The sequence below is a fragment of the Nothobranchius furzeri genome, chromosome 6, assembly GCF_043380555.1.
Source record: "Nothobranchius furzeri strain GRZ-AD chromosome 6, NfurGRZ-RIMD1, whole genome shotgun sequence".
Lineage (NCBI taxonomy): Eukaryota > Metazoa > Chordata > Actinopteri > Cyprinodontiformes > Nothobranchiidae > Nothobranchius > Nothobranchius furzeri.
Window position 1 is genome coordinate 45,811,521 of NC_091746.1, and position 60,948 is coordinate 45,872,468.

Sequence of the window (60,948 nt, forward strand, 5' to 3'; positions counted from 1 at the left end):
CTCTCTCTCTCTCTCTCTCTCTAATATATATAGTATATATCAGTATAGTATATATATATATATATATATATATATATATATATATATATATATACATACACACACACACACACACACACACACACACACACACACACACACACACACACACACACACACACAGGTATTGATTGCACCATTTAATTTAGCTTATTTTTTTAATAGAAGAGGGTATTGTGTTACAAAACACATGCTTTTAATTTTCACTTTGACATGTCTGGTTTAAATAATGAGGCACGCTGGAGGATTTGTTGCTTTGTAAACTGTGGGACTAAATGATAATGCTGTGGTGAAACCAAAACAGAAAAGAAAGACAATGAAAACTGACAGGATGAGACCAAAAGCAGTTGAGTACCCTGGATGAAAATGCTCTCGGCACAAATGTTTACCCAGAGCTGATGGACTGTTACAGCTAAGGAGTGAGGCAGGCGGTTTGGCATACAGACACGTTAGAAAACAGTTTGTTGACCCTCTGAAAGCACCACTCACAGCCGTGAGACTGGTTCAACACAAGGTAGAAGACAGGAACCACCTGGCTGAGGATCAGGCAATCAGCATGAAGCAGGAAGAGATAGGGGACGGGGACTGATTTAACTCCAGCAGCAGCTAAAACAACAAAAAACAAACCAAGCTTGTGGAAGGACCAGCCTAGAAGGTTCCAGCTTCTTATTCCATTTTTCTGAGTGAACATGAAAATGAGTCAAACCACAATTCCCTTTTGGAAAATAACAGATGCCTGTCTCCCTTTCGCTACCTCTCCCCACGCAGTTCATCCTTCCGTCTTCACCTTTGTGATCTAAACGCATATTTGTTCAAGCCCACACACGAGCTTCTTCCAGCTTCCATCAGGACATTGATGAGTTTGTCCATTGATTCTTGAGCTGCTAAGCAAATTATAAAAAGAAAGAAAAGCCCCAGTCACAACATCCACCTGTGCAGAGGAGAGACATGAGTCACTGTGTTTTCATGCTGGAGTTGAAAGGAAGAAGTTAATGGCAGGAAGCTCAGAACACTTTGTGCACATTGGCACAAACCTTAGTCTGAGCTTTTTGTCTATTTTATGTATGAACACAATAACTGAGTGGCACAGTCATTTCCTATTTATGAGTTGGTTGCATAAGAACACTGGGAGGAAAAGGGCTGCAGAAGGTGGACATCTAAACAGGGACTGATCACGCATGTTTGTCTTAACAAAGCTGCTTGGTTTGTAAAATATATCCCACCCCATGTCTTTGTGTCTCCTGTCCAAAGGCAGTCGCATCAGGGATCTTTTCAGATATCTGATATTTCTTTGCAAAAACATGAAATGTGACGCTGAGACCAGCTGTCACCATGGCTTGGGGACACCTTGGAGTCTTGATGTGTGTGTGTGTGTGTGTGTGTGTGTGTGTGTGTGTGTGTGTGTGTGTGTGTGTGTGTGTGTGTGTGTGTGTGTGTGTGTGTGTGTATATGGTGGGTGTGTGTCTAAATTCACAAGTGATGGTAGGGTGAGTCAGTCTCTTTCATAGCTAAATTATTTACAGTAGGTCATTTGGTGAAAATTGAAGAAAAATAATAATAATAATAAGAAGAAGAAGAAGAAGAAGAATCCAGGATCCAGCTATCAAAATGCTTCTGCTACTAAAGATTAGGATTTTAGATAAAGGATCTGACTCAACACTGACCTGTCCTCGAGAGACCTGAGTTTTTGTTTGGCCTATTTTTATTGCATCTAGATGTTTAAAGTTAGTTGTTTAAAAATATTACAAAGAAAATTTCATCTTGCTAACCCCTAAGTTTGTTTTGACAAGTTAAAGTTTCTCTCACAGTTTTGAATCAGAAGGACCTTGACATGTGAAGAAAACACTGAAGAAAAACAGAATTTAAAAACTACAGGTTAAAATTTTTTGTTCTGCTGTGTGGTGGAGACGCTAATGCTAACAGTTCTGTGCCATTTCCTGGATGCTAAACCAACAGCAGCCTTCCCCATCGCGAGTCAGGATGGGTGAGTCCATGAACATTGTGATGTAGATCGGTCAGGCTTTTCTAATCTAGAGTTTCACCATCCATTTTCTATCAGAAGCGAATGCAGGCGAAAGGGGTGGGAGACCGTTTTCATGTTCTGCCTGCATGAAAAACTCAGAGTGACCGATTATAATCAGGAATAATAACTTAAAAATGGATTTTCAGTGATTCACACTTTTAAATAAATAACCAAAAATGTTTATGATGAAATACAGTCTTCTTCAGGACTGAACAGAATAAACTATGATGGTGCAAGAAGCTAAAAAATAAAATAAGATTTGAAAATGAAAAAAATAATCTCCCTAAATGAGAACAACTGGTCTAACTTGAACTAAATATTGTAAAATGGACCATTTACCATTTTATTATAATGCTGCCAGTGTTGTTATACAAGGACTCACGTACAAGTGTTTTTCATTTAAGCAGTTATAGAAAAACAACATGTGAACCACAATTAATACAAAGAGAAAATCAACATTAAAGAGAACAGCACTCGAATAAAAACCAACGTAACACACATGAATACAGAACATTAAATCAACGAGATGTTCTTTTATTAATATTTGCCATTAGAAATGGATCTTTGGCCTTTCTGGAGAAAATAAACACAGTTTTACTATTTAAGGTCCAATCAGACTGATTTTAAAATTGGACAATGTGCTTGGGACCAACAGGATTGGTGTTTGAGTCTATTTTATTTACTGAAATAGACTCAAACACATTTAAAACACAGTTGATTTCAAACACGCTAAAAGGGCAGGTAGATTTAACATCTGCTGGCTTCAATCCTAACTGTCACAGTTGACTTTACAATCCTTGTCATAAAAGTGTTCTGAGAAAACAGAGTAGTCAGCATCTGCTGCAGCATCAGCACTTATAAAGACGAGAGACGGAAATTAAGGTGGAAGGGAGGAAGTCTGGGGGAAGATAAGTGGAAACGACTACAGTCGGTGTTAGAAGGTGAAAATAACGGAAAATGGAAATGAACGGAGGTCTTCATCTTTTTGTTTGAGGTTCAGCTTTATGAAAACACACAACTGAGGTCACTGAACAAGAAATTTACAAGATTATTATTTTATTTTTTTGGCAAAAATGACATAAAAAATACTTGTGGGTGCAGAAAGTCACAAACTTTATTGTTGGCTCTTAAGAAACAATGTGACCCTTTTGGTTGAGGACTGTTTAGCTCCATCTCTTCCACTCCATCAACAACACAAAGGCTATCGGCAGCTGGTGGCCTGACTCACTGCCTGCAACTTATCAACCAGTTTAACTTCATTACAAGACTTCCAAGGAAAATATTTTCCGGGCCGCTGCATCTGTTCTCGTCACAACAACAAGACCTGACTCATGCCCCTCTACACACTATACATCAATAAAACACACACACACACACACACACGCACACACACATTGGTAACAGTGCAGATGGGCAGTGTGGTAGTTCTCACCACGCTGCCTTAAACATAAGGGTGAGTTTAAGAAAAAAGGAATGAAGCCATGTGCTGCACCCAGAGCTGAAGGGTCGTTTACTCTGCTGAAGTTTTCCTGTGGTGTTTGTTTTCACACGAAACGACTAACTCCATTATCTTTGGTGATGCAGTTACTCAGCATTTGATGAACTCCCCACCAGCAGCTTTGTAGCAGAGGTGTGTGTGTGTGTGTGTGTGTGTGTGTTTCTACAACATGCTGTAAAACATTTACTCCCGTCTAAACTGCAGTTTCCTGTGGAATAGCGCGATGTTAAAGCAGACTTTGTCATTTGCAAACTGTAGTTTTAGAAAACCTGAATCTGGGTTTAAAATTCAGACTTGAGGATAAAATAATGCTGTTTTTTCTCCAAGTGACCGTCGCCCTCGCGACTCAACTCCTGATAACTGGGAGAAAATGGAAGGATGGAAATTTCTAATTTTGATGTTATATTAAAATCTTAGTCAAAATATTGGATTTCAGGTTTTTTTTTTTGCTCTTTGTGTTTTTTATAGCGGTGTATAACTCCTTGTAGACTATTGTCACACCTTTGCATCAAATTAATTTTAGCTCTAAAGCCTCCAGATGAAGAATGAGGATAACCTGCCATTTCCAGTCCAACACATGTCTACAACAGGATCCAGCAGGGCTGATTTGATTTCTTTATTACTCTGATGTCTTTACATAAACAGATAAATAAGGAATTTCACATAACTCCATTACTCAGGCTGAAACAGGCCATTCTGATTGTTGTGCCAAAAAATCATCACGTTTTCTGTTGTAAATAATTAAATGATATGTAACTGACTATGTCATTGAAATGTTGAAGTATTTTTTTTCAAACCGCAGTAACTAATCGGTTAGAAGTAATCCCTTTTTCTCTAAACTGAGGTTATTCAAAGAGCTATCAACAACACGTAAGTTATCAAATATTCATAACATTTCCACAGAAACTCACTATGACTTTAAATCACTAAACTTCGTTCATGGTGACAGTATTTGTACAGGATGCTCTAATCTGCCATCATTTCCTATTCTTGGTTGTTTTTACATAAGGCAACTTTGCTGCATTCAAAAAAACTCCAGTTAGCTTATGCTGCCTTAGAATCTGTGTGAAACCTGCAGTTGCATTTCTTATACCTGAACTATATTTTCATCATTTACGCTTTGATTCATCCTAATTTTCCCCTGCAGAGCTCAGCTCCTACACTGAGATGCATCCCTGCAACACCTAAACCAGACATTTGTGTTAACTCTTGGCATTGATAACACGCCCTCCTCCTTTTAGAACACATGATGTTCCATAACTTGAGTCAGGTGATCGCTCCTCTTTCTCCTCCGTATTGTTTTTGAACATTTGCAACAGGAATTAATCACTCCCACGAGACGAGCAGGAGAGACGCTTGCTCTGAAAAACAAGCAAACTGTTCCCTCCGCTTGGTGTTTACAGGGGAGAGGCTGATTCAGATCGCCAACTGTTGTTGATTTATGAAAACCTTGTGTTTTGCCGTGCTGATATCTGTTGACGATGCTGAAGCCCAAACTAAAGATTATCACCTCTAGTCTTACGATTGGAAGCCAGCCTGTAATTAAATAACTTGTTAGCTTTGCTGGGATTTACCGGGATGTACTGGAATGTGCTATTTCCATGTATGATTTGTAAAAAGAAGTTTCTGTCACATGTTGCATAAATCACATTTCTGGTTTGAACTCTGAGGTAAACACTGAGAGGACCCCTCCCATTGCATACTGTCTCACATCTCACATCAGGAATAGCGGGAATAAGTGGACAACATCCAGACTGTGGGAATGTTGCCGTGACTCGTTAGTGACGCACTATTTGTTGTCGTGCCACGCTGCAGTGCACTTATTGTGGTAGAGGGACGCTTTTGGCGCTTGTAGAGGGGCGGGGGTGTAGGAAAAGGGCTGAGGAAGGGGTTTTGTTGTCAGACAGAGAGGGTGTTCTCATCTCGTTTCCGTCCTTCCCTGAAAAGGCAACCAACGCCCCCTCATCCTCCCCCTCTCGGCCTCCTGCCCTCTCCTCCCTCCAGCGCTACTGGTGCTCCTTATGTCCTTCCTGGACAGCAATGGGATCACTTTCCACATTGTGGGTGCGCTTGCACCCTGGTCTTTCTTAGAATCTAAATAGATTAGGTTAATTTTTCTCGCGGCTCACACAAAGAACGGTGTGGTCACAAATGTTCACTCTGCAAAAGAAGCTCAGGTGGTTTAGGTTGCCAGCACTTATTTAAATTCTGGAGCAAGCTCCTCAACTTCCAGTGGCATGTTGCCCAGAATCCTCATTAATGACTGCCTCTGCTCTCACATAAAAGTCTGGATGAAGTAGAAATGGGATTTAGACTTTTAAACGGATTTCAAACTGGACACAAACAGGACGTTAATAGCTTTGACCTACGTCTCATTGCGTAAGTGGCTGAAAAAGCCTGAAAACCAGTTAGCACAATTGTGAAAGCAACCATGTTGCGATGCAGGAGGGAGCACACAGTTTGTTTCCTGTTTGTGTCCCAGTCTAGCCCCTCCCTCCTCCTGTTTCCCTCTCTGGGGTTTGATTGTGCACCTGTACCTTCAGGCTCACAGCTGCCCTCAAACGGATGCTGAAGTCATCATGTGTAGGAACAACACAGCTCCTTTGTGAAAACGTGTTTGTTTTTCACCAACTCTCCACGGCGGTGCAGGATGTCGCTGGATTCCTTTGCATTCTTCATGCTGACAGTTTGTGTTTCGTCACAATGATAGATACAAATGCTATATCCATGTTGTTATGGAGAAGAATGAGAGGAATGTGAACGGTTCCTTTAAAACCTAAAAACAAAGATTCTGGTTAATGAAAAATAAAACGTTTGTTTTCTTCCATTGTTTTGTTTTTATTTGAAACGTGATGTCAAACCTTGAAACTGGTTCAATTTGTCAAAAGCATTTTAACGAGAAAAGATGAAAACTGTAACAGAGGACCGCAGAATCAGAATAAATACCACGGTATACAGGATGTTTGCTATGAAAAATCACATTTTTCAAGTAAAATTGTCACAAAATAATGACGCTTCTTTTTAAATCTAAAAAAACTTTGAATTACAGTTCAGTTCCATCTTGATTATGTCAGGTTTTCATACTCTAATTACATAAACTGACATGTTTATTTAATAAAATAGGACAAACCAGACTTTACTTGTTTTTATTGAGCAGTTTATTCAGTTTAATTCAATTTAATGATACAACATTAATCTGAAAGCACATCTAAGTCAGAACAGGTCCAGAGTCAAAGCCAAAGCCACCATTTGTTGTGATTGTCTACAGCGCTGATGAAACATTTCTAGGCTACGTTGTAAATATGTTTAAATTTAGCATCTTTAAATCAAATGAATACACTTCAGTCAAAGGTTTGATCAAAACTCAGATTTCACTGTCAGTCCCTAAAACTTACTCTGCTTTTATTTTGGAGACTGGAAGTTTTTCTTTGTCATTTTAGCTGCTTGATGTTTTGTGATTGTTTGTGTTACTGTTTCAATCTTAGTTGTCCTGTTGTAATTGTCCTTGTTTACATGATCGCACAGGATGTTGCTTTTGTTGTCTTGTTTGTTGACTGGCCTCATCCTTCACTCTTCCAAAGGCCCGGTGTTTTGATCAGTATGATCAATAGTGTACTCAATCTGTCTTGCCTGGTTAAACAAACAAAAAAATAAATAAGTGATAAGAAATCTTCAGCTCAATGCCTGAGAAACTCCACAGAGAAAATAAACAACTGTAGAGAGTAAAGAGAGCAGTGTGAGCAAAGTATGTCTAAACATTCAGCAGCACAACTAGAAGGGATGAGCCAGATGAGATGCAACATACAACTATGTGTCTGTCAGTGAATTTTACAAGCAAACATTAGAACTGGATTCAATGGAAAAGAAATGAAATGCACAACAAACAAGAACAACTGATGTTCTTGAAGTAGAAGATAAGGGCTGTTTGATTGTTGCTGCTAAATAAAGTTAATTTAGGAAGAAATTTGTTCTTTTTTTTCTCTATGGAACCATTAATTCTGCAATGCTTTCTTGTAGGTTTGTCTTGTTGCTTATTAATGGTCTCCAGAAATGGTTCTTAATGGATTTTGGAAGATGTTTTGTTGCTTTTCACCATTTTTACACACATTTTTGTACTTGATCATCTCTATTTTCAAGCACAGAACTTGAATAAACCAGTGTTGTGTGCACAAACAAATGATTTCTGAGGAAGAAAATACACATTTAATTTGTAAGCACTGAAGGGTCTTGCACCTGTCTGACCTGCTCATGCCCCATGTGCCGGTGCGCTCACTGAGATCAGCTGACCGTTTGCTACTATGCACTCCAACCATGAACTATAAAGCAAGGAGGTCCGGGCCTTTGTCTGTGTTGCCCAAGTCCTCTGGAAGGCACCCATCACAAAACGACAGCGATCTTCTGTCTTCACATCACAGTTAAAGACCCACTTCTATTGTTTGGCTTTTGGACAATGACTACTTTTAATTTTGTTTTCCCCCCATCTTTTAATAGGTTTTTTGTTGTTTTTGTGTGTATTTATTGACTTTTTGACCAGTTTTCAAAAAATCTCTGATTGTTGCCTGTGCAGCACTTTAGTCAGCTTGCATGCTGTTTTGAAATGCGCTCTATGGTATGGTATATACATACATACATACATATATATATATATATATATATATATATATATATATATATATATATATATATATATATATATAATGTGTGTCCAGTAGCTTGGCACTAAGAATTTGACCAGTTTGGCAGACATACATTTATGTTTTTGCACTAACTACAGTGTTTCCTATGAGCTGCTAATAGCTACTAATACAGAGTAAGAATCTGTTTAGAAACGATGCATCTTTTAGCTACTCAATCATTGTTAATTTGAGTTGAAAAACAAGAGCAAACTTCTTCAGAAATAACCCATTAAATCACACACACACACACACACACACACACACACACACACACACACACACACACACACACACACACACACACACACACACACACACACCACTGGATCCAGTGCCACATCTGCAGATGGTGTAGGAGTGGTTTACAGTAAAACCACTGGTGCTTCAGTGAAATTACAGAAGTAAATCACAACACTCGCAGTCTGCTCCTTCCCAGATGTGCCTCTACTTTTGTTTTTAGTAAGAGCGTGGGCAGCTCACGTCCCACCTCAGACCTCTGTTGGCTTAACGCTTTATTGGTTGGGCTGAGAGGCAAAGTGGGCATTTCATACAAATATAGAGCAGAAAGAGGAAGAATGATTGCCTACGCTGGGTTACGTGCATGTGTGTATCACTGACTCTTTGTAAATATTTACTTTCCATGGGCCGCCAGCTTTAACTAGAGTGTAAATTAGGACTTGAGAGGCAGGATAATGGAGGCAAAGAGACTTAGATGATAGATTAGTTTTGGGTCTTCTCTGCAAACGTACACGATGCTGCCACATCTCCATGGTCGTTCTTATTTTCACCCACACAAAACTGTGCAAGTTTCCAAAGAAGTGCAAGTCACTGCAGCTAAATCCAAATGTCAGTGATTCACATGATTTACATTTGTTCAAAGCCTGTTTTTGGCAGGACGTTGAGATGTCTTCTGACTTTTCCCAACCACTCTTCTTAAAGCTTTAGTTTACGCTCTAACTGCAAAGGATAAAAAAACAAGTTTATTGACATTCTCAAAGCAGCAGAGTAGTGTCGAACGGTGAGTAACCTACATGTCTCTTCTCCCTCTCCAGAGAGGAAGTGAGGAGGTGTCTGTGAGTGTGTGAAAAAATATGGGTCATTCACGTCAAACTGAATGTATGCCTCCTTCCTCAGAGGATATCTGTGTGTTTGACATGGAAGCAAAAGGTGCATGCAGGAAACAGGTCATCTGTCTTGCTGCCATCCATCACATGTGTGTGTGTGTGAGAGAGAGAGAGAGAGAGAAGAGAGAGAGAGAGAGAGAGAGAGAGAGAGAGAGAGAGAGAGAGAGAGAGAGAGAGAGAGAGAGAGAGAGAGAGAGAGAGAGAGAATAAATGGAGAAAATTAGAAACAGGGTGTCTGGATCCTTTTGGCAATGCAAAAGTAAAAACTTGTCAAGAGTCCAGTTGTACTCTGGTTTCTCTTTTAGTTTGAGTTATATAACCAGGTGACAACAACAGTTCTCCTTCCTAGTGATGCTGTCCTGCAGAAGTGAGAACTCGATCCATGCCAAACAAATGAGGAGTGCAGTAAAGGGACAACTGTTATCATCCGATGCACAACGATTATTCTCCTTCCACTCATGCATTTGCAACAGTGCCTGACAGCAGGAGAAAGCACTCACAGATGACGACTGACGTTTGAACCTTAGTCATCGATTGCACAACCAGCCACCTGCATTGCATTTCCCCTGTTATTATGGACACACAACACATATCAAACTGACAAAAGTCATTTTAGACACTTGAAATGACTCATAATGAAACTGCTTGTCATTAAAAGGCCGTTGTTGCTGAAATGACCCCTTTCTATCGCTCTAATATGAGGTTTGGTGGTGAAACAGGTCCCTTCAAGGAAAAGAGCGACGCTTTTAATGGTGAACATGTGAACGAGTGGGAGGTGGTGTCGTTAGAATGTGTTTGGGGTTTGATCTGGTCGGTTCTGGAATCAGTGTGACTCACTCACTAAAGAGCCAAAACATTGTTAAATCTGATCTGATGTCTGCTGAACTGGCTAAAAATGAAAATAAATACATTTCTATTATTATCTCCTAAAATATTTGTATAGAACAAACAGCCAAACATGGAAAGGTCAAGGAAAAATGGGAGCAATGAATGATGTTTGCATGCTTGCTCTCTGCAGTCTTGTTATTTTTGTGACCTTTTCTGCAAAGTGAAAAACAGATTGCCCCCATGTCGCCTCCAGATGGGGTCAGGGGGCTTCCAGTAGCTGAGTCAAACCTCTTACTGGAAGTCCTGAGTCACCCGTCTTCCTCTGTGGCTCCCTTCATCCCTGCTCCCGATTTATCCCACACATTTCAACAGGGCAAGAGAGCCTCTCTTCAGACCACTTGTCCTTTTTTAAAATAAATGTAAAGCACCACTGAACTCATTTGAATGCAAGATTTCTTCTGTATTTGCTCGTTCTACATGCTACATCGCCCAAAATGAGGTGCAATTGTTCACTGAAAAAATGTACAATAAAAGCGTCCCCAAAGACTCATTATACCTCTGCCCCCTCCCCGATTGCCCCCTAAACCCCCTATTCCCGAACTGCAATGATCTCACCCAGCTGTCACTGTGTAATCCCATCCACACTCGCTGCAGCACGCACATTTTCTGCTGCTGCTGGCGGCTGACATCACTTGTTATGTCTGTGTCACCGTTTCACTGAAATCCAAAATACAAAGGTTCTGGACTCAAAGTGATCAAAACCTAGAATTTTTCATCTAAGGTAGTTTTGTTTTTATACTGCAGGGTGAAAATAATCCCAACTGAATAGGAAGTGCAAAGCCAGCAGGTCATGTGAAATTAAACAAAAACAACAATCTAAGAGCTGAAGAAGCTGTGATTTTCACCCAGGAGGTTAAAGTTCAAATCCCACCCCGGCGCAGTCGCCCTGATTCATTTATTTGAAACTTTATTTCTAGACAAGGTTTCGATTTTAATCCCAGATGAATTCAGTTTTGAGTCACTGTGTTTCACAGTTATAAACTCATACAACATTTTGGGGGTTTCTCTCACTTGGTTAGAAAGCTCCATAATAACAGTTTCTCTGAACAATTAAACCTAAAATAACACAAAATCTCAGTTTCTCAGCTTTCTTTGGAGTAATGCCGCCATGAAAATGAGAAAAACACAGCTAGATTTGGCTCTTTATGACAGAATCCATGATTACAAAACTTGTTTGAAAGCTTTACCATGACTTACATAAAGACTAACACTAAACACCCCACAAATGAATTAGTAAAACTAAAAAATGTTTGGTTTTTAATCATTGCTTTTCACTTCTCCACATATTTCCTTGAGTTCCAGATGGCCACCGTAAGAAAAACTGATACAGACGTGAGCGGACCATGAAGTTTTACTCTGCAACTCAATGAGAGATAATCTCATTCTTATTACCACTGGGATGAGATGCATGCTTTTGCATGTTTGTGTGCATGAGTGCTTTTGTCTCTGCGCATTTACAATCCATGAATAGATGAGTGCAACCGGAAGCTGTGTGCCGGGGCGCTTGGTGTAGGAGTGTAGGAGTTGGATCATTGAAATGACAAGACCCCGCAGCCCGAACGAGTCAGAAATCAGCTATTCTCGCCTGAACGGTGATGTGTCAGAATGTAAGAGGCGTCAGCGATCAGAAAACCGAGTGCTGCCCACAACCTCGGGACCAAGCTATGCTGCAAGTCTAAAGCAGTGTTTATGTAATTTGATGTTTATACAAGTAAGAGAGAAGGGGGGTGTTTGAGTGGATGGGATGGATGGGAGCAGTGCTGTGGTAATGGAGGGGGCGAGTTCATCTCTCTTTAATTGTCATTTTTCAAGTGAAATTAGACAGTTGGAGAGAACTTTGTATAAATATTTACAAACATTCTGAAATTAAGATGAAAAAAGGACAAAACAGAAAAGTGGACAAAGAAAACTCTGTTCCTGTTTTTACGTGAGAATATAATCTTAATAATGCTCTGGGTTTGCTTCAATTTAAGGGATAACGCTGTGTTATGAGTTGAGTAACGTCTCTAAACTTGTGGGATGGTGAAATCCGTTAAAACCTCTTAGGAGAAGCGGATTATGAGAGTAAACACACATATACACAAGTCAGGTGTAATTTAATGGCTTAGCAGAGCTGCAGAGTCGGCATATGTGAACAAATAAAGTTAACTGTGCTCACTTTAACCACTCCCAAACATTTTTTTAGCATAAAGAGACTCAAAATGCCTGTGAAATCCTCTTTAAAAGGTTTTATGTTGTAATTTATCATCAAACACACCAACAGACTCATTAAACCCACTCTTACTTTCATTACTACACAATAAATAAGTTCTTAAGCTCACAAACTATCATTTTGTTAATTTCCATTCCAAGCTTCAAAAGACTTCAAAGGACACATGTAGCATTATTTATGTGATATATGATGCAACTATGACAAGTTGTTGTTTTCAACTTAATGAGAGAGATTTATACCAATGTATCATTTAAATGTCTGAATACTCTGGATCACAATCACTTCTTTCATCACAAATTACTGTAGCTCAGGAAGTAGAGCAAGCAATCAGAGGGTTGTCGGATTGATCCTGGCTCCTGGCAGCGAATGCTGCTGTCGTGTCCTTGGGCAAGACTCTTAACCCACGTTGCCTGCTGGTGTTGGTCGGAGGGGCCGGTGTAACGCAACCTCGCGTCCATCATGTGTCCCAGTGCAGCTGTGGCTACATCGTAGCTCATCCCCACCAGTGTTGGAATGTGTGTGTGCATGGGTGAATGACTGATTGTGTTTTGAAGCGCCCTGGGGGGTTCTATGACTCTAGAAGGCGCTATATAAAAGGTCATTCACCATTTACTTCAGAACTACAGTCCAGCGTGGACGAGGGAGTGTGCTGCCGGTCTCCATTGGTTCATGGTAGAGAGGGGGCATGACGCAAATTAAAGTACTTTTGAAACATTTTAGAAAATATTCGTCTCGTCTCGTCTCGTCTTCCTCCGCTTATCCGGGTCCGGGTCGCGGGGGCAGCATCCCAACTAGGGAGCTCCAGGCCGTCCTCTCCCCGGCCTTGTCCACCAGCTCCTCCGGCAGGACCCCAAGGCGTTCCCGGACCAGATTGGAGATGTAACTTCTCCAACGTGTCCTGGGTCGACCCGGGGGCCTTCTGCCGGCAGGACATGCCCGAAACACCTCCCCAGGGAGGCGTCCAGGAGGCATCCTGACCAGATGCCCAAACCACCTCAACTGGCTCCTTTCGATCCGGAGGAGCAGCGGTTCTACTCCGAGTCCCTCCCGAATGTCCGAGCTCCTCACCCTATCTCTAAGGCTGAGCCCGGCCACCCTACGGAGGAAACTCATTTCGGCCGCTTGTATCCGCGATCTCGTTCTTTCGGTCATTACCCAAAGCTCATGACCATAGGTGAGGATTGGGACGTAGATCGACCGGTAAATCGAGAGCCTGGCTTTCTGGCTCAGCTCCCTCTTCCCCACGACAGATCGGCTCAGCGTCCGCATCACTGCAGATGCCGAACCAATCCGCCTGTCGATCTCCCGATCCCTCCTACCCTCACTCGTGAACAAGACCCCGAGATACTTAAACTCCTCCACTTGAGGTAGGACCTCTCCCCCGACCCGGAGGTGGCAAGCCACCCTTTTCCGGTCGAGAACCATGGTCTCAGATTTGGAGGTGCTGATCCTCATCCCAGCCGCTTCACATTCGGCCGCGAACCTACCCAGCAAGAGCTGAAGGTCAGAGCTGGATGAAGCTAGGAGGACCACATCATCCGCAAAAAGCAGAGACGAGATTCTCCTGCCACCAAACTCGACACACTCCACACCACGGCTGCGTCTAGAAATTCTGTCCATAAAAGTGATGAACAGAACCGGTGACAAAGGGCAGCCCTGGCGGAGTCCAACCCTCACTGGGAACAGGTCCGACTTACTACCGGCTATGCGGACCAAACTCACGCTCCTCTGGTAAAGGGACTGAATGGCCCTTAACAGAAAGCCACCCACCCCATACTCCTGGAGCGTCCCCCACAGGGTGCCCCTGGGGACACGGTCATAAGCCTTCTCCAAATCCACAAAGCACATGTGGATTGGTTGGGCAAACTCCCATGCCCCCTCCATCACCCTTGCAAGGGTATAGAGCTGGTCCACAGTTCCACGGCCAGGACGAAAACCACATTGCTCCTCCTCTATCTGAGATTCAACTATCGATCGGACCCTCCTCTCCAGTACCTTGGAGTAGACCTTTCCAGGGAGGCTGAGGAGTGTGATCCCCCTATAGTTGGAACACACCCTCAGGTCACCCTTCTTAAAGATGGGGACCACCACCCCGGTCTGCCACTCCCTAGGAACTGCCCCCGATGACCACGCAATGTTGTAGAGACGTGTCAACCATGACAGCCCTACAACATCCATAGCCTTGAGATACCCAGGACGAACCTCATCCGCCCCCGGGGCTCCGCCGCTGTGTAGTTGTTTGACTACCTCAGCAACTTCTGCCCCCGAGATCGGACAGTCCATCCCCAGGCCTCCCAGCTCTGGTTCCTCCTCGGAATGCGCATTGGAGGGATTGAGGAGCTCCTCAAAGTATTCCTTCCACCGTCCGACTATAGCCTCAGTTGACGTCAGCAGCTCCCCATCCCCACTGTAAACAGTGTGAGCGAGTTGCTGCCTTCCTCTCCTGAGGCGCCGGACAGTTTGCCAGAACCTCTTTGGAGCCGATCGATAGTCTTTCTCCATGGCCTCACCAAACTCCTCCCACGCCCGAGATTTTGCCTCGGCAACTGCCACTGCTGCACCCCGCTTGGCTATCCGGTACCTGTCTGCTGCCTCCGGAGACCCACAGACCAGCCACGCCCTGTAGGCCTCCTTCTTCAGCCTGACGGCTCCCCGAACCTCTGGTGTCCACCAGCGGGTACGGGGGTTGCCACCACGACTGGCACCGGCCACCTTACGGCCACAGCTAGCAACAGCCGCCTCGACAATCGCCGAGTGGAACAAGGCCCACTCGGACTCAATGTCCCCCACTGCTCTCGGGACGTGGTCAAAGCTCTGCCGGAGGTGGGAGTTGAAGACCGTCTTGACAGGTTCTTCTGCCAGGCGTTCCCAGCAGACCCTCACTATGCGTTTGGGTCTGCCAGGTCTACGCGGCATGTTCCCTTGCCATCTGATCCAACTCACCACCAGGTGGTGATCAGTTGACAGCTCCGCCCCTCTCTTCACTCGGGTGTCCAAAACATACGGTCGCAGGTCAGATGATACGACTACAAAATCTATCATCGACCTGTGACCTAGGCTGCCCTGGTACCAAGTGTACCGGTGGGCATCCTTATGTTCGAACATGGTGTTCGTTATGGCCAAACTGCGGCTTGCACAGAAGTCCAATAACAAAACACCGCTCGAGTTCTGATCAGGTGGGCCGTTCCTCCCAATCACACCCCTCCAGGTCAAGCTGTCATTGCCCACGTGAGCATTGAAGTCCCCCAGCAGGACAATGGAGTCCCCTGATGGAGTACTATCTAGCACTCGTCCCAGGGACTCCAAAAAGGGTGGGTACTCTGAACTGATATTTGGCCCATAAGCACAAACAACAGTCAGGACCCGTTCCCCGACCCGAAGGCGCAAGGAAGCTACCCTCTTGTCCCCCGGGGTAAACCCCAACACACAGGCAGAGAGTCTCGGGGCTAACAAAAAGCCAACCCCAGCCCTCCGCCTCTCACCCGGAGCAACTCCAGCAAAGTAGAGTGTCCAACCCCTCTCCAGGTCTCGGGTTCCAGAGCCAATGCAATGTGTCGAGGTGAGTCCGACTATATCAAGCCGGTACCGCTCAACCTCTGCCACAAGCTCCGGCTCCTTCCCCGCCAGCGAGGTGACGTTCCATGTCCCAAAAACTAGTTTCCTTGTCCGGGGATTGGACCGCCAAGGCTCCCGCCTTGGTCTGCCACCCGATCCACACTGCACCGGACCCTTCATGTTCCTCCTGCGGGTGGTGGGTCCACAGTTGGACGAGCCCATGTATCCGGTTCGGGCTGGGCCCGGCCGGGCCCCATGGGCGAAAGCCCGGCCACCAGGCGCTCGCTCACGGGCCCCAACCCCAGGCCTGGCTCCAGGGTGGGACCCCGGTAACCCTCCGGGCCGGGTACTCCGACTCTTCGTTTTCACCGCCATGAAAGATCCTTCGAACCGTTCTTTGTCTCACCCTTCACCTAAGACCAATTTGTCATGGGAGACCCTACCAGGGGCACTAAGTGCCCCAGACAACATAGCTCCTAGGATCATTAGGGCACTCAAACTCCTCCACCACGATAAGGTGACGGTTCAAGGAGGAGTTTTAGAAAATATTGTGGATTAAAAAGTACAGATAATTCCTTTAAAGTGCAGTGGAGTAAAAGTAAAAAGTAGGGATCAAGATACATAAATGTAAAGAACAGATAATTTAAATTGTATTTAAAGTGGCGGTGTGTAGTTTCCTGGCACCAGGGAGCAGTACATACATATTTTAGGGTAGTTTTACACCACATGACTGTCGCTAGTTTAAACAAACATTACGGTAAATGTTGCTGCTACCTGTGGAACAGAAAGCATGTGACCTCGGTGTGACTCCTCAGACTTTGGTGGTCCTTCAAGGCAAGGCAGCTTTCTGTATAGCACATTTCATATGACATGGGTATAACTTGTCTTATACAGGTAAAAACGTGTAGTGAAGATAAATCTACCTACATTAGACTTTTCAAACACTTTTGTTTGTTTTCTTGTTTTTATTTGACTATTTTCCTGTCCTGTCTGTCTCTCATCTTCCTGCATCTCTAAACTCTCCAGAAAAACTGCTGCCTGGCTTCTGACTTTTTTACCTCATGAGTTACTTTTGAACTATGCAGCTCAAAGGGATCTCCTGACCGCAAAACAGAGTGCACGTTTCGATGCTGCGTCAGTGAGGTGAAATCACTGCAGCACCTGATGATGAGTGCGTCAGAAATGATTAAAAGACAGAGTACCAGAGGACATGAACGATCAGGTGTTAATTATAGTGTTTTGGTTGCGCCACTTTGAGAATGTACCGTGCGCAGAACACAGCCGCCTGGAGCGCACCAACAATCAGCGCTCTGCCGCTCTCTGTGCTCTCCACTCAAAAGAACCCCCGGTATACGCTGAGTCCATATAAATGATGTAATATGGGTGGAAACATTTTCCCGGCTCTCCCTGGATGTGTAGGATATCCAGCTCCCCCATAATTTGATCCCTGCTCCTAGATGAAAAACCAGACATTGTCATCAATACAAGAGCCCCCACCCCCCGGACAGAGAATGAAAGTGGACAAACCTCCTGGTTTGATGCCAGCTCTGGCTTTCTCCACGCAATTTATGTAAGATTTCAACATGAAACGGGAGACTGTCTTAAATGCGAGACAGAGCCTGGTCATGCTGCTCTCCAGGCCAGCGCATGTCGGAGTGGTGGTGGTGGGGGTGCGTTCAATAGTTGGGGTTGCTAAGCCATTGCTTGGTCCAATCTTTGCGTTGCTTTAGCAACCCCTATCTACCGCCTGGCACCGCCCATGAATGAAAGGTTAGAAATACACACTGTCACTTTAAGTACACTATATCATAAGTACAATTATTTTGTTTCAGTCCATCACTGGCAGCTTGCACACCTGAAGATGCCCTCTAATTATCTCCCTTTTCCAATTACTGGTAAGAAACACATAGAAAGACCCAGAACTTGCTGGAGGGATGAGGTCCTAGAGAATGCCGAGTGGCTGGATGCCTATGAGCTGGAGGGTGTGCTGTGAAAAAGGGACTTCTCTCTATGGATGGATAAAACAATGTAACTTAAATCTTATTTTAAATCAGATGGACTGACCTTTTAACAAAAACAGAGCTGTGTTGTACAACTTTGGGTTAAATTTGAGTCTTCATCTTTTCTGGGTGGATTTGGTTTGTTTTAATACTTCAGCTCCATCTAAGAAAGCATCAGTGAAGTTTATGCTGATTTCTTTTTTGCGGAGTATGACCTTAAGAGGATGCATGGTTTAGGATGAATAATGATCTTATGTAAAGTTTGGTGGAGCCCTGGAAATAAGTACAGAGCTGCAAATGAGTCAGTCCTCAATGCTAGCTTTAATTTGATGGCAGACAAGGTTCCTTGCAATCAAAGAAGCATAATAAGAGAGAGATGATGGTTTAAGTAAATATTTTTTCTAGATTAAAGTTTTCATTATTATCTCACCTACATAAACACCATAAAGTAAGGCCAAGTGTATTATAGATCAAAGTGAATGAATGAATCCTAAGTCAAAATTTCTTCATGACTTTCAAAATAAAATGCTTTGTAATTGATAGGTTTGATAACTGCACAACTAAAAGGTGCTATCCTTACAACTTCTTGCCTTTTAAGTTGCTGGGACCAGCACACAGCTCCACACATTCCTGGAGGGAAACCTTACACCTTCCATAACTCAGCTTTCCAACAAAAACACCGGCTCCTCTGGCAGCTCTGAAAAGAGAGAACTGGACCGAGGGGCGAGTCAGCCAATCACAATCTCTGAAAGATTCGATTTTTTCATACCTCTTCGGTGATTGGTTAGTGCCTTCCCGAGAGACTACCACCTTCATCTCGTGATTGGCCAGTTTTCCCGGCTCCCTGAAAGTCATTTGAATACGCTTGCTTTGTGGCTCAGTCAATGCAGCTCTGTTGGTTCAAATAAATGACTCGAGTTGCAGGAGCGGAGACACACACACACACAATGGACGAGAGGAGTGCACGGACACACTGCTGTTAGACATCTGATTCCTATCGTGAGAAGGCATTGCAAGCTGATTAATTTGTTTTGTTCGGCTATTTAAAACGTTTTTAACTCGGACTTTCGCAACACGAGAGGTAAGCTAATGTTTTCCTGCTAAAACAAATATAGCATTTGTTTAAACGTAGCCACTTTAGCATGTTATTAACTCTCCTAAGTCTAGAAAGTGTTGCTAAATGACCAAAAATGTCATTAATTCTGAAAAGTAAAGATAGAAAGTGTTGTTTGCTATGCTGTGATATATAGATTCATCTTCTTTTCGGGTTTCATGGGTTTGTTGTTGTTATTGTTTACCACCCATGTGAGTTTATAATTAGGCAGTCAGACAGAAGCCAACATTACTCACCAGCACCTGCGATGGGACGCTGCTGCTCAGCACGGCTCCTTCACAGCCAGCCTTTACTTTTTACGCTCCTATGACTCAGTTAGGAGCCTGTAATGTAGAACAGGCGTGTGTGTGTGTGTGTGTGTGTGTGTGTGTGGGTGGGTGGGGGGGTGGGGGGTGGGGGGGGGTCATTTTCTTTTTTTTTTTTTACAGTCACTGGGAAAAGCAGAGAAAAGTAAGTGTGTGTGTGTGTGTGTGTGTGTGTGTGTGTGTCATTTTCTTTTTGTACAGTCACTGGGAAAAGCAGAAAACAGTGTGTGTGTGTGTGTGTGTGTGTGTGTGTGTGTGTGTGTGTGTGTGTGTGTGTGTGTGTGTGTGTGTGTGTGTGTGTGTGTGATTTTAATTTTTTACAGTCACTGGGAAAAGCAGAAAAGTGTGTGTGTGTGTGTGTGTGTGTGTGTGTGTGTGTGTGTGTGTGTGTGTGTGTGTGTGTGTGAAGCTTGGCCATCCTGACTTGAAAAAGAGCTCTATCCCCTGCTCACACACCTCTACGAGCCAGTTTCCAGCACTTTCCAAGCAGTAGCTGTGGGCTGCTGCTGGTGTGTATCTGGTTTGTGAATGCTTCCATGTTGCTGTGAGGCAGTGGTGTGTGTTCTCTTGTCAGATTTATACGGAACACAAAAGGTGCCTTATATACCCTCAGGGCAGTCAGGGCAGATAAAGTGTCTCCATCCTTCCTGGTTCTGAGTTAATGTTGTACTAGTCTCCTAAACGACGAGCTGTGTTGATGCTTGAACGCTCTGTTGGCTAAATTGTATCTGTGATCTGAGTTTGGTGTTCAGCTCTGTTTGCTTTATCAGATGGAGTGGCTGCTTTTAAAAACGTGGTCTCTGATTCTGATGTTTTGACAGCGGCTGCAGGTCTCTTCTGACCCCACACGCTTCCTCCAGTGTTTGTTTGGGCTCTGAGCTATTTCCTCCTACTTTAACCGGGTACTCTGCCATTAGTGACATGCAAAAATCTGGTGGTGATGAGTTCAGAGGGTCGTGTAAACAAAAAAAAAAAAAAAAAAAAACAACCCTGCTCCCAATTTTCACCTTTCTCTTTTTACCTTTAAATAGGATTTACACAAAAACTATGATTATTTAAAGTTGTTTAATTCTGCCTTTTTGCATCAAAGAGCTCAAAGAATTTCATCTTTAATTCGGTGTTACACTTTGTAAATGCACTGCAGAATTTCAGCATTTTCACCTGCTTCATGGGGAGCATGCTGTGCATGACAACGGAGCTGGTTAAGCAGGTTAAACTTGTTCCATACTTTCATGTGAGACTCGTTTTGACACCTGACCTTCTGTTTTGATCCAAGTTTGGTTAAAAAGACATTTTATAGTATACAGGGGAACCCAAAAATTGCTGGTAATTTAAATAATAGTCACTCTGAAACTTCAAAAACAGAAGATTTCTTTTGTTTTTGCTTTTTTCCTTGGGCCAGTGGAATATACCATTATAAAGATAAAGTCCCATTAGTCATCACACACTGGTGAAATTACACCTCTGCATTTGACCCATCCCCATGGGGAGCTGTGGCTGCGATCAGGAACTATTTGGTGGTTTAACCCCCCCAATCCAACCCCTTACAGCTAAGTGTCAAGCAGGGAGGCATTGGGTCCCATTTTTAGTCTTTTGTTTGACCCGACTGGGATCTATCTCCCAGTCCCTTGGTGGACACTACCACTAGGCCACTGAGAAGGTAAAGCATCAATTAAAAAATCCCTTAAAACCATCTGTAATATTTTATAGTTTATAAATCGGGCCCCTCCAAAAGGGGGCCCGGGGGCCATTTGTGGCCCCTGTAGTAATTTTGTGCGGCCCTCAATTGATTTTCTAGAATGATTAATTTAGTTTCTCACGTTTCCGTACTGTGATACTTTCTAACATTTTTACTAATATGTCTATTTTGGACACATTTTGAGGAGTCCACGTTGAAAACAAATTCCCATGATACATTTTTTTTCTCTTTTTTTTAATGAGTAAAAATCACAAGGACCTCTAAATTTGGACCACTTTGGTTTAAATGCATAAAATGTATTTAGGCACTGTAAGGTTATGATTAGAGGAGATGATCAGAAGTCTTGAAAACATATTTTCCAACTTCATATTTTGGTTTGAAACACAGTTTGGTTTACCTCAAGGTTTTTTTTTGTGGCTTTAACAGAAACACCTTTTTTAGAATGTAATCTTTTTATATGAGATTACATTACTTTTGGTGTTTGACGAAAGCACATCAACAGCATTTAATAAAAGTTGAGTAAAATGTAGCAACATGTAATAAGCAGCTTATCTCTTACATCACTATCAGATGTAATCGAAACTGTGTTCAGTTTACAAGTTTCAGCTGAGTTTGTTGTAATTAAAACGTGTAAAACTAATTCACCAACTTTTTATCCGACAACGATAAACCAACCTACAACGTGTGTTTTCTACACATCGCCAGACGTCCTCGTGTACGTAGTCAGAGCGCAGGTTGCACTTTGATCCCGGTTTTTTGAAACCAATTACTCAGAGTAAGAGGAGTCGGATCAGAATGTATTTCTTGCTCACACCTCATATCTCCCCCAGCTTATTAGAGCCAAAGTACATCAGGTGCAGATAGCACTGCTCTGAATTAGCCTGTTTGCGCTCTGACTATCGTTTTACGAGTCCTCTTATCAGATGTAGACTATTCCTTTAGCTCAGAAAACATTTTAAGTGTCCACTTTGTGTTAACCTTTGGTACAAGCTGAACTTCACCCTTTCCACAGACAGGAGAGCTTCACTTGAACTTATTCAAAAGCCCCCTGCCTTCAGATACTTGACTGAATGTCCCGTTCATGCTTCACAACTACTCTGGAAACATTATAACAAGTTGCTGTGTCTGAATTTGATTAGACGTCTCAAAAAGCCAGGAGTGATTCTCTTCCAGCTGCTTGTGAGAGTCATTTTGCAGCGAGTAAGCACAATTCTGAATGAGCACGTTAGTCACAGACTTTACATACCATTATTCATATGCAGTACGCGCACAAATGTAAAACCTCAAAGTCTATTTTGCACAGTTTTACAGTCCCTGCTGTCCTTGAGAAGTTTTGAACCACATGCCTGACATATTCTTAAATCAGTGTAGCTACGGTATGTTCCTGTACCAAGGCCACAAAGACAAATTCCTTCATGTGTTATGCACATATAAACACCATGACATCACCAAGAAAAGCCATAATGAGAGCTTCTAGCATGGAGAGCCAGAAAGTTCACTTTACTCGTTTGGCGGAAGAAGATTCCCAGCCTGGTCTCCTGTGAAGCTGGGGCGTCACACATCATGACGGCAATGATGAGCAGTGTGTGTGAAAGCTGCTGTGTGTGTCGGATCTGCTCTGATCTCTTCCTGGAGGTCTTTGTGTGTTTGTTAATGCCGTGACAGAAGAGATAATACCTCTATTGTTGAAGAACCCCCGTCGACCTGTTGGGCTCAGCACTGCTGGATTTAAAACCACATTGAATGTATGTCTTTGAGGTGCACTGGCAAAGTGGAAGAGCATTTCTAAAGTTCTTCTGGGATGAGAAAAAGTTATAATACTTTTTTTTCTGTTGATTTAGTTAAAACACCAAGCTGTGCTGTTACTTGTTTACCGCAACGATGGAAAAGCGACAAAGTCCCTTCCTACTGGGGCCGTTTCAGACGTGCAGTGGCTCTGGATGCCTTTCACGCAGCTGATCCTGCAAGATCACACGTGATTTTGCCAGTTCACGTCATAACAAGCAAGGAGAAAGATGCAAACATGCATTCAAAACATCTGGTGCTACACTTTACAAATGTTACGCGACACTCATCTGGTGAAAAGCCGGGGTTAGATGATGATACTTGCCTGCAGCGCATTAAACCGTTTGATGAAATGCATTTTCGTTGATTTAGGCAACATGCTTAATATTTACCTTCTCAGTGGCCTAGTGGTGTGAGTGTCCGCCCTGGGACGGGAAAATCGGGGTTTAAATTTAGTCGGGTCATACCAAAGACTTTAAAAACGGGACCCAATGCCTCCCTGCTTGAATCTAGGGCTGAAACGATTCCTAGAGTACCTCAAATAATTTGAGTACAAAAAAGCCTCGAGTCAAATTCTCTGCCTCGAGTCTTCGTTTAAGTGACGCACATACACACTGTACTGAATGCACACGCGAGTAGCAAATGTAACTTAACGTTCTCTTAAGCCATGGCGGACAACGTGGACTCCGGTGGAGTGTGAAAAAACAGAAAATGTCAAAGGTGCGGGACCATTTTTCACTTCGTAAGGCGGAAAACGTAGTCCAGTGTAAATACTGTAAAATGGATTTAGCCTACCACAACACCACATCCTCCATGCTGCAGCACCTGACCAGGAAACATCCACATGTAAATGTCTCTTCTGCAAGCGGACTCGGAGCCTCTACAAGATAATGCATTTTAGCCTGTATTTCTATATATTCTGCAGACACTGTGCGACATTTTCGTTTGTAGCAGTCAGTTTCAGCTCACACTGTGCATCTGGTAGCAACACGTCGGACCTAAAAATGTGCAAAAAATAGCAGTTTTTACACAACATGTCTGACTTTTTATTGTGTTGTTATTGATGTCTGTTGTCCCTCAGGATTGCTGCAGGAGGACACGGGTATTTATGAGAGGAAAACAAAATAAAGTTAATAAATGTTTTGTGATCAGTATAATTTACATAATCAGGGCAAACATGCTTTCTCAACAATCCTTTTTATTGTGTGAGAAAAAAGTGTAGAACTTAAAACGGACGTGTGTTAATAGGGAAACAGCTGGCGAGCCATGTTTGAGCGGTTCTGGTGCTGTTTGGGCCGCAGCCACTCACAATTGTTTACTGTGAAGTAAAGTTGAAGTGCTGAAGTTCTGAAAACTAATTTTGAATAAAACTTGAAGAGTTACTGGTAATTGCTTGCTCATTTTAAGAGGTCTTTCATATTTTATAACAGGCTATTTGATATAATGGTTTACAAACACAAAAGGGTCATTTATTAGAGTAGTCAATTACAAAAATATTCAATAGCTGCAGCCCTACTTGACACTCAGCTTTAAAGAGATAAATTGAGGGGTTAAACCACCTAATAGCTCCCGAGCGCAACCACTGCTGCAGCTCACCGCTCATCTAGGGGATGGGTCAAATGCAGCGATGTAATTTATGTCACCAGTATGTGATGGTGACTGATGGGACTTATTTGTGCTTTTTGATATTGAGAGCCAAAAAGCTCGCTGATGAAACATTGTGCGAGGTTTAGTTTAAGAGCAACGAGTCATTTTGTTGTACTTTTCTGCCTTTTACGTTATAACCACATCAAACCACCTCACAAGGCTGCGATTTTCAGAGTTCACAAGCAAGAGAATGTAAACAATCCTTTTAGTATGAAACTATGCTCTCAGTGCCGTTTTTAATCCATCCACAAAGAGTCCAACCTATGATTTAGAGACGGTAGAATGTCGAGGCTGCAGCGTGGAAGCCACAACGATCCGAAGGGTCAAAGATTCAGGAAGTCAGTCTGGAAAAATCATGATTGGTTTTGAGTTCAGGGATGTGTTTTCCTTTGCTTTCTTTTCAGAGACATTGGAAAAGGGTAGAAAAGGGGCAGCCAGACTGGAGAAAGTTCTTCTCCTTTGGTCCTTATCTCTGCAGGACCACAGATGAGTGTATTTGTCTTTTAATAAGGGAGGTAAAGACGCTGTGATCTTTTAAGAGTTAGAAGAAGAACAGAAAGCTGGGATCACAGAGTTCAGAGTTGGACTGGCTTACAGAGGCAGGATGCCAAAAACTCTGGTATACATTTGTGTGTGTGTGTGTGCATGGATTATAATGGCATGAGGCTAGGCGCCAGGGTGGACAAATGTGTGTGTACAAGATGTTGGGTGAAGCACACACTCCTCTGTTGGCACAGTCATGGACAAACAAAAGTCTTCTGGATTCCTGTGGGGTTTCTGGCGCGGTGCGTGTGTGTACGTGTATGTGCACGAGCATGCTGTGCAAAAGGAGACAGCAGTAGCTAGGTAAAGATGGCTGCAGAGTTAAGGCACGCTTTGCTGATGATCTGGGATCAGCTTACCAACCTCAGATCCAATTATCTTAACCGTTAAGACCGAAAATCGTCGCTGACTTGAGATCGTCCATCTGTCATGCTGTGTTTTGTTGTTTTCTTTCTCCCCACACATGCTGCGTGGTTGCCAACCAGTGAACTTCAAGAATGTGACAAAGGATGAAAGAAAGCTAGGGCAGTGGGAAAATCTGTGCTTTTTAGGCTGATTTGTAAAAATTTCCACAACAAATGGGCTTGTTTTGGTTCCAGAATACTTCCAAATGTTGCTATCACCAAATAATAAACAGAGGAGGGCTGGTATTATGTGATCAAGTGTGATTATTGTCACAGACAATGGTAAGTCTCGCCTTTTGTGTGACGGAGCCGCTCAAACAGATATTTTCACAATCGCTGAACGCAGTTTAAACATCAACCAGATTCCCAGAGCATGAGGTGGGCTGACAGGGAATAATAGCAGGAAATGTGTAACACTACAGGAGGCATTAGCAGATATGACTTTGTCTTTGTGTTTACTGAAGGATAGGCAGTTACCCGTGGCAGCATCGACGGTGTGAGCTCAGATACTGGTGAGAACTTATCATTAAAAGCATAAACTGTTTTGTTCTTTCTGTTTTCCTGTAATCAATGTCAGTTTTAATTGTTTGGCTAAGAAAAACACAAAAACATGTTTCCCCTTCCTTCTTGGTTTCTGTTTTCTTCCTTTAACATCCCTGGGACTCTTCGTTTGTCCACAGCTCCAAACTTAGGGTGGACACTGTTCACAATCAAAGGAATTTTGTTATAAAGTTGTCATCAAAACACCAAATGAAGGACAATTGTTATGGAACAATGATGTCTCCATTCTCCAGAGAGGTTTAGAGGGTTAGAGCTGATCCTATGGCACGTGGTAGATCCAAAACTTTAACAAAACACCAAAAGGAGGCAATTTATAGCTTTTTAACAAGTGGGAGCAATTTTTTCATGTCTGAAAGGAGCCTTGTTTACAGCAGCTGGTTTTAAGTGGGTGGAGTCAACCACAGCTCCTCCCCTTGCTTATTTATACCCATAAGTTGGACCCTAAACTTAATGAGATTTCTTCATATCTAGATTTTATTTATTAACTGCCACCTCCGTGTTTAACTGAGTGTTGGATGGAAATTATGTTCCTTGAAGTTAAATTCCTCATCCTTGTGTTTTGACAGGTCGTCATGCCTCCCACCACTCCTCATGCAGGGAAGTTCAACTCCTGCCCTCCTTACAGTAACAACAACCATCCTCAGCCTCAGAGCCCGTACCGAAGCCACACCGCGCCGAAGCCTTCGAGGGAGAACGTGTACAACGGGGCCTACTCCGTGGCCGAAAACCCCTACGATGTACCGCAGCCTCACGCTGCCTATCGCAGCTGCTCGGTTTCCTCTGTGAATGCGAATGAGCACCATTACAGCAGCAGCTGTGCCATTTCGGGGAACCCATACTCTTTGCCGCAGCCCCAAAGCCCTCGCCAGCACAGCACTTCCTGTCCGGGCCGGGCGTACCGTCACACGAGCAACTGCAGCAGCAGCAGCAGCAGCGACCAGTCCTGCCGTAACAGCGGGTCCTCAGCAAAAGCTCGGCTTTGTGGGCACAGCATCACTGCCAGCTATGGGGAGATGTGTTACCATGACAACAGTTTGGTTTCAGCTTCGCTCGAGGCGCTGATCCAGCACCTGGTTCCTACAGTGGACTACTACCCTGATGTAAGGCCCAGCAGATGTCACATTGAGGAGTTATTCAGTAACCTTTTAATAGATTTATTCAGTCCGTGGTTAGATTCCCTAAAAGCTGTTTTTGTGTCCTGGTCTTCAGAGGTCATACGTGTTCACCTTCCTGCTGAGTTCACGCCTCTTCCTGCACCCCTATGAGCTGATGACGAGGGTTTGTCACCTGTGTGTGGAGCAGCAGCGGTCCGGAGATGCTCTGCTGGATAAGGTGGGTGGATCACACGCACACGCACACACACACACACACACACACACACACGCACACACACACACACACACGCACGCACGCACACACACACACACACACACACACACACACACACACACACACACACACACACACACACACACACACGTGTGTGCAGGTGTAATTGTTTCACACGCTTTCTCTCTCACTTGCTTCCACTCAAACTCGCGCCCACCATCAAACCTACAAACTCAGGATAAAACAGACCGACCCTAAAGCACAAAATCAAAAGCATCTACTCGAACACAATCACGTTTTAATGAAACTCTGCTGTTGGGGTTTTCGATCCGCTTTCGTGAGGTGGCACCTAAACTGGTCCAGCTTTTGACGGAGTGGACAGAGACGTTTCCGTACGACTTCAGAGACGAGAGGATGATGCGTTGCCTTAAAGACATGACGCTCCAAGTGGCTCGAGGGGATGAGGTCAGCATCAGCAGTGATACATTAAATCTTTAGGATGAAGTCTCCCCGCCGTGATTCTGATGTTGTGTTATGATCAGTACTCCTGGAGGGCCATGCAGCAGATGACCCAGCGTCTCATCAAGCGCCTGTCTGCTCTGGGTCAGTATGAGGAGGCCGTGGCGGCGCTCAACGCCGTGGCACAGGAGCGTCCCGCCTCTCTGAAAAGCAAACAGACGTCAGCTCAGCGGAGCGATATTCTGAGCGTGTGCGATGATCCCTTCATCCTCGCTCAGCAGCTAACACACATCGAACTGGTATGTTAGACCCACCATCATTGTTTCATGAGTTTATAATGCTCCTTAAAGCTGGTTAAACTGGGAAGGTCATCCAGTTTGGGGTAGTTTTCCTGCCTCTCTGAATCTCAAAATCATTTCTCCATTTTCTGCCTCCAGGACAGACTGAGCTTCATCGGCCCGGAGGAGTTCATACAGTCATTCGCTATGAAGGATCCTCTGGAGAACCACAAGGTGCGACTAAGTTTGGGTGAAGACCTCTCTAGGGTAGAGATGACATCAGATCATGAAGGCTAGAGGAGATGGTCTTCAGGGCTAAGAGGCACATTTAAACTAACTGATTAAAATCTGTTTAGACACGTTATTTGGCTTTAATTTTTTATTGTGTAAACTCAAAAGATGAAATTAAATTTATTGTGTTTGCCTTGATTTGCAGCAGATTTTCGTCTCCTCTGTGTGAGATGAAGGGTGTTTGTTCCCATGCAGCAGCAGCATATTGTTCAGCTATTTAAAGGAACTTTAAAAATAAAGCTAACCAACCTGCTTGTAATTGTCAGCATCAAAGTGCTGGCAGAAAAACCGCACATGTTTTCTAAGTCATTTGTTGTTATTCTGATTTGAAGCTTTCTCTGCTGCTGCGCCGACTGTAGGCCGTGGTTTGCTTCAAGTTCATTTGCTTTAGGAACCACATGAAAGCGTGTCCTGGCATTATTTTTATCCCGGCGTTTGATAATGTCTGAATCTCGGAGTAAAAGAGCCTCGCTGTGCACGTCTCCGTTCGTCTGAGGGGGCGTTCTCTCCATCACAAGTGATCCTACAAATCAGCTGAAGGGTCGTTTTCAGGCGGCGCCGCCGTTACATAAGCCCTACTTTGTGTAAAAGAGCGGTTGAGTCAGAGAAAAGGGGTCCTGAGGTGTGGAGGGGGAGAGTTGGGAGTGGAGTGGGATGCCGGCGTTGTGTAAGCTTTTAATAGTCATGAATCCCAGGGATTGCATCACCACGGCCGAGTGGAGTTTATTTATACGGAGCTTTTATAATGGCTTTTTCTTTATGTAAGGCCACCTTTGGAGGGCGGGCTCGCCCCGTAGAAACCACACGGCCTGGAGAAAACCAAAGAGAAGCAGATGGAAATGAACAGAAACAACAACAGACACACACTGTGGAGGCCAGAGGTTGTGTGAGTGTGAAAGCTGTCAGGATACATTAGGAGAGAAAATGATAGACCAGCAGCCTGCTTATGTGCTTTCCTGTTTTGTGACATTTATTAAATATTCTCAAAAGGACACCAAATGTCATTCTACTGATGGACACAAGAACCAAAACGCTTTAAACGTGACCAGCTGGACGTGTCGGGCTTTAGTTCTCAGATTTGTTTGCATGTGAGCGGTTTGAGCTGCATTTGTGAATGTTAGCCGCTGCACTGATTTCTCTGTTTGAGAGAAAACAAAGCCAACTTTGAAGAGTGAGATCCAGTCTCTCAGGCTTCTCCTTTGGCTTCCTTCATTTCTTTTGTCTTTAATTTCACCTGAAACTCCCCTTTGTTTAAAGATCAGGTTTAAGTAACACAGATTTTAGGGTGTTTTTCTAAACGTTTGCCTCGTTGCATCCTCCTTTTTTTCTTTATTTTAGGGTTTCTTCCGAAAACGTAAAACCAGCAACCTGGAGGCCTATGTCAACTGGTTCAACAGGCTGAGCTTCCTGGTGGCTACTGAGATCTGTATGGTAGGTGAAACCACACACACGTGGGCCATTTTTTTGGGTGTCTGGTTCCAGTACTACAGTATTCCTCAAAAAACTAGGCTGCACCTAACAAAAATATCCTGTTTCCTTTTGTCCCCCCTGGTTCTGTCCTTTTAGCCAGTGAAGAAGAAACACCGAGCGCGGATCATCGAGTTCTTCATCGACGTCGCTCAGGAATGCTTCAACATTGGCAACTTCAACTCTCTGATGGCCATCATCAGTGAGTATTTGATGGAAGACGCACAGAAAAATCCTTTATGCTTAATGAAATCCACTTCAGCACACAACAAGAACGATTTCAGACAAATGTCACACAGACAATGGGGCATTGATGGCCTGGTCTATAGTTGTGTAACAGTATCACAAACCTTTGTGTTACTACTGGTTATAAAATAGGGCACACAAACAGTAGTCCCTCAGATTTCTCTCAGACTGAGCCACTACACCGGCTAAAGCCAACAAATATGGTGCCAGCTGGAGTTTAGGCTACCACTAATCAGTTTAAGGAAGTCTAAACTCGGTTAGCGGAGGCCTGGAGCACTCCAGCCTGCTCTTTGTCTTCAGTCTGTCTCTGTACTCATGCTCCCTCTGCTCCTCAGCTGGGATGAACATGAGTCCTGTCGCCAGGCTGAAGAAGACCTGGAACAAAGTCAACACAGACAAGTTTGAAATCCTGGAGGTAAGAATCTAGATTCGTTTTTTTAAACAGCTTTCTGCTCAAATGTAGGGCATCCAGTTCCCAGTGTGTTTTGTGTTTGATGACGTCTGTTCTTCTGCGTGTGATCTTACTCAGCACCAGATGGACCCGTCCAGTAACTTCAGTAACTATCGCACGGCGCTACGCGGCGCCACCCAGAGGTCTGAGACTGCACACAGCAGCCAGGAGAAGGTGAGGAAGCCTGTAAGAACCACGAAAAGAAGAAAAAACCACAACTCTTCCATGTTTTAAAGAAGCTTTCCTCTCTCTCCTACAGATTGTGATCCCATTCTTCAGCCTGCTCATTAAAGACATCTACTTCCTGAATGAAGGCTGTGCCAACAGGCTGCCTAATGGACACATCAATTTTGAGGTCTGTTTGTTAGACTTTCACGTGAGGAAATGTCTCCCCCTCGTGGCTAAAAAAGAAAACTCAGAAAAACAGAATCTTTAGTCCTGAACATCTCTCTGCTTGAGCTTGTTATGTTAAGAACCATTAAAGCCTTCTTGTCAAACTGTTTTATATCACCGTCACTCAACAGAAACTGTGGGAACTGGCAAAGCAGGTGAGCGAGTTTCTGGTCTGGCGTCAGGTCATTTGCCCTTTCGACAGAGACCGCCGCATCCTTCAGTATCTTGTCACCACGCCCGTTTTCACTGAAGACGGTCAGTCCTCATTTATCGATTAGCTTAGAAAATATACCTATTTTAGTTTTTTGTGATTAATTTAGTAAATTTTGTTTCACCACCTCAGAGCTGCATTTGGCTTCATATGAGAGCGAAGGACCGGAGAACAACATGGAGAAAGACAGTCGGAGGTCCCTCAGGTTGGTGCTGACGGACTTCTGTAACGTGAGCATTTTCCCCAGAACTGTGACGCTGATTACTTGTGCTTTGCTTCATAGGTCTTCCCTTCTCCATCGAGAGAATCGATCTTAAGACTTCTTCCACCATACCGGTTTAGAAATAAGAGGCTACACTTCTTATTCCTGTGGACAGCATTTGCATCCTGGACTTAGACTCTGCTCTCTGGGACGATGGATGTAGTTCAGACATCTTTACAAGAAGTTTGCATGAGTCATGAATCAGAAACTTAGACCAGTGTCGGTGACGACGTGACGTATTTTTATGGACGAAGATCACTTTGGAACATTGTTATCCAGAACAACTCCGGCTTGTTCGACTAAAGTCACTAGTGGGATATCAACGTGGATTTCTGTTTGCACCACTGGTTCTGAGGTCCTCCCGATTTTGAAGTTTTAATTCAAAAAGAGACCGTTATGGATCTGAGGAACATCACTACTCACACGATACATCTGGACACCATAGAAACAGATAATTAGATGAGCTGATTGAAACTTCGTATGAGGTATAAATTCAAGGCTCTAAAGTGTTTTGTCATAACCTCGGGTCGATCAAGCCTTCCGTTTGTCAGCTCATAATGAAAATCAGAGCAGCAGCAGCAAACTCCGTGTTCAGCGTTTCATCTGCATTAGAACATCTGGTGACGTCTGTATTCACCAGAACTGTACACGCGGCAGCAACATCGTGCAAACTAAAATGAAATGCACTTCAGTGAGTTTCTGTGTTTTTATAGGTGGCTGATCTGTATGAGTCTTTATGGCATAAAACTGTATTTTGTATCAGAAGCTTAAAACTTTTTTAAATCACTGAGTTTCACAATGAGCTTGTTGCTGGTTGGCTGGCTCTGTGACATAAAGCTATCACACTAGTTTGTATGTATTATGTATATTAAAAAAAAGTATTTCTGGTCAGACTGAAGCACAAACGTGTGTGTGTTTGTGCAGCATATATGTAAAAACAACTAACTCCTACCCACCTGCTATCATGTGAGAGTTGTAATAGCCAGCTTTGTGCGAGAGTCATTTTATTGTTTATTTTTAATATTTTTGTGTATCTTTTGTGCTCGCAGAGGGTACTTGTGCTAATAATTCTTGTGACTTTTTGTTTAAATAAACAGAATGTGTTTTGATATTTTCTATTAATAAAAAGTTACTGTATCAATGTCATTTGTCTGTTAAGCTGTTTATTTACAATGCACAAAGTTCTGAGCAGTTTCAGAAGGACACGTTGGTGATCTTTGGCCAAAAAGGTAAAAAAGCAAAAGTTGAACCACGTTCTTTTCACATCAGCGAGACTGAACTCTGGTGAAGTGGATGCAGCGACCCTGAAAAGCAGAAGGGAACAAATTAAAAAACAAAAAAATATTTAAACAAATGCTAGAATAAAATTGACATGATACTGTGGATAACAGTCCTGGAAATATTGTTTATTCTGGACTAATTAGTTACGAAAAGGCTTTTTAGCAGTAAGTATATGTCTGATTTTATATATGTAAATAAATAAAAAGGAGAAATAAAATATTTAAGAGGATTTCCAGGACAACTTGCATGTCATTTTGCCAAATGTTTATTTTATCAACAGGACTGGTCTCTTACCTTGTCCTGAGGTGTTGGCCTCATGATTGCCACTCTGTCATACTGTCTCCTCAGTAAAGCCATCAGTGCATCAACACGCCCCTGAGGGTCAAACCAAAGTCAGGTTCAAAAATAGGGCAACAGCAGCATCAGAATGGCTAAGCTGACTCAAGAAAACACTTCACCTTGATGGGGGTGTACCATTTGGACTGGGACGGGGAGTTGTAGACTGGAGGAGGTCTCGGTGGTGGCCGAGGGACGATGGGTTCATCCACCTCCTCCGGCATGGTGACTACAGCATTTTTAGCCTTCTCCAGCCGTGACCCTTCCTCGGTGGATCCCTTCTGACCCCATCGCACCTACTCGAAGTGAAATGCCAGATCTGAGCAAAATATGATAACCCTGACCAAGAGACACTTTGCTTCAGCTGAAAGAAAATTAATCAAACATGTACTCTAATGACTCGTTAAATCACATTTTTTAAAAGTTCACCTCCATGCGTCGGATTCCTCCAGGACCCCTTCCTCCATAGTAGGAAGCATCCACTGTAGGCCACTTGTGTTTGGATAAAAGATCCTCCTCTGACTCCTTTAAAGTAACAATAGATGTTTTTTTTTTTACTTTAAGCTAGAGCTTAAAAATTGATCCATATGATTGGTTAGAAACTTGACCAGTATCACATTTGACACCACTCTGCACCCCTCTGCTGACCAAAAATGCATTTGATAGCTTTGTGGAGTGGGTAGGTGCTAGCCTACGCTCCATTGACGGCTCTTGGTCATGGGGCGGGTTTTACCATTGTTTTTCAAATGATCTCCGCATGCTATTGGACAATGAACAACGTGACATACTCACTGCAATGGGTGTCTGTAAACATGGAGGTCCGCTATTAAAGAAGGCAAAAATATTTCCCTTTTTCAAAAAAAAAAAAAAAAAAAGAACTTAAATACATCTATCTGCTCCTGAATCTAATAAAGCCCAAGTCCAAATAGCCCAAAAAGCCATTTTAAACTAACTGTTGCCATCTTGTTCCACTCTGTAATATCATCCCGCCCACCAGACAAATAGAGGGCCCTGATTGGCCCACGAAGCGGACAAAATGCTGTGATTGGTCCATAAAGCAGATAGAACGCTGGGACTGGCCCACCATTGTGGACCAATCACAGCTCTCTGTGTTTGAAAGCCCTATAGAGAGCTGTGATTGGCCAGCCATAATGCTGGGGCTGCGAGGTTCCAATGGAGCGTTCCTAGACCAAACTTTGCAAAGCAAGAATTTGGTTTAGTTCACTAGGCTAGGTAGGTGTCCTAGGAGGTGTGATTAACCTGCTTTACGGCTGTTAGCTGAAATGCTAGCAGGTTAGCATTTTCAGTTTGCTGATCGTTAGTAAAAAGCACAAGAAGAAAAAGAAGATGTTTGCTTTTTCTTTTGGCATTATGGCGAAGCCAAATCAATCAATCAATCAGTCAATCAATCAATCAATCAATCAATCAATCAATCAATCAATCAGATTTTATTTATAAAGCGCTTTTCAAGCAAAGTGCAACTCAAAGTGCTTTACAGAATTAATAGTGAGTCATAAGAAGTAATAGTAAGAGAGTATTGTCTTTAGAGGTGAAGCAATGAGCTAAAACCGGAGTAAACATCAGCATGGCCTACACTAGTTTGAGGGAACTAAAGGAGGCTACAAATCACAGTGATGGTGACCTGGCTTAGTTGCTACCGGACTTTTACGTAATAACATTTTTTGTCCAACGGTGTGGATCTTTTTACTTTGTGGTTTATTTTAGTTAGTTGGCCCACATTAGTGTTAGCTTGTTGTTAGCACTAGCTGCAGCAGGGTTGTTTATGACAGTTGTCATTCCACTTTCAACCAGTAGGGCAGAGGAGTAGAAAACTGCTCACAGTTACTTTAAAAATAAAAGAAACATAGCTCTTGTTCCCATTTTGGAACATGAAAAGCTTTTAGTGTAAACGTTAGATCTTACTCAGAGATAGCTCCTCAAGAAAAAGAAGAAAATATTATTTCTATAGCACCTCTCAAGATAAAATCATGAGGCACTTCACAAACAAAAAATGTAAAAATATAAAAAAGCATTTAGAAAATGGTTAAAAATATATTTAAAATGAGCAAAAATAAGACAATTGTGATTAAAAAAATGTTAAGAAAGAGAGAGAGTGAATAGGAAAGAGGAAAATCAGTGCTGAGGAAGGTGGAATAGGTGGGGAGAGCAGAATAAAGAGAGAGTGGTGAAGAAGGTCATACAAAAGCCAGCTTGAACAGGTGAGTCTTCAGCTGCTTTTTAAAGGAGTCCACTGATCTCAAGCTCAGGGGGAGAGAGTTCCAGTCTGGGGGCCACAGCAGCAAATGATCTGTCACCTTTGGTCTTTAGCCTGGTGCGCTGCACAACCAGTAGGCTTTGATCACTGGACCTCAGGGACCTGCTGGGGGTGTAGGGACTAAGAAGATCACCAATGTAAGATGGTGTTTGTCCATGTAAGGCCTTATAGACCAGAACCAGGATCTTGAAATGAACCCTGAAGTTGACTGGCAGCCAGTGAAGCTGGAGGAGAAGCGGGGTGATGTGGGTGTGTTTGGAGGACTTGGTCAGAAGCCGAGCACAGGCATTCTGAACCCCCTGTAGACGGTTAAGGGAGGTTCATTAATGTGTTTGTTATGATCACCTATTCCACGAGTGTTTATTTTTCTACTGCAGGTTGTTTACTAAGAATTCCATGTAAAATGAAATTCAACATGATGTTGCATGAAACCCTAAACATTTCTTAAAATATGAGCCGTTTTACAGAAGCAGAAATAATCTCTGATCTTGGCTCAGCTTGAACTAAAGGGTGGCAACTATTTCTCCAAACAGAGGCTGTTCGGGATGTGGATTTTCACATATAAAGCATGTCAAAAATGAATGACAAAAGGTCAAAAATAATGTATAAAATCAGCACAAATAATGATACAAGTGATGAAATGTTTGTATGTGAACTAAAACATACTTCAGAACAAGACGCTACATATGAACTTGCAGCAGCAACACATTTCTGAGGCAGGAACTTGATCTCCAGCATGTAGATAACTCCCTTTTCTCACTCTAGCTCAACAAATAAAACCTGGCAAAGCATCTATTTCTCCCTCCCAAGCTCCACCGACGCTCCTTCTGTGTTCACCCAAATTTAGATCTTCTCTCAATCAGCTCTGCCAAGATGGCAGCACGATGGAGTCCGTCCATCAGAACAAAGACTTTCTGGAATAATCTAGGTTTTACTCACAATGACAGGAGGTGGAGGAGGGGGTCGGGAGGGGGGTGGGTCCCTGATGACCTGCGGGAAACACAAAGACATTTATGAAAATCTGTTTCTATTCGTAATAATTTAAAACATTTTTAAGCCTCTTCTACAGCAGTAGCCCTTTAAATAAAGAGAAAAACAGTGAAATGTAGCACAATTCAGATTTATGGTTGTGTAGCTGTTGTTTTATTATGGAATAATTAAATCTCCGCGTGTGTGTGCGTGTGTATGTGTGCGTGCGTGCGTGCGTGTGTGTTTGTTAAGTTTACCACAGTGCAGCAGAGAGGCCAGAACCACCACAGTAAAGCCAGAATCAGTAACAGCAACAAGGCCAGCAGCAGCCACAACACCCAGGTCCCATCTGACTGCAACAAACACCAAACATGGTGTGGTTTCAATCCCAGGTAGCTACTATAAAGATTTATGTAAAACATGCATCATGAACTGATACCCACGCATGTCGTAGCAGATATGGTGATGGGACCAGAGATGTAGGATTTTCCATTATTCAAGCTAACCAGCACTTCCAGTGATCTGTAATTATCAGAGTCACAGAAACACAACAGCAGATTAGCTGGCTCCTGAGGCAGGTGATGTAATAAAACGAATCCTCCTGTTCATGATACAGTTTTGGTTTGATCCCTGAAAAAAAAGTGAAACAGCCTAATTGAAGGAAGTGAACTTAAAACAATCCAGCTTTTCTCATCCAAAGTCACCAGTTTCCTTACTGGTTGCTGTGGTTTAAACTTTAAAGCACTGAACAGGGATTGTTCCCAAAGTGTGGGCCGTTGTCCCAGAGTGGAACAGATAACAGAGTGTCAGATGACAGGAGGACAGATTAAAACAGGGTGTTGTTTGAACTGGATGAGGTCATATCAGGCCTGCTTCACTTATTAAATACCACAGATATCCAGACCGGTACATGCGACACCTTTAGACGGATGCACAGTAACCGCTGTTCTTGTTAAACCAGCTTTCTTCTTTTAAGGAAAGAGTTGATGATACATTAAGACTATAAATGAATTAGTAATCTAACAAAAGTGCTTTCATTTATTAAAGGCAAAATTATTAGTGATGCATGAATCTGATTTTGAGGGCCGGTACTTTTATCTTGTATCAGATTCCAGTTTAAACCGGAAATCCCATTTTCTGACTATGTTGAAAATTTTGGGATTAAAAAAACTCCAAATGAAAGACAAGTTATAATTCATTCATGGATTAAATAAAAGACACTAAATAGACAATTCCAATAACACATGATTATTTACACTTATCTGTGATCTCTTACATCTAAACAGATAGGGGGCCTAAGTCTCCTCCCTTTCTGGTCGGCTCATGGGTCCCCGAAGAACGAAAAAATAAATGCAAGTCAACGGGGCTAAAGGAGCTATTTTCTAATTCGCTGTGCCTTACACTGGATCCCACATACATTTACTGCTATTTAAATGAAAACTAATGATGGGTGTTTCGACCACGATTTTCTACTTGGTTTCAACATGCATTTTTTTTAGCTCTAGTGCAAGAAAACAATTGTAAAGTTGAAATCCACTTCAATGGAGTTGCAGCTCATCTGCAGCTTCACACAGGTGTAGACTATTTTATTGGACTTGACTTACTGTCCGACTTCTTGGAGAAGAGGAGCTGGACACAGCAGATAGCCGTCCTCAACAACCGTTGGCCTCTCATCTGACACAGAAAAACTAAATGAATCACATTTTTTAGCAGAAATTCCGTTTGAATTCTAAGCTCAAAATATTTGTGTTTTTAACAAGTCAGGGGTGGAAGCCCTCCCCTAAGCTCAACAACTGCATCACATCATCACGTTATTTTTTCTTCTGTGCGTGTCCTCGCTGTGACACTGACCACAGCTCAGTTCCTGCCATCGATCTATTAACAAACTAATGGGGGAGAGAGAGAGCGCATCTCCTCCCTCCCTCTGCTCCCTCTCATAATATCTCCTCTGTTCTCTGGCTAAAGCCAATAAAAGGCCGGTGCTGTTTGGGTCTAAATGTCATCACGACTCAGACTTTCCACTGCGGCTCTGCACACGGGGTCAGATTTCACTTTATGGATGATTTAATCACAGAGAACACATGATGTCGTGTAGATGAAGTGAGATTTCTTACTGTAAACTGCTTGATTGACCGAAAGAACACAGAGAATGTTGTCTATCCTCTTGGATCCGCTGAAGCCAGTACCCCTCAGAACCACGTTAAAAGACTCTGAAAGGAGAAAAAATAAAGCTTCAGAGCCAGTTCCCAAATCCACGTCAACTATTACAGAGTAATATAATTAGTGTCCCTTGAACTAGTATGCATATTTTGTCTAAATCTTAAAATTCTGTCATGCAACATTGTCTGATCTTGTGTGATGTGTTAGCACCCAGAGCGTGTGCTGTGAACGACTCTCAGCTACTTTGATGCAAATGCTTAGGTTTCATTAAAATACACTCATCCATCCATTATCATTCGCTTATCCAGGGTGGGGTCACAAAGGCAGCAGCCTCAGCAGAGGGGCCCAGACCGCTCACTTCCCAACCACTTGGGCCAGCTCCTCCAGGGGATTCCCAAGGCGTTCCCTTACCAGACAAGAAACAAATAGTCCCAGGGTTTAATTAGAGCCGGATCTTGCTGGAACAAGATCCGGGAACTATCTTATTTTGAAAGGACCGTTCCGGCAACTGTCTGCTGGGATCGGCAACTCATGCAACAAACTGGAAGCCCTCAACACACCCAGGGGGAGCCTGAAACAATCCTGGTTCTACTTATATTACATTATCTATGTGGACTCTCCAGGGATTTATTTGAGCTGAGAGGCACAGAGCTCTGATCGTTGACGCGCTCCAGACAGATGTGTCCTGAGCACGGCCACAGTAACATTCTCAAAGTGTCTCCGCCTCAAAAACAAATTTAACACGCGATCGTTTATGTCTGCTCATATCCTTTCATGCGTCTTTTATTTGTGCCTGATGCGTTTAACTGCTGCGGTGCAGAGCGCATCACCTGTTTCGTCCTCCGGTGAATTCACCTCACCGGTGCAGTCAGCGCGCACTGTGGTGTTGTTGCGGTCGGTAGATCTTTTTGAACTGCAGTTCAAAGGTAACTCATGAGGTGAATATATATGAACACAGGTAGCAGTTTTTCTTTAGGATTGAGAGGAGATGCAGGAAGATAATAAACAGACAGGACAGAAAAATAGTCAAATAAAAACAAGTTAGTTTTTGTACCTGGTGGTTGCAACAAACAGACACCATTGAAGGTAATCAGAAGTGAGGAAAAGAAAATGAAATCATTATTTTAATGTTTAGATCAGCAGGAACTCTGAGAGGCTGCAGGCGCATATTATTCAGTCAGTTTTTTGGGGGGGGGGGGGACATTAATTCAGGCCGGAAATTTTGAAACCATGCCAGGCCACCGCCCAATTCACACTAAACACTAGAAGTGGGTTAGGCTGGGCACCTACTGATGTAAAAGTGTAAAACAACTAAATTAAAACTTCACATGAGCCCTGATTCTTTCCTCTAAAATATGAATATTTGTGTTCTGCTGCTATAATCTGTGCTTATGTTGCATAAACTGAAATTCTATTTTATTCAGTTAAACGTACCTCCTGCACATGAGATGAAATAGGCCAGACACCATCATCCACCGGAATTAATTAAGACTAAAAGGTACCAGACTACATGTCTGGGTCCAGAGAATCACACCACAAGCAGAGACATAAAAAAAGTGTGTGTGTGTGTGTGGGGGGGGGGGGGGGGTGTCCCTCCCCATTGCTAAATGACTGCATCATTAGAAAATTTCCTAGGTGCGCGATGCGGAAAGTTTGGGCCGTGCGGAGGCCAGGTGGAGGGGCGTGGTTGTTAAAGTGACGCAATTTTGCCGCACGGAGCCGTGCGAACCTCGCGGGCGCGTCAGGCATAAACCAACCTTTAGTGTCATTTAGGTTTACAACGTAGTAGGCACAGATTAAATGGACAGCCTCAACCATGGAAGAAGCCTTTTGCAGATGCCCACATCTCTGACATCCATATATAGTGACAGACCAGTATATATGGATGTTTTCCTCATAATATTCATGTAAACACCAATAATAATATTAGGGGTTTAAAGGCTATGAACCAAAGACAAAATAAGCCAGTGGTGAAGGTTTATGCATTTAACAAGAAATGCCATAAATGATGATCAGGGCTGATGTGAAATCTAATCCAGATTAGTCCAGGCGCTGACGTCGTTAGGTCCGTTTTAGGGGGGCTTCAGCCCTCCTAAAATAATCACAAGCCCCCCTATCATTTTGGTTTATTTTATTTTTTCAGTTAACTTTTTTTTATTTGTTCACATCTACATGCTCAACACAATCACGACACGTGTAGTTGGTACATGAGTTTTTTTTTGTCTGAAACAGAAATAATAATTAATGAATATAGAACTACACCGTCACACACAGGAAGTATCAAGAAAGGACTTCCTCCCCTTAAGCCCGGCAGCTTTGTTGACAAGTCAGGGGCAGGGGTTATACAGCAAAACCTTTATATCGATGAGCAAACCCTGCTCAGCGCTCTTGTAAGTCACTCAACATCACATTAGGGTAAGACGGCAACAGCAGCACACCGTTAATATTTCAAGGTTAAAGTTCAGACGAGAGAGGAAAATGTTACCGCACCGACATGCTAATGCTAACTCCGCTAGCATGTTTACATGCCGCAAACCATAATGAAAAGCAGCGCCATAGTTAAATGGTCCGAAAACTCCCCTGAAGTGACGTGATTAACGAGCCAGCCAGTTCATTGAGTGACTTAGTGCCACCAACTTGAGCGTACAGTAATGAGTCTGCACAAACAGAACCTGCTCTGCGCTTGTGTGCAGGAGCTGCAGCCCTCTGTGGGCTCAACTCTGTCTCTGCGATGCAAATCTCTCCCTGCTCTCCTCAACAAGTAGCCTCTCCAACAGTCAATCACAGACAGCTCTGTTTTATCCAATCAAAGCATGTCCAGGAAATACTGCTTTACAGAAAAACACCCATTTAACAGCTAATTGAACTGCTTTCTGCTGCTGGTTAGCTACCAGTCACCATCCACTGCCTGCAAAATACTTTGTTGTAATTCATGTGTCATGATTAGAGTGACCATATTTGACTTCCAGAAAAGACACATTGCCCATTCCTAAAACTGTTAAATTGCACTATTTTCAGTTAAAGAGGACTTTTAATTTCAACATATAAAGTGTTTCTTCTCTGTTTGGTTAGACATAAATGATCCCTTGATGTGTAAAAGGAAGTGAACAGTGGAAATGTCCCAGGAAAAGAGGAGGGTTAATCAACCTAATTAAATATAATTATATAAAGTCCTCTTTATCTGAAAAAAGTGCAATTTTCCTGGCAGTATTTCCTGGACATGCTTTGATTGCATAATGGAGAGCTGTCTGATTGGCTGACGGAGAGGCTACATTGCTTTGTAAATTGCAAATTGAGCAACAACAGGGAGATTTGTGCAGGCAGAGACGGAGTTGAGCATGCAGAGAGAGGGCCGCATACTACTGCAGAGCAGGTTGTGCTCCTGCAGATTGGTCACTGCACGCTCCAGTTGGTGGCACAAAAATCACTCCACACTAAAAACCTGAATCAGAATATGGCCGAATGTGTATATTATTGACCGTTTTTCTTTATTATATATTTTTTCTATAATATATATATTATATTATAGGTACATATATGTATCTATAATATAGTAAACAGCCAGTTTTATAATGTCACATATATTCAAAAGCTACATCAAAACATATTTTAAAACCTATATGTTTATATGAATTCTTTCCATGTGGGTTGTCAATTGCTTAATATTTCCTATGTTTACCTATGGGAAAGAAAGGAGATATTGTACTCATCTAACTTTAACATAAATTTTGGCAGCTTAATGTGACATTATGGAAAATGCCATCATCATGAGCAACCAAACATAGGCTATATTAGGCTAACAGTTGTCCATATTCTGTACCATCTATTCACCAATGGCTGTTTCAATTATTGTGAGTGAAAACTAAATGGCTTAGTAGCATTTTTTTTGTCATTAGAAATTGAAAATGTTTTTCAATGTGTTGGCTAGATGGATATACGAAGATTTTTTTAAGAGAGTGAGTGAGGAACAGGAGAGAGATGCTGATGAGATCTGCATGGTCAAGGTCAGTGATCTACAGAGAAAACAGGGGCGAGCGCACCGTTATGAGCATTTACCTGAGCACAAAGTTCCCAAGCAAAATTGAACAGTTTTCTATTTAGGAGTGAACAGGTAAGAGACCTTGAGAAAAAAAAACTATAATAATCATGTGACCTGCAACCTTATGTCAAGTTGCATCAGTATAGTTGACTTTCTGTATTATAAGTTCTACTACTTGCTGGATATTTTCATATATACTGTTATTTTGTCTTGTAATAGTTAATTACACACTCCTTTATTCCATATCATAGCAGTGTTATTCATATATATTAAAACTGTCAACTGCACACTCATTTGGCAGAATAAAAGTTTGACAATTATTCATTTGTTCTTTATTGTCACATTTCAGTAACATTTATAATTAAACAAGTTGTAATTAAACAAATTAAATAAATGACTACAACATTTCCCCCTGTTAAGTGCAGTAGACTGAAATGAATAGCTTTATTTGGAAATATAACATATCAAATTTTTAATGGACTTACATAAAATCTTTCTTCAACATAGACCCCACTAATTAACTGATTAAGTGTTATTTTTTATAAAAAGAAGAGAGAAAATGCACAAAAGTAGGAAAGGAAAGGAAAGTGATAAAATAATAGGTTTTGTTAGATTTTCTTCAGATAATGAATTAATTGACAAAGTTTTTGCAGGGTGTGACAAAAAACCTTTGAGGTCAAGCTCCTGGGGCTAAGCCCCCCCTATATCTCAATCCTAGTGACATCCATGAGTCCAGGTCAGAATTATCATCTCATCTGTGATCAGCAGCAGCTGGATATTTATGGCCACACAAGTTCAAGTGAATCACACTCCTTTTATGTCTTGTGTTTGCTCACGGTCCATATTTCCGTTTAGAAACCGTCTCTCCTCCATGGATGTACCTGCCTGTCAGAGCGTTTGACTGCTGGTTGGTCAGCCGATGCTGCTGTCAGTCATTGCGGGAATGTGTACGGTGTGGGGAAACAGCTTTAACATCTCTCCTCTGCCTGAGCTGATGGTGTCGCGTGGCGCGCCTAGCGGCAGTGATGCGCCTTTTGCGCAAAATTCGGCCCATGATGGAGCTCGTGCCAGACTGTGGATGACTGATGTTGGAGGACACACAGATATCTTTTAAAAAATCTCAGAGATTTCGACTAATGAATACCTGGAAAATTTACCGGTATGAACTGTACCCTAGAAAAATTGCTGCCATGCTGAAAGGTTATATTTAGAAGTGGCGGCGGTGCTGGTACCGGTCCAAAGTACTGCTCTCTGTCCCTACAGGATGAGTCTGATGATCTGATAATCAGAACCTGATCATTATGATCCGTTCCTGACAACCGCCGTTTCTCCCTCCCCAACCCACGTGCCCGGCATTGCGCACGATACTGGCCCAAAAACTCCGCCTTAAACCGGTTCTCCCAACATGACCACATACAGGCCAGCCTGGACATGCATCTGTGGCCAGAACTTTCTTCTTTTTCAATCTCTCCTTTTCTGCTCTACCTTTCCTGGTCCGTCAAGGTCCATTTTATCTCTCGGGCCAAAGGTGCAGTGATGCAGTAGCCGCTCTGGGGGTGATGGATGTCTGCTGCGCTTTGCCAGACCCTGACAAAGTGAGAGGAGGGGGTGTGTTTGTGCCCAGTTTGCTCCGTTTGTGCGAGCATCAGGACAGTAGATGCCCTGATGAGCTGCATGACGGATTGCTCATTTAGATATGACACACGTCATGACTGGCAATCACTGAGCGCTCAGTTTAACGGCCAGGCCACCAGGAAATCTCCCGTTTCTCCCGATTACCAGTCCACCACTAAAGAGATGTGTTAACTTAGAAAATGTGGGCGCAATTTTAATTACTTGTCAACCCCCAACATTTTTTTAAAATTATAAATAAATAAAATTAAGTAAGATGAAAAACCAAATTATGTATCTTGATTTATTCATCTTTCTAAAGGCTTAGTTTTGCATCTAAATTGTTTTGATTGTACTTTAAGTTGTGTTTAGTTGTGTGGGGGACGTTAGGGCCCAAAGGGCTGGGGGGCCGGACATGGCCCACGGGTCGCCAGCCGAGGTTCGCTAGTTTAGATGATGCATTGGGGCTTTTAATTAAAGGAAGCATCAAAAGGGGAAGCATGAAGCTTCTTCATTAATAGTGTTGACCTCTCTTTCCATTTCATTAGTTAAATCTTCTAACTTATTCAAATGTTAGTGTGTGTCAGATCCAGGGCATCATAAGATCTCGTCTTTAATCGTACTGAGGAGATACAGCAGCTCCACAGCATGAGAAAACCTCCTTCATGTTTAATCAGCGGGTGTTCCTCTTCCCAAAGGGCTTCATTTACTTGTATATATAAACAAGTGGCGGCACTGGATCCACACAGAGCTTCGCTCTGGTTTCCCTGGCTATCAAGACTGATTCTTATCTTTGAAAACTTTTGTAAATATTACACTTTTGCTTCTGCACCTACACACAGCTTGTTGTAGCGCTTGTAATCTGAAACAGTCACAGATTTTTCATATTTTATTCTTACAGAGTTTAAAAGATCCAGATGTTTTACGGCCGTAAAGATGCTAGCCACTAATATTTTGTTTTGTATTCTTGTAGTTTCACACTTTGGATCCTTTTAAAACATTCTGGAGGATCAAAACCTTTTATTATCATTCAGATTTGAAGTGTTTGAGATTTTCTAATGATGAAAAATCAATGTTTACAAATGTCTCCTGCTACCTGAAACCCTTTTTAAAAACTATTTGTTATATTGAAATAATCTAGTGAAAAAAGATGTGACGACAAAAAGGTTGGTTTTTATTTATATAATGTTGTTAGATCTATTTTAAATGTTTTGCTGACAAAATATTTTCACAAGTAAAGATGGTTGTGAGTTGGGGTGCTGTTGTTTTTTTAAGTTATTTGATTTTTTTCCCCCAATCAGCCTTGATTAAACATGATTAGTGTTTTTATTGTATGGATCGTGCTGACGGATTAATTTTATCTTCCTTAATGAGTTGGTCCCAATCAGACATAATGACCAACAGGTGAGGTAGAACAACAAAACACTGATCATATGTCCCTAATACCTGATAAGATGAGAACCGTCAGTCTTGGAGTTGATGAGTTGGAAGAAGAGAAACTGGACATGCGTGAGGATTTGGGGATTTTGACAAAAGTCAGATTGAAATGATTGGATGGCTCGAATAAAAATATTCATAACTAAAATATCCAGTTGGTTGTTTTCAGTCTGCAGCTGTTCATAAAAAACAGCCAAGGGCATTAAAATCAAAGCCAAGATCAGTCAACATTAAGATTGATCCATCCACCACTGTCTATACCCGCTTATCCATGCAGGGTCGTGGGAGGCTGGTGCTTATCTCCAGCAATCTCTGGGCAAACAGGCAGGGTACATCCTGGACAGGTTGCCAGTTCATCACAGGGTGATTTGGATACAAGAGCTTGAATAACAAACAACAGGAGCTTGTTTGAACAAACATTTTTCTTTACACTGCAGGTGTAGCTCACAGATGGTTGAAATTTCTGAGAATAACAACTATTAAGTGTCAGAAAGTTTGCAGCTTTGCTCTACATTCATGAAAAAGACTTCAGGATGCTAAAAAAATCCAGCAAGCACCAGGAGCATCTCATGATGCTGATCCAGCTACCAGTGCATGGCTTGATGAGGACTGGCAGCAGGCCGGGGTGAGGGCATCAACATGCACAGTGAGGAGAAGACCATTGGAGGATGGTCTGGTGTCAAAAAGGGCAGCAAAGAGCACTAGAGACATCAGTCCTGTGTCTTGCCAAAAGTAAAGCATCCTGACACCATTTATGTGAGGAGGGAGTGGACTCACTCACTGTTTAACACCAGAATGGCCATCGCTAAATAATGGTACCCATACATCATCCCAGAGGAACTCCTCCAACCATTAAGGAACAGTTTCATCATGACTTAGGCCTTTTCCAACATCAAGAAGCACTGTGCCATAAAGGTAGTGATAAATCAAGAAACATATTGAAATATAGAAATGTTGGGTTCATGTAACTCCTCAGAAATGAATCCCAAAGAGAATGTGTGGATCATCCTCTTGAAGCAGGTAGACAAACAAATCACTGATTATGAAGAAGGGTCTGCCATCAGTGAAGCTGAGCTGCAGTGTGCTGACTCATACAGAGGAAAACACCAACACTGCAAATACTGAATACAATCAATGAAAGCCTCTGAAAAACATAAAAGATTTACAATTGAGCAGAAATATCTGACAAAAGATGTAACACCACTGAAGCAGACGACTGTGTAAATGTAAAGGTGTATCATTCTCAAAACTTTTATCAGTGGCTGTACAGAAGAGTACAAAGCAAATGAAAGCAGTTTTTTTCAGTCTTACCGTTTACACAAACACTAGATGGCTCTATTGTGAACACTTCACTGCACGACTGTTTCAGGATCTGCAACAGAAAGCAACAAGGTGCAGCTGAAGCCATCAGACTGATATTTAACAAAAATCTTCTCACTCTAAATGCATGAATGTTTTAGAAACCATGACCTCACCTTGCTGACGATATCCTTGAGGGCATGAAAGCCAGACATAACAGGGAAGACTTGCTCTGTGCCGTCTGCTATGTCTTCCAGCTGCATTCAAAATCAATCAAAACAGTTTGTCTTGAAACTATTTTTTCTTCTAATTCCATCTTTTAGTTCTTTTTAAAACACAGACAGGTTTTATTTACCTGCAACGTTTAGTTTGCAAATGAAACGTTGCAGGTAAATAAAACCTTTCTGTGTTTTAAAAAGAAAAAAAAAGATGGAATTAGAATTTCTACACAGCAAGAACACACCAAAGATATTTTTTTCTTCTGCATTTTTTTCTTATTAAAGATCGGTGAGTTCATGTGTTTCTGCCTCTCAGGGAGGTCTTTAGATTGATCCAGCAGAATATGAGGAGAGGGAGAGAAGATGGTTGTAGGAGATGAACACTTCAGGCAGCTAAAGCTTTCATTTCCTCCATGACAGCGAAGCAGGAAGTTAGTCTGGCACTACACAATTAGAGTGATGCAATTACTTCCTCTGGAGACCACTGAGTGGTAGTGGGCAGTAACGGGGCAGAAGATCACTCGTTTTAAGGTGCAGAAAAGAAAAATGTGAATTTAAAACTAGCTCAGATTGATTCATTTTTGATACAAATTAACAATGTGATTAAAGATCCTGCATTTCAAATAGGAGTCTCTATTAAATTAGATGCTGATGCACTTCCTAAATGTAATTACAGATCCCCCCCCCCCCTGCTCTGTAAATCTCATTATGAATAATGAGACGCTGATGACAGAGGAGACCACAAGTCACAGCAGATGATTGATCCTCAAACCCTGTGGTGATATTTTTCAAAGTCGTGGGTGAATTACAGCTGTGGAAACAGAATTAAGCTTCTTGTGGTTTCTGACGTTTTGTCACACATATGTTTAAGATCAGCAAACATATTTTATTATCAGACAAAGGCAATCTAATACAAAAGGCCCTTTAAAAATAACTTCATTTATTGATGAGAAAAGCTAAAAACATCCTGGCCCTAAATGAAAAAGTCAATCGGTGTGACTAACCGTGATTGACAACATTATCTGCAGATAAACTGTTAGGCCAAAGCTGTGTCCAGTTTTAGTAACGACACCTGGAAATAAAAAAAAGACCTAAAACGAACCTGTCTGACTAATTCAATATGTTAAAAGATCCATCCATTCTCCTCCGTTTATCTGCAGTTTTGGTCGCGGGGGTAACAGCCTAAGCAGGGAGGCCCAGACTTCCCTCTCCCCAGCCGCTTGGGTCAGCTCCTCCAGGAGAATCCCATTGTGTTCCTTGGCCAGCTGACAGACATAGTTCCTCCAGCGCGTCCTGGGTCTTCCTTTAGCCCTTCTCTCAGGTGGACCGCCCAGAAAACCTCTCCAGGGAGGCATCCTAACTAGATGCCTGAGCCACCTCAACTAGCTCCTCTCGATGTGGAGGAGCAGTGGATCTACTCCGAGCCCCTCCCGGATGACCGAGCTTATCACCCTATCTCTAAGGGAGAGCCCAGCCACCCTGTTGATAAAACTCATTTTGACCGCTTGTATCCGCGATCTCGTTCTTTCAGTCACTACCCAAAGCTCGTGACCATAGGTGAGGATAGGAACACAGATCAATCAGTAAACTGAGAGCTTTACCTTTCTGCTCAGCTCTCTCTCCACCATGAAAGACCGATACAGGACCTGCAGTACTGTAGATGTAGCACCAATCCGCCTATTGATCTCCTGTTCTCCCAGACCCCTTATGATGAGCAACATACATGGAAACAGTGTTCCCTGACCCAGAAGAGGGTCACCAGGGCCCTCCTCTGGTGCCAGGCCTGGAGTTGGAGCACGTTGGCGAGCACCTGGTGGCCAGGCTTTGATCCATGAAGTCAGGCCAGACACAGCCTAACCCTAACCCTAACAGAAGTCTAAATCTTGACTACTTGCAGCTTTTTTCCCTCTAATTCAATGAATTCAAATTTTCTAAAATTTTTCATGAAAATAACTTCAAACACATTCCTGCTGCTTGTTTTTAGGACATCTGACAGTTTTTGGTTACGCTACCAGATTGAGGTGTGTTAGTCAGTCTGGGCCAGAGACAACGGACCCTTTCAGTTCTCACAGGAAGACAAACAAAACATCAGTGTTCAAACAAGCAGCAGTATCACTTACAGAGACAGACTTTTCTCTCACACTGCCCTGTGGAAGTCAACATCAAAGAGATAAAAGAAGTTTGGAAATAAAGTCCCTCCTACCTGTTTGGGGTCAAAGTCCATGACTCCAACACAGTACACTCTGGCTCCAAAGGCTCTGGCGTTATCAGCCTGGGATCGCAACACCACAAATTAAATTCTGTAAAATGAACCTATATTTATGAGCTATAACTTGAAAGATGACATCAAATGAACCGCTTTAGCTCCTTCTCAAACAATAAAAACACAATTAAAAAATGCTTGTAAAAGAGCTATTGAGTTTTGGTGGAAATATGTTTTAAAAAGCTGAATAAACATTCCTTAAAGTCATTAGTGAACATCTAAATGTGTTCTTTAGTAAATAGGACAATTGGGGTCAGAGTTCATGAGCCTCAAGCTCCTCAGTCATTTCCTGGTTTGAGGTTGCTCAACTTTCTGCCTGAAGGAAAGAAATATATAAATTAAAAAGATGAGAGTTGGCAAAACAAAAATCATAGATTCAGCAGACACAAAAATAGCATTAGCAAATTGCAACGACATTGTCACCGGATGGTGGCAGCAACGGACCATTCCAACATTTACGAACTAATATTTAATATAAAGAAAGAAACTGCAGGTTGATGAGTTGTTCTCCGAAAAGGCTTTTTTATGAACATCTACTAAAAATAGTAGTTTTATTCAATGTCATGGTCGCAGGATAACCACTTGGTTATGGCTGGACTGTTTATACGAAAACACCAACATTAACATAATGGTGAGCATTTCTAGCCCGTCTCTGGATCCGTTTGTTATGGTTAGCTTTAGCCTGCTAGCATCAAGCTGGTGTTACGCCGAAATGTGTTCTGTCTCCCGATGAAAACGGTTTCCGTCCTCAGCTGTGTGCTGCTGAGCGGTGCTCCTTTAACTTTATCGTTCTAAGCAGTGGTATTTTAAGTCTAATGCATTATTTTGTCCGGTTTTCGTTCGTTGTAGCTGGGGGGAAACGCAGGCTAATGGTTGTTGGTGGTTCCTCTACCTGAATAGGAAAAGGAAAACAATACTTTACATTTGTTAAATGAGCACTCTGTACTTCACAACTTACATATTTTGAAATATTTATTTTTCTAGCTCTAATTTTGGATATATAAATGGTGGCAAATATACTTAAGAGGTCACAGATGTTGACCAGGTAACATATTTTGATATAACACCAGGCAGACATGCAGTCTGAATCTGATTTGTTGTTAAAAGCCTGCTGGCGCCTTCAGCTTTGTATTTATGGTTAAATGTTTTCATACAAACACAATTTGTTTTGGCTAATTTTATCATGATACATACAGCCCTCACCTTTCTGCCCCCCGCTGCTGAAGATGCCACAGAAGCTGCTGAATACTGCCCACTACATAGAGCTGGGTAGTTACCAGCACTGGCCGGTGCTGCTGCCACAGAGGATCCGACTGTACACCTACGAACAGATCCCCCTTTTCCTTAAGGAGAACCCGTACATCACTGACGGCTACAGAGCTCACCTGCCCTCCAGACTCTGCCTGAAGAGGTGAGAGTCGCACCTTTTAATTATCACAATTTAATTTGCTTATGCAGTGGTATGTATGTTATATTTGCCCTTTTTTCCTACAGTATTTGTATTCTGTCTAATGAGACGGTGAACATCTGGAGCCACCTTCTTGGCTTCCTCCTTTTCTTCTCCCTGGGAGTCAGTGACCTCTCCTCAGTCCTGCCAGATGCTGGAGCCAACAGAAAAGATTACATCATCTATGCCATAGGGCTTTTCTGCTTTCAGGTATCACCTGTTTACCTTTTCGGATTGGCGAGTTCACGTTGATACAGTCGTTTAACTCAAAGCCTGGTGTACCTGAATGAAAGCATCCTGTCTCTAGTCGAGTGTCGTCTTAATCCCAGGTGTTTTTTTTATAATGAAACTATAAAGATTTTTCCTGATTGTCTCAGTCTGTTGCATCAAAGTAGGATTGTGTTTCTGGTTTTATGTTTGTCTTTGTGTAATTATTCACTTGGGTTTTATGTTCCTGCTGCAGGTTCAGTCAGCTGCATTCAGGTGTGTAAGGCGTATGGCAGCTAGGAGTTGTGAAGCATTATTAGAGAGCTGAAATGCAGAGTTTTAGAATATGTCTCATGCATTTTTGTGTTGTAGTTCCATTATTTGTGCAAAATGTACTAGTTAGAGTGGATATTGTGACAGTAAATTGTGTTCCCCTTTTTCTCTCTATCGCCTCATGTACACGTTCTGTCAGAGTTAAATGTCCAAGTAGATTTGCTGTTCAGATACAATCTAATGATTAAAAAGATACATTAGTTTAATGCCTTAAACAGTAATGAGTGATATTAAAATACCCTAAACTAATATGCTGAATTTAGCTAGTGCTCTGTGTGTGTTTCCTTTCCAGGTATGCATGCTCTGCTCAGTGGGATATCACCTGTTCTCGTGCCATCGCTCAGAGAAAACCTGTCGCCGCTGGCTGGCGCTGGACTACGCGGGCATTTCTGTGGGCATCCTGGGCTGCTACGTTCCTGGGATCTTCTATGCTTTTTACTGTAACGCTGTGAGTGCAGACCTTTGGCAGAAGCACTTAGAAAAGGATTGTTGAATGATTTCTTCTTCTTCTCCTTCCAGTTCTGGCGGCAGGTCTACTTGCTGACGGTGCTGTCCCTGATCCTGGCCGTCTTCTGTGCTCAGATCCACCCTCGTTACCTCAGCAACGACTGGAAAGTTATCAGAATGACAATCTTCTCCGGTGTGGCGGGCATCGGTGTAATTCCTGCCTGTCATTGGGTGTGGCTGAGTGAAGGATTTACCTCTGAAATTGTGCAGGTCAGAAGAGTTCTTTCGTGTTTGAGTCAGGACTCCAGATCTTCGCTGTAACCTTTTCACGGCTTCTTTCTGCAGCTCTTCTTCCCTCGTGTGATTGTGATGTATCTCATAGCTGGATCTGCATTCCTGTTCTACGCCACCAAAATCCCAGAGCGTTATTTCCCCGGTGAGATTTGCTCGTCTTTTTCTCTGAAAAAATGGAGACGCTTCAGTTTAAAACTGGGACTCTTAGGAAATGTTGAGGGAAGTCTGAATTTGAGAACCACAAATTTTGTAGTTGTGACATTTTTATTTGCCAGGATTAAATCTGAGTTTTCTCCAAAATTCTCTTTAAGAGAAACTTTGTGGTTTTGGCTAGCTTTTAGCACCCCCCCCCCCAGTGTCTGTTTAAATTCATTGTCGTAAAAATGAAATTAAAGCTCCTCGTTCTGCATTTGTGTTTTTATCACCTTAATCTAGCCGCTGAAATGTCTCCTCAGTCTTTATTAGTGTTCACAGGAGTGATTCATCACTAAATCAACCAAGTCGGCTGTGTTCATGATCTAAAACATGCAAGAAACATGTCTCCGTGCTCTTGTGATTCCAAAAATTCCGGATGTTGACTCCTATTGTGGTCTGACATTCTTTTAATATTTAGCTTCATCAGATAAATGTTTTCTTTCTTTCTTTCTTTCTTACAATAAATGTTAACCAGGTATAGCTCGCCTGTTCTGAGGTGTAAACATGGATTGCTGTAAAGTGTGACTGTGGGAGACTTCAGGTCTGGAGAGGCTGAAGTTGCAAATGTGGTGTTCTGTTCACCAGGGGCAGAGGAGGCTGAGAGACTTTTCATTAATCCTGTAAAGCAGCGGCTCCCAGCCTTTTTTGACTCGTGGAATCCCTGAGCCATTTACTCATACCACGAGTCCCCCCTTAGTCAAATGTGTTGACGATTCCCTAAAGTAGACCGTACAACTGATTATTAAATGAAAATAATTTCAATAAATCTTATTAACACTGAACCACATCTAACTTCTCAGGTGAGTTCTTTAACTTTAACAATCCTCATGCAGGGTCCAGAAAAATAGACTCCCATGTGGAAACTTTCTGGAGCTCTGCATTCAGATCCGCACCACAGCCTGTGTGAATGCTCTCATTGGACTCAATGATTTCTGACCCATGTGAAACTGGAGTGAATCCCTTCTACTTTTTTACATCATACTAGGTCTGCCACAAATATTTTAATAGTCGACTAATCGCCAGTTTTGTTACCATTTGTTTAACTAGTCGACTAATCATGTCATGCATAAATTATAGCTTATTGCACCAAGATGCTCTAATATACCCATCATTAGCTTCAAGGTTGAAGTGTGATCAGCTATGTGCCATCTAATGATAAAGACAAGATGATAGCTGATCAAACAGCTTTTAATTAACGTTGTAACCTGTTAATACAAATGCTACAGTCAAATGGAGGTAGGCACCTAAAACTAAAAGTAAAGTGTACACAAACCTGACTTGTGCTCACAAAAGTATCCATCTAAAATAGTGTTTTTTCCTACACAAGATTCTTGTTCACAGTCAGGAAAGTTAGCATTTCAACATGCTCTGGAGAAAGGCTTGCTCTCTTGGAGCAGATGTTTCCAGCTGCAGAGAAGATCTGCTCTGATAGGGTGGAAGTGGCAGGGATGCACAGAAAGGAATTGGCCAGCTTAGTGTGGCTAAATCTTCTCTGTGCACGTGGGGAAATGAACCTCATCTTCACTCACCATGTTCCTGTCTTCACTCAGGAAATGGCAGGGTACACCTAAGTATGCCTCTGCTGCACGGCTGGTCCTCACATCAGGGTCAGGGGGCCATAGACAGCTCTCAGGGTCTGCTCTACCTTAAAGATAAAATATATAAAAGTTAGTTTATTTAATATATTAATAATTATGTTGTATCAAATAAAGTAGGCGAAGACTTAACACAGAGAAAAAGTATTGTGCTTTAACCAATGTTAGTTTCTTGATTGCTCAGTCAGCAAACTTTATTTTATCATAAAATGCATTAAATTCTAAAATTATTTATTTTACTTGTATCCACACACACACACGCACGCATCATCCACACACACTTGTGTGGACCCTTCATTGACTTCCATTCATTTATTTATTTTTTGTTACTATATTATGGCTAACCCATACGCCAATCCTAACCGTAACCAATGCTTTTCTATTCCTAACCCTAACCTAAACAAGTTAATTCACACCATATCTCTAAAACCACGTTTTGGGGTATTTTGTCATTGTGTGGACCAGCCACATGTCCCCACAATGTGAAGATGTCCACACACTACAGGTTTAAAGTTAAAATTTGTCCACATAAACCTATAAATACAAGTACACACACACACACACACACACACACACACACCTTCTCAAAGGTTGTTTCATATTTATTTTCAGTCATTGTGGTGAAATGGGATCGGCCTGGTTGGTAGTTGTCGTGGTAACTTGGGTGGTTGAAATGCTTGATCATCTATGTTCAAAAAGGCCTCGGTCAGGACGTTAGCTTGCTGTTCACATGTTGGGCTTTGTAACAGACTCTTCCATTGAAGAGAACTGTCTTCAACACTGACGTAGCAGGACAAAATAAATCATTAGTGTTTGTAACGTTAGAGCAAAAACGTGGCATACATACGGGTTCTAAAGGTAATAAAATCACCACCTTTACTGGTGTTTCTACACTTATGAATACGAGTAACTCTGTTGATATTAGCAGCAACTCTTCATTCTCCGCCATGACGTGCTTCCCTTAAAGGTATCTGTGCATTGCCGATGTGCTCCTGTGATAGGAGGATTTCATATAGCAGATTTTGTGCTCTACGGGCTTCTCTTTTGTATTTGTAAAATGCTCCAAAACTTTTGAGCTACGTTGCCGAATCGCCACGATGTCTTCTTTCTCCCTGGTGATCCTGATTTGAAGGCTGACCCGGGTGGCCGCTACTGTGCTTGTGCCTTGAGGTGAAAGGCAGAAAGCAGCCACCGAAGGTGCCGCAGCAGGCCTGATTTTAAAAATGCTTGTAGAATAAACGACATTGACTATTAAATTTATAGTCGGCTATTTTGTTCGTCAACGTCATCGTGACGAATCGACTAATCATGGCTGCACTACACTATATTCTTACATACTGTACCTTTAATTTGATGGTTATTTTAAATGTATTTTTAAGATTTGAAGGCACAGTTTTACGCATTGTTGACCTTCAAGTATTCTGTTTAATTTACTAATTACTTTTAATAATAAATGGGAATGACTGAAGTTCTGCAACATTCTGAAAAGTGTAATTTACTAGTTTTGACCAAATGACCAATGATTCAAACTCAGCCGATTCTGAAATAATGACCACTAGAGGGCGGTGTTGCCTGGGTTTCAGTTCTAACTTTTAACTAGTAAAATTTTAAGACATGCTCAATGATAAACACATTTGCAATGAATCATCTTAACTCCCCAATGAGCTGGAGCCAAGAGTCTGTCCAGGAAATAATCCTGACCTGAACCAGCGAGTGGATTTGTTTATGTAGCACCCCCCCGCCCCCCCCCCCCCCCCCCTCACTCCTTTGTTCCCTCCTCTCCGTGATTGATGTCAAGTTGTTGTTATTGTTGTTGTTAGCCTCAAGGGCAACATGCCGATTATCACTTGTAAGTCGCTTTGGACAAAAGCGTCTGCTAAATACATAAACATAAACATATAAGCTAATGTGTTAACTGGCCTAAACAGTCAGAAAACAGTGTTTATATGTAAGATTGAAGCTTTGTGATTAGACTACAACACATTCATAAACATGGCAGCATTAAGTTATTTTCTAAAAGTTAATTTTTATTTATTTTTGGACATCAGCATTCACATGCTTGGTTTCCCATTTTTCCCTCCAGGTCAGGTGAACTACGTCGGTGCCAGCCACCAGGTGTGGCACGTCCTGGTGGTCCTGATGTTCTACTGGTGGCATCAGACCGCCGTGCACATCATGCACTTCCGACACAGCCGGCCATGTCTCGGCCTGAGCAGCAGCTTTACCTAAGGGAGCCTCAGCTTCCGGCGGCATGGGCAAATTTACAGAATTTACACTGCATTCATTCATTTTATTCTAAAAGACAAAAGGGATAATTTGATGGAAATTAGCAAACCAGATAATGCAAATACAAACATTTTACATAGTAGGTTGTTAAAGACAGAACAAACAAATTGTTGTTAGGGAGATTTGTAAAATCTAATATGGTATAGTGATCTACTAATATTTAAAATGAAAACTTTTTTTTGTTGGCCCCAAGAGATGATTGCAGCAAGTGAAACCATTAATTATTATTATTATTATTTTTTTTTTTTTTACATTTTCCCCAGCATACAGATCCACCAGGCAAGGCTAAAAAGTAGCCTTACATTCAGTTGCAGACACCTGATGAAGTTATATGACAAAATGTAAAAAAGAAAAAAGAATTGAGAACAGAAACTCACCTCTAAGCAGCCTGGTCCAGAGTTAAAGTGTTTGGACCATCGACATATAAATATTGGCCAATGGGTTTCCATAGGCTCCAATAACACGGTTTTGAAGAAAAATGGGAGGTGGCCACCACCGCCATTTTGACCGTGTCACAGGTTCCGTCAAGCCCAGACAATTCCACAAAAGGGAAGAGAGGAGGAGCTGAGGGTGGGGCTGTAAGGCTGGGATCAACTGACGACACCCGGTCGAACTAGCTACAAGCTAACCTGAAGCTAACCCAAAGCTAATGCGGAGGTGGGAGCTAAGCTAACGAAGGTGGCAACCTAGCTACAACCGGAGTTAACTGTGCACAACACCAGAGCTTCTGAGTCAGAGAGACGCCGGGCTGACCGCTGGGTAAAACCGGGTGGAACACAGAGGTCTCCGAGACCTCCACAAGCCGGCAGCCGCACAGCAGACAAGCGCCGCTGCGATCTGAGATGCGCAGAGCTGCCGCTGGGGAGAACCGGGTGGAAAGGTTTCCATCCCAGAGCTCCACAAGCCAGCAGCCCGCACAGCAGTCAGGAGCCGCGATCAGACAGAGATGCGCCGAGCTGCGGGGAGGGGAGAAGAGCTCCACAAGCCGATAGTCGGAACCCAGCTCCACCAACATGTTATATTTTCAACCCATTTTCTAAAGTGCAGCATTATGTTAAATGCACTGGGTTTTACCCTATTACATTTAAATTTCATGGTTAAACAGTACATGTTAAAATCTAAGCTCAGCTCGGCAGTGACCTAAAATACATAAATATAATTTTACTTACCGAAAAAAATGAAGTGGAGACTCCTTGGACGCTCTTATTAGTGCAATTAATGCCACAGCAAGTCATTTTGTCCAACAATTGCACAAAAAACATCCAAAAAAGAATACACAAACACAGAGACTCAAAATCCTGGAACAGTTTCCAAGCCAGACCGAGGCTCTACTGAGGCCTTTCCACTGAGCTAGCTCTGTGGTCACGTGGGTCTGAGGCGGCGGTCATGTGTGTCGGCTGCTCATTAATTATACAGAATTTTAGGCTTTTAATACACTTAAACAGAAGAGTGAGAAAAAAATTCACCCCCCTCAGAGTTGTCATGAGTGTAAACTAGATAATTTAAACCAAAAACATGTTTTGGTACCAGGCTGTAAACATGTTTATTTCTGCTCTGAAATTGGTATTTTTAACATGGAAGTCAATGAGGATTTGCTCGCTTCTGACACCAGCCTCCAGCGGATGAGGGTGGAACTGCAATTTTTGGTACTTCCGGGTTGGAGTCAATTTTTGAGCCGCATTGTGGGGGCTTGGTTTGGACCCACAGCTCTGCGTTGGTGCACTGTTTGCCAGTGTTTGGACTGGCTCTTCCACGTCCTGCTTCTCCGTCCCGGTGCTCTGTGTTGTCTGCCCCGCAGTCCCACTGCTCTGTCCAGGTGCTAAATCTGCTCCACCGTCTATGGGTGTAAAGTGTGCTAAAGCATAATTTTGTAGTTTTTAAGTCAACGCACATTCAATACTAATTGCTAGCTGCTGTTGCTACATTAGCCATTAGCAATGTGAGTTAGCAATTATTCTCTCAATATTTAGCTTGTTTATTAAAAGAAATTGAAATATTATTAGTGGTATAGCAGATATCATTTTAAACTACAAACAAGTACGAAATGAAACAGTTACAAAGGTCCATGTTTTTTAAGTACTGGCTAGTTGCAGAATATAGCCTATAGTATAAATCTCAACTGTCGACAGCCTTACCTTAAAAAAATCACCTGTAAAAGCTTTTTATGCATGTAGGCTACCTTTATATAGCATAAAACATATTCATAATTTATTTTTAACATCATTTGAACCTAGGAAAGAAGGGAAAACTTACCTATGCAGCCTCCTTTACCTCCAACCACACGCAGAATGAGACTCTGACTCCTCCAACTCCAAAAGTTGGCTTTCCCGCATTTCACAACAAAAGCATGGACGTTAGCAGAACCTGGGCACAATATTATAAAGTCCAACTTAAATATGTAAGTTCATACAACTCACTTAATATTGTTGAAGCACACAACTAATTTGGCTTGTCGGGCTGACTTAATTTATTGCACTTAATTAGTGAAACGTGGATTTTTAAGTTTAAACAACTTAAAATACCTTTTCATCTCAAAAAACTTAAGTTGTTTTTATTACAGTTGTTTGTAGCCACAGCTGCCCTGCAGGGCTACAATGTAGCTCATCACCACCAGGGTGTGAATGTGTGATTGTGTTGTAAAGCACCTTGGGGGGTTCTAGGACTCTAGAGGGCGCTATATCAAATACAGGCCATTTACCATTTGTTGAGATCCTCAAAACTCAAGAAAGTAATTTGAGGCTAAAAAAAAACCAACATGATAAAACAGAAAGCACTTTTTGCTAGAAGTAAGTACAATTAATTTTAATTAATTTGTGCACCTTAGTTTTTCATTTGTTTGTGCTTAAATTATAAACTGAACAAACAAACAAAACTTAGCATTTATGACCCCCCCCCCCCACCCCCAATGTGAACTTGCAAGGCAGTGTGACACCTTATTTGGTTCACCAACAAAAAAAAAAAAAAACCTGAAGCATTTTTTTTGTTGTTGTTTTTAGATAAAAGTGAAAATTCATTTTTCTATTAGCAAAATAGGCTAAAAACCCTTTAGCGCTCCTGAATCTGACTAGATTTGTTCTGTTGTAATTAATACTCTGGGTGTTCTGGGTGTTGTTCTGGGTAAACTACAAAAAAACTACTGTAGGGATTTTCTTAAATCAGCTTCAGGTCCTTACTTACATTCTTTAGCCCTGTCCTTAACCAGACTGCAAGTCTTTCACAATAAGAGTCTCTGATATGCACATGCACCTTATACTAAAATTATTATTATTATTATTATTATTATTATTATCTGAAAAAGCATGTTGCAGCCTGAACCAACAGGAATTTAGAGAAGTTATTTACACTTTTTGTTTTTATATTGTGAAGCTTCAAATTCAGTTTGCAGCTGCGCATTAAACCTATTAGACGTCCACACAAGGCATTATGGGTATTTTAGGTTCTTGTGCCAGTATCGGTTTAGTTCATGATTCCCCTTAATAACTTTGACTTAATTCTCAACTTTAAAAGGGAACATCAGTTTTAAAGAAATTAGATTTATTGAAGTACTGTTTCTTTAAGACCATTGGGTGTTTTTGGATGAATTGTGACACCTGCTGACACTACATGTGTGAAATGGATATATAGGACCCTAAACAACATCAAACATCTCAGCATGTAGCTGTTCACACTGCAGAAACTTGAAGACACGATCAATCTGGAACTTTTTCTTCAGAATCAATGCAGTTTTTCTGACTCGTGTGTCAGCAGACCTGCGTGTGTAGAAGAATGTCTGATAAGGTCAGACTTGGATCCCTGTGGATGATTAAAACCAATTGTGTGGGCAGCAGGACTTTCAAGTCATGTGCAGACAAGTAGTTTTACACTTTTAAGAAGTTTTCGATCATGTCTGTACATTTTTGTCCAGTTTAGACCTTAATGTCTAAGAATATCCTGAGAATGTACTTCTACATGCACGTGTGTTTCTCCTCTTGCATGTAGCAGAATGGGCATGTTTCATGTTTACTGTGTTTAATTTGCCTTCTGTTCTTGAGTAATTGCACAGTCTTTGCACAAAGTGTTGTAGTCTGTGGGTGAAAACCAGTGCAAGCTGATCAAACTGTTTCACTATAGGGTTGTTTTGTTTTACATACTAAAAATAAAAGGTCAGCATAGAAGCTCTTCCTGGAAATGCAAAGTGAGTGACTTTGTTTCCTCACGAGCTGATTCCTCTCTGTGTAATCTCATACTTGTTTTTGATCTGCCATGTTTGCAGTTTTTTCCCATGAATGTTTTTACCTCTTTGAGCAGGCATGAAAAAGGGACGTGTATTTTGTTCATGCCTCTGCCTAAATCTATTTTTAAACATTTGAAATGAATAAAGAATGCTGAACACAAACTGCAGTTTGTGATGTTTGCATTAAAAAAATTGGATGAAAGATTTGACAATTTCTTTTAACAATTTCCAATTATTAACCGAGACATCCCAGGTGTCAGAGGTGTTTCCTGTTGTATGCATCATTAAACAATAGGGGGCAGTGTTTGGCTTTGAAGTTTTATCCAGAGTTAAATGTTGCTAGAAGTGATTGAAAATTCTTAGAGGTTTGGTGTGTTCCTCTGAAAACTAAAGAATTAACATTTGTTGTCATTAAAGTTATTCAGAAAGGATGTCCACCAGGCAAAGGATGTCAGTGAGTTCATAAAACCAGATTATGTTTTTATTTAATAACATCTACCAGATATATCATCTAAGACGCTGTATTAAGACGTTTCAGAGGTTCTGAGAATACCATAACCTTATTGCAGACTGACACAAATAG

General features: G+C 42.2%; 3 protein-coding genes and 1 long non-coding RNA gene across 10 annotated transcripts; 2 read left to right on the top strand and 2 right to left on the bottom strand.

Annotated features, from left to right (window-relative positions):
• Nucleotides 1-6,700: 6,700 nt before the first annotated feature.
• LOC129164386 (uncharacterized) lies at nt 6,701-18,879 on the bottom strand. Its single transcript, XR_011520849.1, has 2 exons — nt 18,606-18,879; nt 6,701-7,190 (listed from the first exon to the last, which is right to left on the bottom strand). It is a non-coding gene; the product is annotated as an uncharacterized lncRNA (long non-coding RNA).
• A 35-nt stretch (nt 18,880-18,914) lies between these two features.
• LOC107396749 (ras-GEF domain-containing family member 1B-B) lies at nt 18,915-32,606 on the top strand. Of its 3 annotated transcripts, none has more exons than XM_015976593.3 (14): nt 18,915-19,096; nt 26,640-27,173; nt 27,283-27,405; nt 27,745-27,867; nt 27,945-28,160; nt 28,299-28,373; nt 29,769-29,861; nt 29,997-30,099; nt 30,479-30,558; nt 30,673-30,768; nt 30,854-30,949; nt 31,119-31,242; nt 31,331-31,403; nt 31,482-32,606. In XM_015976593.3, the coding sequence occupies exons 2-14, from the start codon at nt 26,646-26,648 to the stop codon at nt 31,513-31,515; spliced, it is 1,764 nt and encodes a 587-aa protein (XP_015832079.3). In that variant the 5' UTR covers nt 18,915-19,096; nt 26,640-26,645; the 3' UTR covers nt 31,516-32,606. The 3 variants fall into 3 exon arrangements, with proteins under 3 accessions (XP_015832079.3, XP_054600191.2, XP_070408348.1); XM_054744216.2 differs by having other exon boundaries at nt 27,766-27,867; XM_070552247.1 differs by lacking the exon at nt 18,915-19,096 and adding an exon at nt 23,252-26,024.
• Nucleotides 32,602-58,489, bottom strand: LOC107396772 (anthrax toxin receptor 2). Of its 3 annotated transcripts, XM_070552252.1 has the most exons (14): nt 58,406-58,489; nt 53,801-53,916; nt 49,289-49,357; nt 47,044-47,124; nt 46,880-46,940; nt 38,436-38,531; nt 37,926-37,995; nt 36,765-36,843; nt 36,579-36,674; nt 36,292-36,342; nt 33,507-33,602; nt 33,200-33,373; nt 33,036-33,116; nt 32,602-32,764 (listed from the first exon to the last, which is right to left on the bottom strand). In XM_070552252.1, the coding sequence occupies exons 2-14, from the start codon at nt 53,801-53,803 to the stop codon at nt 32,726-32,728; spliced, it is 996 nt and encodes a 331-aa protein (XP_070408353.1). In that variant the 5' UTR covers nt 53,804-53,916; nt 58,406-58,489; the 3' UTR covers nt 32,602-32,725. The 3 variants fall into 3 exon arrangements, 2 of the variants coding, with proteins under 2 accessions (XP_070408353.1, XP_070408352.1); XM_070552251.1 differs by lacking the exons at nt 53,801-53,916; nt 58,406-58,489 and adding an exon at nt 51,658-51,782; XR_011520847.1 differs by lacking the exons at nt 53,801-53,916; nt 58,406-58,489 and adding an exon at nt 51,658-51,782 and having other exon boundaries at nt 32,745-32,764; nt 33,200-33,416.
• On the top strand, nt 49,383-60,527 carry LOC107396805 (progestin and adipoQ receptor family member 3). 3 transcript variants are annotated; one of them, XM_070552250.1, is made up of 7 exons: nt 49,383-49,979; nt 50,545-50,759; nt 50,843-51,005; nt 51,628-51,783; nt 51,855-52,052; nt 52,128-52,218; nt 55,950-60,527. In XM_070552250.1, exons 1-7 carry the CDS (start codon nt 49,977-49,979, stop codon nt 56,093-56,095), a joined length of 972 nt encoding a protein of 323 aa, XP_070408351.1. In that variant the 5' UTR covers nt 49,383-49,976; the 3' UTR covers nt 56,096-60,527. The 3 variants fall into 3 exon arrangements, with proteins under 3 accessions (XP_070408351.1, XP_070408350.1, XP_054600194.2); XM_070552249.1 differs by lacking the exon at nt 55,950-60,527 and having other exon boundaries at nt 52,128-53,803; XM_054744219.2 differs by lacking the exon at nt 55,950-60,527 and having other exon boundaries at nt 50,575-50,759; nt 52,128-53,803.
• Nucleotides 60,528-60,948: the final 421 nt, after the last annotated feature.

Coding starts and splice junctions, on each gene's coding strand:
- LOC107396749 (XM_015976593.3), top strand. CDS start 26,646: ATGCCTCCCACCACTCCTCATGCAGGGAAGTTCAACTCCTGCCCTCCT. Junction 27,174..27,282: donor CAGTGGACTACTACCCTGAT/GTAAGGCCCAGC, acceptor CCTGGTCTTCAG/AGGTCATACGTGTTCACCTT. Junction 31,404..31,481: donor GACAGTCGGAGGTCCCTCAG/GTTGGTGCTGAC, acceptor TTTGCTTCATAG/GTCTTCCCTTCTCCATCGAG.
- LOC107396805 (XM_070552249.1), top strand. Junction 50,760..50,842: donor TCCAGACTCTGCCTGAAGAG/GTGAGAGTCGCA, acceptor TTTTTCCTACAG/TATTTGTATTCTGTCTAATG. Junction 51,784..51,854: donor ATGCTTTTTACTGTAACGCT/GTGAGTGCAGAC, acceptor TTCTCCTTCCAG/TTCTGGCGGCAGGTCTACTT.
- LOC107396772 (XM_070552251.1), bottom strand. Junction 46,941..47,043: donor TCAAGGATATCGTCAGCAAG/GTGAGGTCATGG, acceptor TTTCTGTTGCAG/ATCCTGAAACAGTCGTGCAG. Junction 32,765..33,035: donor GGCCAACACCTCAGGACAAG/GTAAGAGACCAG, acceptor TCTGCTTTTCAG/GGTCGCTGCATCCACTTCAC.